Source organism: Tenrec ecaudatus, chromosome 3, assembly GCF_050624435.1.
Source record: "Tenrec ecaudatus isolate mTenEca1 chromosome 3, mTenEca1.hap1, whole genome shotgun sequence".
NCBI lineage: Eukaryota > Metazoa > Chordata > Mammalia > Afrosoricida > Tenrecidae > Tenrec > Tenrec ecaudatus.
In genome coordinates this window covers 146,858,332-146,930,420 of record NC_134532.1, presented here as the reverse complement: position 1 = coordinate 146,930,420, position 72,089 = coordinate 146,858,332, and the positions used below count along the sequence as shown (strand labels likewise).

Here is a 72,089-nt window from a genome sequence, read left to right as displayed (position 1 = left end):
GCATGGAGAAAGCTGCCTAAGAGCTCTTTAATGGGTTAAAGAGCAAAGACCTCAATTCAAGGCCTAGGATGCACCAGACCCGAGTCGTGGTATTTTCAATTGCTTCATATGTCTGTAAAATCTGGAAGACCAGTGAAAAATTGATACATCTGAGTTATGTTGTTGGTAAAGAACACCGAAAGTATATTGAAGGGCTTAATGAAAAACCAAATCTGTTTGGAAAGAATTACAGCCAGAATTCTCTTTAGAAGCAACGATGGCGAGACTTCATCTCACATAGTTTTGACATGCTAGCAGGAGAAATCAGTTCTTGGAAAGGGACATCATGGTTGGTAAAGTGGAGGGTCAGCAAAATAGAGGAAGATCCTCTATGAGATTGATACAGGGCCTGCAACAATGGACTGAAACATAGCTAATTGTGAGAATTGCCTAGGACTGGACGGTGTTTTGTTTTGTTGTACACCGGAATCAACTTGACGGCAGCTAGCAAGGACATCAATTAATGTGCAACCAGAGCCAATAGCTCCTGCTAAAATTTCTATCTTCATAAATAACATCATTTAATGTAACTTAACTATGGAATTTACTGGACTGCAGGAGTTTCCTTTAATCCCCATTCAGCATTTATTTAAATATGTTAATTTGTTTATGACTTACTCAGGTAATAAATATATGCAAGGGTAAGTCACATTCTGGATTATTATTTTATGTGATAAAATATAACACATTAATGATTCCAGATGGGTAGCAGTTTTTTTTCTGGATGAACACTGTGAATCAGATGTATTTTATAATTATTGCTTATTTAATCATTCAACCCTGAGGATAAATTAAGGATAATTAATTATACTCTTCTGGAGAATTTGTGCTAACATATAAAATCAGGGAGATTGCTATAAAAGGTAAATGATCTTTAAAATGATTGTGTAACACAATTGTTTAGTTTCTAAATTAATAATACTTGAATGATTTTATAGGTCAATGGTCTTTGGCTGGTTGCCAATAACTGTATCAGTTTCTTCTGATAAGAAAAGATTTCTTTCCAGAATTTTAGCATTAGATCTTACCATAAACAATCCATATATTTCATCATAAATTCATACAATTTTAATGAAAGCCATTCATCAAATTGTATAGACATGGGATATATTTGAAAAGATACCCTCCGAGGAGGGAGGTCACAGCAGTGACAAGTAGAAGGGAGATTTATATTGTTCATTTCTGTGTTAGAATTTGTATACAATGTCAATGTCTTATTTTAAAAATTGTGATAACAATCAAGCTATAACTCATAGTGATTTCATTACCTCCAAGTCACATGGAAACAGCAGTGAAGAGATGATAAAAAGATGAGGTGCTATAGGAAAATCTGCTCCACAAGATCTCTGTAGAGTATTGAAAAGCAAGGATGTTATTTTAAGGACTAAGGTGCACTTGCTACAAGCCATGGTATTTTCCATTGCCTCCTATGCGTGTGAAAGTTGGACATTGAATAAGGAAGATCAAAGCAGAACAAATGCATTTGAAATACAGTGCTGGAGAAAAATACTGAAAGTGCCATGGCCTATTAAAAGGACATAGCAATCTGTCTTGGAAGACATATAGCCAGCGTGCTCCTTAGAGGCAAGGATGGCAAGACTTTGTCTTACATGCTTTGGACATGTTGGCAGGAAAGACTAGTCCTGGAGAAGGACATTATGCTTAGTAAAGTGGAGGGGCAGTGAACAAAGGGGAAGGCCTTCAAGGAGATGGATTGACACAATGGCAGTGACAATAGATTATGGCATAGAGGTGAGGGTGGGACAGGGCCAGGCAGGGTTGTGCAGTTGCTATGTGTTAGAGCTGACTCCATGGCACCAAACAGCAACAACAAGATCCTAGGGGTTCCATTTTGTTAAAACTTTGAAAATCCTTTTCTAGGATCACAAATTGACCTTAGCCAACATGGAATAACACAGGTTTAGGAAAATCCACCAACATACCCTTCACTCCATAGAGTACATCATGGTATCTCACACCCAGAGTCCTGGGGACAATAGAAAGGCATTTCTACACTAACTTTGGGGGGAGAGAGAGAGAGAGAGAGAGAGAGAGAGAGAGAGAGAGAGAGAGAGAGAGAGAGAGAGAGAGAGAGAGAGAGTTTATGACTAGAGAGAGAAAGAAAGAAGGCAAAAAGGCAAGAAAGGAAGGAAGGATAAGTAGGCTTGGGTTGTTTTTCTGGTGGAGATGAGCTCAGCATGAAGACAGACAACTTGACTTTACAAAGCAGAAAGAAGGACATCAGTGAGGATAACCATTAAATAGAACTGTGTGCATCCAAGTGAGCTCATCAGGTTCAGTAGCTTAGCATCTTGGAGTAGCCAAGATATGTTTAAAGTGTCTGCGGTCATCTTCAAGAACGTATGTGAGGTGATACCTTGGTTAACTGCCAAAAGTCAGTGTGCCCCCTTACACTGTTGGGCAAAAAAGAATTAACTTGTTCTCTAGAGAAGCCCTGGTGTCATAGTGGTTACATGTTAGGCTTAACTGCAAGGCTAGCAGTTTGAAACCACTAGTTGCTCCAAGAGAGAGAGAGAGACGGGCTTTCTACTCTCATCCAGAGTCTCAGTATGGGAACTCACAGGGCCAGTTGCACCAGTCCCATGGAGTCACTGTGAATCGGTATCACTCCCATAGCGGTGGGTTTTCGGCTTGGGAGGAAGTGTAACTCAATAGCTGCATGCTGCAGACCTCAGTGTGTTAGCCTGCTGAAATCTCAAGTTCAGTGTCTTCAGGGAAAGCTTCATCTGAAACATTTCCTTGTCCAATGAAGTGCCATGGACTGAGGCTTCATTTTGGCCAACCCAGAAAAGGATATTTTAAACCATACGTCTAGAGGCTTCAAACAAACCTTCGGTACTCCTCCCCACCCTCTTCCATCCCCAGCAATGGAGACTTTTTGTACTATAGCCCCTAACCAAGCATGACGTGTAGTTAGTTATCTGCAACTAACTCCCCTCCCCTGGATAGTTCTCACACCTCCCAGGGCAAAACTGTCCACTTTGGGGACCCTGCTTGGAATCAGTTCCATCACTGCTGGATGAGTCATATTCTACCTGTGGAGGTTTTTGTTTGTTTATTTTGTCGTTTAATCTTTACATGAAGTTTTAAGTTCCTATTAGGGATGGCGAGAGAAGACATCGTTACTATAATTGGATCAGCTCAGGCAAACAATCCTGCCTGCGACTCAGGTTATGTAAAGGCTTTATGAGCAGACAACTTGTTCAGAAAAACATCCATGAGAGGCTTTCTTGAGCAAGAGTTGAGGAAAGGTAATGCCTTCCCAGAATAGAGAGAGTGATGGATTGTATAAGCCAGTGTTTGTAAAGCATCCCTTAATGAAAGCTGAAGGCACAACATCAAAACATAACACTACAAACACGATTGTGTGTAAGGCCAAGAAAGTATTGTCCAAGTACCTGAGGGTCCTCTTGAATCTGAGGATAAAATGTGGAATAACAGGAATTGTGTGTGCTGCATGACTTCTAATTTAAAAAATTTCATAAACATCAATTCCCTCCCCACCCATTTGGTGTTTTGGAAAGTGTCAGCAGATGATTTGAAATTAATGTTGAATATGAGTGTAGAGAAGAGTTCTGCCGTGGATCTGTCTGTTTGTCCTACTGTGGTGGCTGGCATGTTGCTGTGATGCTGGAAGCAATGCTCCTGGCATTTCAAATACCAGCAGGACTACGCAACAGGCTTCAGCAAGCATGTCACTCTGAGGCCTAAAGTGCGCCTGACCCAAGTATTTTTTTTATCATCACAAATACATTGGACAGCTAGACACTGAATATGGAAGACAGGGGATAAATTCATGAAACTGAATTACAGTGTCGGAGAAGAATATTGAAAGTACCATGGCCTGCCTGGAGAACAAGTATATTCATCTTGAGGCAAGTACAACTAGAATGCTTCTTAGAACCGGGCGTTGTTAAGACTTTTCAGACTGTGGACATGTTACTGGGGCGACTAATCCCTGGAGAAGGGCATCATGCTTGGTGATGTAGAAGGTCAATGAAAAAGAAGACGGACTGACACAGGAGCTATAATTTAGGCTCAGATATAGGACTGTGAGGCTGGCATAGGACTGAACTGTGTTTCATTCTGGCGCACCAGTGGCTACAACATAGGGCAGGAACCAACTTAGTGACATCTAACTACAGAGAAGGCTTGCCTTGATTTTTCATAGTTGAACCAATCCTAAAAAAAAAAAAATTAAAGCATGAAGTAAAGTTAATTATGGAGTTTAATCAAGGTTTCTGATTGAGATGGATCTCCAAGTTTTGTATAGACTAATCTTTGAGTTCCATGCACTGTCGGAAATTTTAATTTTTGAATAAATTGACTACTCCGTTGGAAATTGTAGACAAATTTCTAAAAAGAATTAAATGTCTAAGAGTATAGGTTCTTTAAAGCATTTTCCCTTCTCCAAATAGAATTTGAAATCTCAATCTGATAAATTAATTAAATTGCTGAAGATATTGCCTTGGCTCAGGGGTAACAACTACTTTCTGATGTTTAGGTCCTTCTGAGAGTAAGAATGGATCTTGTCCTCCTGTGGTACTGAGGAGCTTTATAAAGCAGAGCTGCGAGTCCCAAAGGTTCTGGCACATGTTTCAGGAATGAACCAACTCCTCACATAAAGGTCTCACGTGACATTAGGGCTGGGTATGAGAAACTGGGGTGGGTAAAATCTACAGGGTCTGCTGACGGGATAATTAACATGTGTAGTCTCAGATGTTAGCTTTGGTAGAAATGTTGAACCTATCATTTTGGAAGTTATAGTTTATCCTTTGGGAAAGTAGTTCTTTGTGCATGTTAGAATTCCTCTAGCATGCAGATTAGCAGCTCAACAAGAGACTGTTTCATATTTACGTGGTAAAATTAATCAGAAGTTCAACTGTAAAAGCTGTTATATAGAAACACAACCTAAGCCTAGTTTTAAGGAGAAACTATCTGTGGAAACAAGAATATTCCAAATTGACAACCACTCCTTTTTAGACCCTTTGTTTCAGATGATCTACTTGAGCGGTGAGGTTGCATAAAACAATTAGAGTAATGAGGCCGAGGACTCCAGAGTTAATGTCCGCAGTAAGGAAGATGTTGGTGGAGTCTGAGGAGGCACAAGCTTTTTGGTTTTTTTTGAGTGTCACAGTAAAATTATATATGTGTATATACATTTATAAATCACTTTATTGGGGGCTCATACAGCTCTTATCACAATCCATCCATCCATTCATCCATGTGTCAAGCACATTTGTACATTTGTTGCCATCATCATTCTCAAAACATTTGCTTTCTACTTGAGCCCTTGGTATCAGCTCATTTTCCCCTCCCTCCCTCACAAACCCTCAATACTTTATAAAGTATTCTTATTTTGTCATGTCTTACACTAGCCGATGTTTTCTTTCAACCACTTTTCTGTTGTCTGTCCTCCAGGGAGGGGGTTATATGTAGATCCTTGTAATCCGTTCCCTCTTTCTCCCCCACCTTCCCTTTGGCCTCCTAGTATCACTATTCTCATTATAGGTTCTGAGGGGTTTATCTGTCCTGGATTCCCTGTGCTTCCAGTTCTTATCTGTACCACTGTACATCCTCTGGTCTAGCCAGATTTTTAAGGTAACATTGGGATCATGAGAGTGGTTGGGGGGGGGGGGACAGGGAGAAGCATTAAAGAACTAGAGGAAAGTTGTATGTTTCACTGTTGCTACACTGAACCGTGACTGGCTCATCTCCTCCCCGTGACCCTTCTGTAAGGGGATGTCCAGTTGGGAGGCACAGTCTTTTTAAAAAAAATCATTTTATTAGGGGCTCATACAACTCTTATCACAATCCAAACATGCATCAATTGTGTAAAGCACATTTGTACATTCATTGCCCTCATCATTCTCAAGACATTTGCTCTCCACCTAAGCCCCTGGCATCAGCTCCTCATTTTTGCCTCCCCCCCCCTCCCCACTCCCCACTCCCTCATGTACCCTTGATAATTCATAAATTATTATTTTGTCATATTTTCCTGTCTGACGCCTCCCTTCACCCACTTTTCTGTTGTCCATCACCCAGGGAGGAGGTTATATGTAGATCCTTTTAATTGGTTCCCCCTTTCCCAACCACCTCCCTCCACTCTCTCAGTATCGCCACTCACACCACTGGTCCTGAAGAGGTCATCCGTCCTGAATTCCCTGTGTTTCCAGTTCCTATCTGTACCAGTGTACATCCTGTGGTCTAGCCATATTTGTAAGGTAGAATTGGGATGATAGTGGTGGGGGAAGAAGCATTTAGGAACTCGAGGAAAGTTGTATGTTTCATTGTTGCTCCATCGCACCCTGACTGGCTCATCTCCTCCCGGAGAGCCTTCTGTAAGGGGATGTCCAGTGGCCTACAAATGGGCTTTAGGTCTCCACTCCACACTACCCCCCTCATTCACAATGATATTCTTTTTTGTTCTGATGATGCCTGATACCTGATCCCTTTGACACCTTGTGATCACACAGGTTGGTGTGCCTCCTCCACGCGGGCTGTGTTTCCTCTGAGCTAGATGGCTGCTTGTTTACCCTCAAGCCTTTATGACATTAGATGCTATATCCTTTGATAGCCGGGCACCATCAGCTTTCCTCACCACATTTGGTTATTCACACGTTTTGTCTTCAGCGGTTGTGTTAGGAAGGTGAGCATCATAGAATGCCAATTTAATTGAAGGAAGTGTTCTTGCATTAAGGGAGTACGTGAGTAGAGGTCCAATGTTCTTCTGCTACCTTAATACTAAACCTATAAATATATGCACATAGATCTATTTCCCCATCCTCATAAATAAATATATTTACATATATTTGACTTTATTTTACATGCCTTTATTTAGACCTCTATAAATGCCCTTTGCCTCCTAGCTCTTTCCTCTCTTTCCTTTGACTTTCCTCTTGTCCACGATCGTGCTCAATCTTCATTTGGGTTTCAGTAATTCCTCTTGGTTACATCACCCTTGATCACACCCTACCAGGGGGAGGCACAGTCTTGAGATAGATCCTCAGTGCAGTAATTTTCCAACTTCCTGTATGCTGTATAAGATGTAGGCAGTCATGTGCTGATATCCAATCCTGACTGTGTAGGTGAGGAGGGCACACAATGAAACCCAAGGTTAACTGCGGAGGCAGGTTAGCTGGTACTGAGCTCAGTGCTTTGGTCAGGAGATGGCAGTGTCTAATCACACAGCAGCGCTTGCTTGTCCTGTGGGCATCTTGTCTTGGGTAGCTTCCCATAGGGTTTCCTGGGAAGAAACAACAGGCAGCACATGATTCAATTAGCCTTTCAGGACATCCAGCTTCTCAAGTAGTGGGAAAGATAGTTCATCGGAGGAGAACGGCCAAATCAAACAAATAAAGTTGCTGTTGACAGGTGATGTGCAGTCAGTTTCGACGCACGGTGACCCTACGTGCAACAGAAGGAGCCCTGCCTGCCTGCGTCATCCTCACAACTGCTGTTCTGTGTCAGCCCCTGGTTGCAGCCACTGCAGCCAGCTGTCTCCTGGCAGGTCCTCCTCTACTCGCACCCAGCCTGGTGTCCTTTTCTAGGAACTGCTCTCTCTTGATAATATCCAAAGCTGTCAGGCGAAGTCTTGCCACTTTCAGTTATAGACAGTTACGCACATCTAAAGATTTCACCAAAAGAATAAAAATGAAAAATATCAACCAAAGGTCTAATATCTAAAATTTATGCAAAGTTCAAATGCTTCGTCAAGAAAGAGACAAAGACAATTAAAATGGGCAGAAGATATATGAAGACACTCCACAGAGAGAATATTCTGGTGGCCGACAATCACGTGAAAGAGAGGAAGCCTCGAGGAGATGGGCTGACGCAGTGGCTGCAGCAAGGGGCTCGGGCAGAGGAATAATTGTGAGGTCGGTACAGGATAGAGCAGTGTTTTTGTTGTTGTTGTTGGTTGTTTTTCTGTTGTGTATAGGGTCACTAGTTCACTCAATGGCATCTAATAACAACAATAGCAAATATATGAAGAACGGCTAGTGATCATTGGCTATTCATAAGATGTAAATCAGAACAATGAGATCGAACCTCACCGTAGAATTAATAGCAAAGTTTAAAATAAACAAATAAAACAACAAATACTGAGGTACAGAGAGACTGGAACCCTCATACCTTGCTGGTGGGATTTTAAAAGGTACAACAACTGTGGACGGCGATGTGGCTACAAAATTTGTACAAAATATCCACAAAAATTTGAGAATAGAAATACCGTATGACCTAACAATTCCCCTATTTGCTAGATATCCCTAGAGAAATAAGAGCCAACACACGACTAGGCATATGCCCACCCATGTGCATGGCAGCACTATTCTCAAAAGAAGAAATATGTAAACAACCCAAACGCCCAGTAGTAGAAGAGTAGATAAATCAGCATGGAGGCACCACAGCTAGGTCTTCCCTGGCTGTTCCTGTGCTAAAGAAACCCCCAGCTATGGCACACCTTGGCAGAGAAGCCACTGACCACCCCTGTTCCTTGAGCTTTTCTCTGCCCCAACAAATTTAGAACCCTACACTCCCAACCAAGGAAGCCCCAGGGGTCCCTATACCCTGGTAAGACAAACCAACTACCCTCACACAACCTAGCAGCCCTCCCAACACTAAATGCTGCACCCTGGTGATGTGGAAAAAGCAGCCAATTACACTAAACATGCACAACACGAACAAAAAACTACAATAAAAACAGGCACAAATGGGATGAAGCTGAGGAGCGGGCTGGCATGGCAGAGGCAGCTCTGAACAAGCTGGGCACCAGACACCACGTGGCCGGCAAAGGCATCACCTCCGTGGAGCTTGTCCAGGTGTCCTAGACTGGCTGCTCCAAGACCCTGTCTGAGGAGTGAGCTCCCCGCCCTCCCTTCCGTCAGTCCTCCACCACAGCTGGCGAGCTCCATCTCCGCAACAGCCCATTGTCAAGAAGAGACGGAGCTGGAAGAGCCCGTCAGTCAGTCGTGAGATCATTGGCTCTGCCAAGGAAAGTGAGACAGTAAGAGGCAAGCACCGTAAGGAAGACAGCTCTGAGCGGACATGAGCTTGGGGGTGTCTTAGCCCAGCTGGAAATTCCCATGGCTTCCAGGAGGGGCCACACACTGTGAGTGCCCTTGGAGTGCAGTGGGAATGGGCCTGTTGTAGCTGAGATCCTACATATTCATGTCAAGGAAGGAATATGTAATGTGTGTGACCCGGTTGTGTCCCACCCCTCTGTGGACAACCTTAATGTCTTGTCCCTGGGGAAGAAAAAGAAAAGTAACATGAAAGAAACAAACAAACAACCAAAAAAACCAGGACAAACAACTGAGCAATACACAGAACCAAAGGGGTTGTGAGGGCGGGCGGGTGGGGAGGGAGGAGGAAGAAATAGGGAGCTGATATCAGGGGCTCAAGTGGGAAGAGAATGCTTTGAAAGTGATGATGGCAGCATATGTGCAAATATGATTGACACACTGGAGGAATATATGGATTGTGATAAGAGATGTAAGAGCCACTAATAAAAGTATTTAAAATAAAAGAATTGAGCAATCATCACCTCAATCAATTTTAGAATATTTTCTTTTTTCTTGTATTCATTGTTATTAGTTTCTCATTTCCTCCTACTTTCTTTGCCATAATAACCCTAAGAACGTATTAATCCAATTACTATCTCTTTACATTTACTTATACTTGATTTCATATACAGAAAAAGATACAAAAACAAAAATGATAAAAATCCAACAATAACAAAATAAAGCACAAAAACCTCAATAGAATAAAAAAACAGAAAACATTAAAAACTGGCGAAAAATTTTAAAATCATTTTATTGGGGGCTTGTACAACTCATCACAATCCGTAAACCATCCATTGTGCAAAGCATACTCGTTGCCATCATCATTCTAAAAACATTTGCTTTCTACTGGAGCCCTTGGTATCAGCTCCTCATTTTTCCCCCTCCCTCCCCACTTCCCCCTCCCTCATGAGCCCTTGATAATTTATAAATTATTATTATTTTGTCATATCTTACACTGTGCAATGTCTCCTTCACCCACTTTTTTGTTGTCCATCCCCCAGGGAGGAAGTTACGTGTAGATCCTTATAATTGGTTTCCCCTTTCCACCCTACCCTCCCTCCACCCTTCCGTTATTACCACTCTCACGACTGGTCCTGAAGGGATCATCTGTCCTGGATTCCCTGTGTTTCTAGGTCCTATCTGTACCAATGTACATCCTCTGGTCTAGCCAGATTTGTAAGGTAGAATTGGGATCATGATAGTGAGGGGTGGGGGCGGGAAGCATTTAGGAACTGGAGGAAAGTTGTATGTTTCATTGTTGCTTTACTGCACCCTAACAGGCTCCTCTCCTCCCCGTGACCCTTCTGTAAGGGGATGTCCAGTTGCCTACAGATAGGTCTTGGGTCCCCAATCTGCACTCCCCCTTATTCACAATGATTTGATTTTTCTGTTCTTTGATGTCTGATACCTGATCCCTTTGACACCTCATGGTCACACAGGCTGGTGTGCTTCTTCCATTTGGGCTTTGTTGCTTCCCTGCTAAATGGCTGCTTGTTTAACTTCAAGCCTTTAAGACCCCAGATGCTATATCTTTTAATAGCCAGGCACCATCAGCTTTCTTCACCACATTTGCTTATGCACCTATTTTGTCTTCAGCAATCGTGTTGGGAAGGTGAGTATCACACTGTGCCAGGTTATTAGAACAACGTGTTCTTGTGTTGAAGGAAGACTTAAGTAGAGGGCCAAAATCCATCTGCTACCTTCATATTTTAACATATAAATATAGGTACCTAGACCAATACCCCTATTCTATTATATTAATATATATGTACATGCTTCTATTTATACCTCTATATAGCTTTTGCCTCCTAGTTCTTTCCTCTATTTCCTTTGACTTTCCTCCTCCCCACTTCCATGTCCACCCTTCATTCGGCTTTCAATAATTCCTCTCAGTTACATTACAATTGATCAAATCCCACCAGGCATTCTACACTCTCATCCCCACCGATTTTAGATCCCTTACTGTTCCCTTGTCTCTGAGTTTGTTGACCACCTATTCCCTTTCATCCACCTCCTCTCCCATGCCCCCTGGAACCATCTGTTCTGTTGCTTTCTCAATGGGATTATCTTGCTTATCTTATATTGGTTGACATATAAAAATCAATTTAAAATACTTCCAGGTCTATCAGTTGACTTTTATAATGTCTTCCAACCAGGTCTGATGAGGTTCCCAGTACTGCCCCTGAGTCAGAAATCTCATTTTGGGGATTCCTCAGGGACTTCGTGACTTTGCTCCCCTGACTGTTCTGTTGTGCTTCCTTTGTGGTTTGCTCTGCGGTGTGGGGGTCAGACTGGACACACTTCCTGTACTCTGACACTCTAACCCTTTATGGGAGAAGAGAACCTCATCCTTCTTCTGCAGAGTGTTTAGTGGTTTCTAACTGCTTACTTTGCTTTTAGCAGCCCGACTTGCAACCCACTACACTACCAGTGTCATTAAGGAAATGCAAATAAAAGTCAGAGAAATAGCACTTCTCCCTAAGGCTATTTGAACAAACAGAACAAAGAACAACTAAAAAAAAAACTGTCTATAAGTGTTCATGATTATATCAGAAATCTTAAACTTTCATCTATTACTGATGCGATTTTAAAATGGTGCATGTGATAGGTAGGTTTATTGTGCCAACCTGACCAATAGGAACATGTGGGATTAATCAGGTCACAGTTCAATTAGAGGGCAAAGGGATAAATGGCTCAGCAAGGCCTGCCCCCCCCTCTCTCTTGCTCTCTGATGATCAGACCAACATGAAAGCTGCTTTAGCTAGTTCTCTGCTTCAACTTGTGAGCTACACTACCTGTGGGACAAGCCAACCCATGGATCATGTCGCTAGAGCTTGAGGTTCCTTTGAGACCTGCTTCGCCATGCTGCTGGTGTATAGATCTCTTGATCTTGAGGCTGGTGGATTCTGTCATCTTGCATTGCTTGAGATCAATATCCCATTTGAGCCTGCTTCACAAGAGGGAAGACTGAGCTGTCTGCTTCCTTTACCTTGGGCCTGGAAGCCCTCATGAGTTGAAGGACTTCCAGTATAACTGTTTCATGGAAATGAGTTGAACTGAGCCTTCTGCTGTGTGGACTAATTAGCTGTTATATTCCTTCATGCTGCATAAAGCTACTATCTATATCTATATATAATCATAAGTGTCCTGGTTTTGTTTCTCTATAGAAACCTGCCTAACACAGTGCAATTGTTCTGGAAAATAGTATAGTAGTACCTCAAAATATTAAGCATATAATTTCTATATTGATGCTGTGTTTGGATACTGTAAAGTCATTTCTGATACACAGCGACCCTATGCCCAACAGAACATAACCCTGCCTGGTCCTGTGCCATCCTCACAGTTATTAGATTTGAGCCTATTGGTAACCACTGTGTCAACCCTCTACTTGATCAAGCAACATAACCCTTTCTCTTAATAACAAAGTCAAGTCAAATTCACTGCCACGGAGTCAATTCTGATTCATAGCAACTCTACAGGGCAAATTTGAACTGCCTGTATGGTTTTCTTTCTTCTTTTTTAAAAAATCATTTCATTGGGGGCTCATACAATTCTCATCACAATCCACACATCCATACATTGTGTCAAGCACATCTGTACATTTGTTGCCATCATCATTCTCAAGATATTTTATTTCTATTTGAGCCCTTAGTATCAGCTCCTCATTTTTTCCACTCCTTCCCTGCTCCCCCTCCCTCATGAACCCTTGATAATTTATAAATTATTATTATTTTGTCATATCTTACACTCTCTGATGTCTCCGTTCACCCATTTTTCTGTTGTACATCCCCAAGCGAGGAGGTTAGGTTATATATAGATCCTTGTAATTGGTTCCCCCTTTCTACCTCACCTTTCCTCCACCCTCCAGGTATTGCCACTCTCACCACTGGTCCTGAAGGGGTCATCTGTCCTGGATTCCGTGTTTCCAGTTCCTATCTGTACCAATACACCCTCTGGTCTAGCCAGATTTGTAAGGTAGAATTGGGATCATGATCGTGGGGAGAGGAAGCATTTAAGAACTATAGGAAAGTTGTATGTTTCATCATTGTTACCCTGCAACCTGACTGGCTCGTCTCCTCCCTGTAAGGGGGTATCCAGTTGCCTACAGATGGGCTTTGGGTCTCCACTCTGCACTCACCCTCATTCACAATGATATGATTTTTTGTTCTTTGATGCCTGATACCTGATCCCTTTGACACCTCATGGTCACACAGGCTGGTGTGCTTCTTCCATGTGGGCTTTGTTGCTTCCCTTTATTGGGTTTCTTTAGACTGTAACTCTTTACAGGAGTAGAAAGCCTTATCCTTACCCTGAGTTGCAACTGGTGGTTTCAAACTGCTAACCTTGAGTTACACACTATACCACTAAGACATACCCAAAGTCTGTGAACAAAGTCTCAGCACATGGTGATGATACAAGCATTTTAATTGTTAGCTGCAAAATATGTGATGCAGAGTCACCAGTCACTTCATGTGAGAAAGATAAGGTTATTTACTTCCATAAGAATTTATAGTTAAAGAAAGCCTTTCTAGGGTTGCTATGCATCAGAATCAACTCAATGTCAGTGTTTTTTTTAAAAAATAATTGCTATATAATCTAGCAATATTCAACTGCTACATATATACCCAAAATAAATAAAAGCAGGGTTCCCAAAAGATATGCATCCATCAAAATTTATGGCGGAATTATTTGAAATGGCCCAAATGTAGAAACAGCCTAAATGTTCATCAACAAATGACTAGATAGACAAAATTTGGTTAAGCCATACAATTAAATGTTATTCCATCAATAGAAAAATAAAACTGATGTATGCTATGGAATGGATGAGCCTTGAAAACATTGTACTGAGTAAAATAAGTCAGCCCTCAAGGCCAAGTATTATTTGGCTCTGCTTCTCTGAAATATTTCTAAAATAGGCAAAGATACAGACAAAAATGTATTAGTGGAAAAAATGTATTATTGATTACCAGGGGCAGCTGAGAGGAGGAAATGAAGTAGCGGTTAATGGGTACTTAGTTTCTGTGAAGGATGATGGAAGCCAATTTAGATCATTAGTGGTGATGGTTGCACTACCTGGTAAATGCATTGAAATGGCAACTGTCTTATTACATATACTTAAACACAATAAAGAAATTTTTTTAAAAGTTAAGATTTGAAAAAACAAAAAGTTAAAATTTTCCTGGCTTGGAAGATCACCAAATATGAAAGGTCATATTACATAATAATAAAAAGGTTAGTTCTCTAAGAAGTCATAGCAGTCCTGAAAGTCTATTCACCTAACAAATGAATGTTAAAAGATATGGGAGAAAAACTGAAAGAATTTCAAGAAGAAAATACAATTTCTCAATTATCATTCAGGACCTCTCCACTCATTTATGATTAATTGACAGAGCCGGCAGGCAGAAAATCAGTAAGGATAGAGATAGATGTAAGTGACGTAAGTCAAGCACAAAAGGACAAGTACAACATGAGCCCGCTGAAGTAAGCTAAAAAAAAAAAAAAAAGCCAAACAAACAAAAATCGGGGCATTGGGGAAAAGCTACAATATGCATACATCCCTGGGGTGAGGTCCAGCAACTATGGCAGGGGCCAAGCCTAATCCATACAGCAGCCAACTAAATAAGAGGGGGAAAGAAAAATGAAAAAGCAAAACAGAAAGACATGAGTTGGTGGGGATCAGGGCACTAGCCAACCCAAGGGGAGGGTATTGTTTATATCTCCACAGGAGAGGGAGAGAGACCAGACTTCAACCCGATGCACCAAGATGTGAATACAACATACCGGCATGTATCAGGGAACCAATAGAGAGGTCTGCGGGGCAGCCCCAATGCCAACTGTGTGGACACCTCCTCCCCCCCGCAGAAGAATGCACTTCAGAGGACAGCACTGGGGCTACAGCTTGGGGAGAGGTGTGTCAGATTAGAGCACAGGGGAGAAACGCAAAGGGATGGAGAGGGAGGAGAGGACATCCTGTGTCATCAAGCCCTGAGGACGATGTTCCTGATGGGAGCAGACAACACATGGGGAGGGCTGTAGGGCCAGCGCCACCATGGGACACAGCATCACTTAACCATGACACTGTGGGGGACAGCACTGGAGACACGGTGCGGGAATAATGCACGGTCTGGCCCCATCATGCTGGGTCAAGGCACTGAGGGCATGCAGCAGAGCAGCAGGGGGAGCAGACTGATGAAACCCCCGGGGAATACCAAAGATAGACTCTGGAGACAGAGTGTGGCACCCCATCAGACTCGTCTGGAAAACACTCATAATGGCCAACAAACAGACCTTGAACTATTTATAGGCTTTTCCATTTTTGTCAGTAGCTTTCTTTTTGTTATTGTTATTTTGTTCATGTTTTCTTGCTGCTGTTGTTTTTGTTTTGTTGGTTTTGACTTCCTTTGTTGTTTTATTTGGCTTTTCCTGTTTTTTTTGCACTTATTAATGTATCTGCATGTCTATCTTGATAAGATAGGTAGTATAAATAATTCAGAGATTAAAAGAATGGGACCAATGGTTCTGGGCGGGATAAGGGAGAAGGGGAGCGGGGAGAAAGGAAGGGGAAGGGGAACCAACCCAGGGACATGGGAACAGCAAGTGAACTAAAAGTCAATGGAAGGAAGTTTGTAGGATGCCTAGTGGGGCTTAATCAAGGGCAATGTTACAGTTGAGGAATTACTAAACCTGAATGAACACCAAACATGATGGCGGGACAAGAGGAAAGTAAAAGGAACTAGAGGAAATAACCAGGAGGCAAAGGACATTTATAGAGGCCTAAATACAGGCATATACACATGTAAATATATGTATATAACGAGAGGGGAATAGAACTATGTACTCATCTATATGTTTAGAATTAAGGTTGCAGATGGACATTGGGCCTTGATTTAAGTTCTCCCTTAAACAAGAACACTTTGTTGGGAAGAGTTAAGAGTCCAGTGTGCTATTCATTGCGCAACAGAGCCCAGTTAACAAGAACACTTTGTTCTAACAATCTGGCATTTTGTGATGCTCACCTTCCTGACACAATCTCTGAAGACAAAATGTGTGTATAAGCAAATGTGGTGAAGAAAGATGATGGTGCCCGGCTATCAAAAGATAGTGTCTGAGGTCTTAAAGGCTTGAAGATAAACAAGCAGCCATCTAGCTGAGAAGTAACAAAGCCCACATGGAAGAAGCACACCAGCCTATGTGATCATGGGGTGTTGATGGGATCAGGTATCAGGCATCTAAGACTCAGAATAAACCCATACCCAAGGTCAATGTTGTGGGGGCATGGAGCGGAGACCCAAAGCCCATCTGTAGACAGTTGGACATCCCCTCACAGAGGGGGTTACAGGGAAGAGATAAGCCAGTCAGGGTGCAGTATAGCACTGATGAAATATGCAATTTTCCTCCAGCTGTTTGGTGTTTCCTTCACCCCACTATCATGACCTCAATTCTACCTTACAAATCGGATTAGACAAGAGCATACACACTGTTACAGATAAGAGCCCGAAACACAGGGAATCCAGGATAGATAACCCCCCTATACCAGAAGGATTAAGGGAGGGTGGGGGGAGATCGATCACGAAGAGGACGAACAACGGAAAAGTGGGTGAGGAGCAATGGAGGATGATATAACTTATCAAGGGTTCATGAGGGATTGGGGGGGGGGAAGAAATGGGGAGCTGATATCGGGCTCAAGTGGGAAGAGAATGCTTTGAAAATGATGATGATGGCATATTTGCAAATGTGCTTGACACACTGGAGGCATGTGTGGATTGTGATAAGAGATGTAAGAGCCCCCAATACAAGTATTTAAAAAAGAAAGTTATTATCCATCACCAATGGCTGCGACAATGGGTTCCAGCACAGCAACAATCGTGAGGATCTTGAAGAACGGGAAGGGCTTCTCTCGGTTGTGCACAGGGTCGCTATGAGTCTGGACTGACTCCATGGCACCCAGCAACAGCTTTAATCAACTAGATCTAATTATAACATGGCTCATCCCTAACAGCAGATATTCTTCTCAAGATCGCATGATAGTTTCACCAAGACAGATCACATCTTGGACCATAAGACACACCTTAAATTAAAAAAGGAAGAAAGAAAAGGAATTTATACAAAGTGTGCTCTCATACCCCAATGGAGTTAAACTAGAAATCTCTAACAGAAAGAGAGCTGGAAAATCCCCAAATATTTGGAGATTAAACAACACACTTCTAAATAAAACACGAATCAAAGAAAAAGTCTCAAGAGAAAATTTAAAATATATTTAAAATATATTCCTAAATTATATTTTTAGGAAAATGAAAGCTGAATTTTACTTTATCACCAATAGCCATTCTTTAAACATGAGCATGTATACATAATATTCTATGCATATATCAGTTTTAAAAATTAATTAATAAAAATGAACATGCAAAATACAACTTTACCAAAAAAAAATCAAATGCAAATTCAAAACTTTAAACAAGGTTTGTGTTGGTTACTATTTTGTACAATGAAGTTCATTTAAATATCTTCTTTTTGGCTGCACAGAAGAAAGTAGAAAATAAAGCCATAGAATGCTTTTGAGTAGCAGATTAGGCAGTTTTGTCAAGCAGGAAAAGCAATATTAAATATTAGGGTTTTTCAAAATCTACATTAAGATATTTCATTCAAGTCACAGAATTTTTCTCTATAGAGACCTCAAAGCAATGCATAAATATCTGCCTAAATCATTGAAGAGACAGGATCACATCAGGGTGCAACTTTATTGATTTTGGCACAGAAGAACAAGAGCATGATTTAAAGAGAGGGACGAGGGACAGAAGAGAGAAATAAAATGCAAGAATAGTCATTGCAATCACTAAGAAGCTGTTCATTCTCAGTCACTGCAGAATCCCGTCTCCTTTCTACTTACTCAAAACCCTTCATTCCATCAAGTCGATTCTGACTTACAGTGATGCTGTAAGGACAGTGTATAACTGTCCCATTGGCTTGAAAGCCCGTAACTCTTTATGGGAGTAGAAAGCCTTGTTTCTCTTGCGAGGAGCTGCGGGCGGTTTCAAACTGCTGACCCTACGATTGGTAGCCCAAAGGTAACCACTAGGAGACCAAGGCAGGAGGGGCTTGGTCTGGGACTGCTATTGCAGCATGGATCTAATATGCTTGAGGTAGCTTCAGTGTTCAAACGTTTTGTTGTGTATCTCAGAGCATGTAGGTCTTCTACAGTGCATTAAGTTTGGTCCTTAAGAACTTTGATACAACCTTTGCTATCAAGTATTGGAGCTTTGACAAATCCTCCCACTGGATGTTCGGGGTGGTCATACGATGCCCACCACTACCCCCTTGCAGAAGGATGCCGTCTCTCCTTTATAAATCTGCTCCTATGTGCTGGTACTTCAAGCATGACTCGGCACACACAGCCACAGTGCGTAAACAAGCTGGTATTTTCGATTGGTAAATTTTTATTCCCTGACACGCATTTCCTTGTGACATCGCTTAATGTTTTCAGCATAAAACAAAGACATTTGGTTTGCCGATTCATTATTTGCTTCTCTCCTTCATCCGGCACATTGTTACTCCTCTTCCGGCTCAATGTCCTTTTATAATAATGGACATACTTCTGTGTGGCAGCATTTGCCCTCTTGAGTTCATCACACTGGAGTGTGAAGGAAGGATTTATCAAGAGTCTGCTCTTACACTAGGTGCTGGGTGGAAAAACATGGGGTGTTTGTCAGGGCTCCCAGTAGAACTTGAAATGCTGCTTCTTAACTCTGAGAAAATCCACTCATTGGTCTTTGATTACCAGTGGAACAACTGCACCCCGTGCTTTCTCTTGCACCGTCTCCTCTGCTGATGCTGGATTGCCTCTAGAATTTCACAGCTAGCTCCTCTATATTATTTCAAGTCCTCTAAGATGACTCTGTGTCTTTTAATACAACATTCACTGGTTTATAAATTTCCTTCTTGGGCATTTTCAAAATCAAGCGGAAAAAAAATGGCCCCTGCTCAAAGGTTTGTACATGTCAAAACTAAGGAGACTCTCTGTGTTAAGCTACTTTCAGTCAGTGCTGGTGACTCTGGTCCTTGTTCTTTTGCCAACTCGGTAAACTTGGATGAGTTACTCCACCTTTGGGCCTCAGTTTCCTATTTGTGAATCTGAGGTATCCTTACTGACACAAAAGGAGGGTGTTCTCACTCAGCCCTGTGGTGGTCACCATGTCCTGGGGCCAGAAGGCAGTGCATAAAAGATTTTTAATTAAATGAGATACAATTTAACAAAACTGTGGAATGCAGGAAAAGCAATGCTTTTCAGGAAACCTCTAGCATTGAATGCATATATTAGAAAAGATCAAAATAATAATCTAAGCTTCCAATATTAGGAAACTAGAGAAAGAAGAGCAACGTATATCCGAATTAAACAGAAGAAAAGAAATGAAAGTTAAAAAAGGAACCACAATAATGGGCAGGGCATAGTTGTACAATACAAGATCAATTTACAAAAGTCAGCTTCTTTCTCCATGACAACAATAAACAATAAACTTTTCAAATTGAAATACAACACCGTTTTGAGATTTTTAAACTGTTTTAAAAGCTAGGATGATGTTACCTTGAATACTAAAGTGTACCTAACCCAAGCTATGGTATTTTCAATCACCTCGTCTGCATGCAAAAGTTGGACGTTAAGTAAGGAAGACCAAAGAAGAATTGATGCCAGACTTTGGTGCTGGAGAAGAATATTGAAAGTATTATTGAGTGTTAGAAGGACAAACCAATCTGTCTTGGAATAGCACCACTACAGTTCTTAGAGGCAGGATGGCCAGACTTCATCTCACATACTTTGGACATATTGTCAGGAAAGACCAGTCCCCGGAGAAGGACATCATGCTCGCTAAAGTGGAGGGCCAGCAAAACGAGGAAGAATTGGGCAAGATGGATTGATACAGTGACTGAAACTTAACAATGATTGTGAGGATGGCACAGGACCAGGTGGGGTTTCATTCTGTCGTATATAGGGTTGCTTTGAGTCCAAACTGTCACCTAACACCAATAACAACGGAGAACTGCAAAGTAAAAGCGAGCGAGCAAGAGAGAGAGAGAGAGAGAGGGAGAAAGAAAGAGAGAGACCTTTGCACAGCTATTAAAATGGCTAAAATTTAAAACATTGATAATCCTAAATGCTGACAAAGATGGGAAGCAACAGGAACGCTCATTCATTCTGGTAGAAATGCGTACCAAAATGGCATGCAGCCATTTGGAAGATAGGCAATCTCTTACATGTTAACAGCTTGATCATAAGAACCAGCTCTCATATTCTGAGATAGTTAACCAACGATGTAAAACCCTAAATCCACACAAAGCCCTGTATGTAAATATGCAGCCATATTCAAAATTTTGGGATACCCCAAATTGGAAGCTGATATGATGCTCTCCAACAGGCATATGGGTAAACAAATTGGTATATTCATACAGTGGGAATTATTCAGAAATAAAAAATGAATGAGCTCTCAAGTTACAGAAAGATAGGATGGAAACTTTAGGTATAATGAAAATTAAGGCTAAATGAAAGAAGTTTATCTAAAAAGTGACATACTGGTATGATTCCAGTTATATGATATCCTGAAAAGAGTTAAACTGCAGACACAAGAAAAAGATCAAAGTTGCTACGGATTGTGGGTGGGAGTAGGATGAATCGTTGTAGTACAGAGTGTTTTGAGGGCAGTGAAATTATTCTGTAAGAGATTTTAATGGTGGATATAGGACATTAGGAATTTGTCAAAACCCATAGAACTATACAACATGAGTGAGCCCTAATGCAAAGTATGCTGTTGTAAGGTGCCATCAAGTTGGGTCTGATTTAGAGTGCCCTTATGTCAACAGACCCAAACACTGCCTGGTCCAGTGCCATCCTCACTGTCAGAGCCCATCATGACAGCCAGTGTGTCAGTCCCTCTCATCACAGGTCTCCCTCCCAAACATGATGACCTTTTCCACGGACAGGCCTCTTAAAAACATGTGCTTCTTTTGGTGTGAAAATCATGTTTCTTGTTTTAATTATACTGTATATACTCGAGTATAAGCTGACCCAAATATCAACTGAGGCACCTAATTTTACCACAAAACTGCATTAAAAATGTGCCCCAGAATCTACGTATAGCCTCCTCCCTGGGGGAGGTACAGCAGGGAAGAAGACGGGGAGAGACGTTGGACAGTGTAATATATGACAACATAATAACAATTTATGAATGATGAAGGGTTCCTGAGGTAAGGAGGAGTGGGGAGGGAAGGGGAAAATGAGCAGCAGATATCAAGGGCTCAAGTAGAAGGCAAATGTTTTGAAAATAATGATAGAAGCAAATGTGCATATGTTCTTGACACAATGGATGTATGTATGCATTGTGATAAGAATTGTACGAGCCCCCAATAAAATGATTTTTAAAAATGTGCCCCCACACTCGGCTTATACATGAGTATACATGGCATATAAAATAATGGTGTCATGCAGTACTTGTCTGTACGATATTGACTAACTTTGCTAAACATGCTGTCTTCCAAATTATCCATGTCATGACATGTGTGATGGTTTCATCATCATTTTTCCAGAAATGCACAATATTTCATTGTATGTATCTGCTAGAGTTTATAATATACCCACTCTTCTAAAGATAGGCCTTTTAATTGTTTCCATCTTTACACTGGTGTGGATAAACATGGACATGCGTTCACATGATTCAAGTGCATCAACTCTTCAGTAGTCTTCCTTATTCAATGTCTGACTTTCACATACATAGGAGTCAACTGAAACTACCAAGGCTAGGGGTAGGCACACCTCTATCCTCAAAATGATACCCTTGATCTTCAGCACTTTATGGAGATCTTGTTCAGCAGATTTGTCCAATGCAATACTTTATTTGGTTTCTTGCCTGCAGCTCACATGAGCATCATTTGTGAATTCCAGAAAGATGAAATTGTTCCCAACTTCAATCTTTTCTCCATTTAACGTGATTTTTTCTCTTGGTTCTGTTGTGAGGATTTTTTTAATATTAAGTTGCAATCTATGCTGAAGACTAAAGTCAGTGATCTTAATCAGCAATTGCTTCAAGTCCCCCGACTTTCAGCAGGCAAGGTTGTGTCATTTGCCTATCATGTGTTATTGGTCGTAAGGTTTCCTGGATGATGAAATTAAATATCCAAACAAGTATTCTTTTCTTTACTCACTTGTGAATGAGACAGCTAGAATTGAGACCACCCTCTTTCCTAAAACAAGGCCTTGGACTTTCAACTCCACAATCAATGCCCTCCTCCTTTCCAATGGGGATATGGACGATTTGGGCCAAAAGCAATATGCTGATGTTTGGCTCTGCTCTCAGCAAAGATTTGCTTATTGTGAACGTAGAGTAAAACTCCAGTTAGAACTGACCGAGGGAGGCCCCGCCGTAGGGTTTCTATGTAGGAGAAAGTCTTTTGAAAGGGAAATTCCATACTTCAGTTAACTAGGTCTCTAAAGATGGTTCACTCCGGCAGTTGTCTTTTTCAAGGTCTGATAAAACTGAACCTGGAAATCCTGGAGATATGGAATAGATAGGCCTTTAAACACTCAATCTCACTGCCATCAAGTTGATTCAAGAAAGGTGTGTGACAGGGTTACATCCTCTCACCATACTTTCAATCTGTATGCTGAGCAAATCATCAGAGAAGCTGGCATCAAGAGGATGTGGCATCAAGATTGGAGGTAGGCTTAGTAATAACCTATGTATACAAATGACACTATCTTGCTTGCTGAAAGTGAGGCACTTACTGATGATCAAGGGTTGAGCCTTCAGCATTGATTGCAATTCATGGTAAAGATCAGAATCCACAACTGGACCAATAGGTAACCTCATGATAAATGGAGAAAAGGTTGAAGTTGTCAAAGATTTTGGCTTGCTTGGATCCACAATCAACTCTTATGGAAGCAACAGTCAGTATATCAAAAATTGTATTGCCTCAGGTGAATTTGCTGCATAAGATCTCTTTAAAGTATTGAAAAACAAGATCCTACTGTGAGGACTAACATGCCCCCAACCCAAGCCATGGTGTTGCTCCATATCCATGTGAAAGTTAGACATTGACTAAAGAAGATATCATTACTGATCAATACTTCCTGCAGCTGGGGGCAATCCCTCTCCTAAGTGGGGCCAGGGTGGTGCATCTCCTTGCCTACCACAGGAAAAAAGTCCATAGTTAAATTGAGTAGAATACTGCTGTGGGTCCCTGCTTTTCAATTCCATTGAGGATTTTGTGTAACCTCTGAGACTATGCATCAGAAAATTTGAAACAAGGGATAGAGAAGATGGGGTTTTTATCTATTCACCACTATACCATCTACAGCTGTGTGATGACCAAGGAATCCTAGAGGCTGGACTATATGAATAAGAAAATAGCATAGAACCGGGGGAAGACTGACTAGGAAATGGCAACCCGCAGACTAAGTGCATGAATTCCCTGCATTTCCAGATTCCCTGTGCACCAGAGAAAACGCTCAGGCAAAGAAGCACAGATTCTTGAGGCAGGAAGTTGTCCACAGTACCTACAGATCAGCTCAGGAGTATCTGTCTTAGAGCCTGACACCTTCCATGCTTGCGAATATGCTAGCAATGTCATCTGTACCTTGATCCAAGGCAATGATGTATGGAATACCAGACTGGTGGATAAGGTAATCTCTAAGCCCAGGAATCATAGTTTTGGCAGATGCTTTCCATGCAGAGTAAGCAAATCCATGTCAGTAGTAACTGTCTATGCCACTAAGAACAACATGCTACCCTTTCCATGATAAACGTGGTCCTGGGCAATCAACCTGCCACCAGGTTGCTGATAAATCTCCCACAGGAATGGTTCCAAATTGCAGACGTAGCATTGGATTCTGCTGCTTGCAGAGGGGACACTTCGTAATGGCATAGCCAAGTCAGCTTTGGAGAGTGGACGTCCATGTTGCTGAGCCCACACAGAACCTCCATCCCTGCCACTATGGCCCTGTGCTCATAACCCATTGGTCAAAGGCAGTAGTGGCTGGGCAAAGAGGATGACTGATTTCCCCAGAACGTGTTATCAAGTGCATGTTGATCGATAAAATCCCCCTGGTGATCATTCACAGAGACACTTAAAGGTCCATTCGGATAGGCCTAGCCACATAATTCTTCACCATACTTCCTTGCCACCACGTTTCCAGTCATACTCTTTCCAAGTTCATTACCATCCAGCCAAACCATTGGCCACAACTCATGAATCAGGATACACTTGCACATTTGACCATTTCTCCTTCCAAGCAAAATGAGCAACCTGGTATACTGCCCCCAAAACGTGCCCATTGGAAGGATTCCCGTTCCTTCAGTCCTTCAGCAAAGTCTAGGAAGGGGCTGTAGTACTGCTTCTGTCTGCTTTTGAGTGATATGTGCATAATATTCAGAACTATCTGTAAATCAAGCTAGAGTTTTCTCTTCCTCAGTCAACTGATCATCAAGAACTCCCTCATGTCACCATACAAGGTCAGCACTGTGACAGAAATGGAAACAACTGGCATTTGGGCCACTTCTTCACACAGCTTATTTGTACCTGCAGGTCTAGCTCAAGCCTGATGTCATATATACCACTACCATTTAATGGTGGAGACTTGCTATGCACATCCAAATTTAGGACTCAGCTTGTGATAGGCAGCTCAGGCTGCATGGTGACTTGGTGGCCCATGGCAAAGGGTCCAGTCTCTACAAAGGCCCAATAACAAGCCAAAAGCTGTTTCTCAAGAGGGAAGTAGTTATGTGTGAAGGATGCGAACCTTTTTAGAGCAAATAGTGGTGACCCGAGACCATCTAGGTCTCCATCCCAGATTGTGGAGACTAATGTTTGCATGGTCCATTAGTCCTTTGGATTAATTGTTCCCATAGGGGTAAAAATGGCTCTGAGGCCATGTCTGATCTTCTCTGGCTGCACAGGGGAGAAAGAGAATACAACTCAACACAATCCCAAGGCTAATTTCTATAAGGTAGCGGTCAGACATGCCTCCATCCCCCACTTACCCCATTCTGACACCTCCGTGACACTCTACTTTTCTGCTGGGTTTGATGCCCCATCACAATGGCCACACAGAAACTCTCAGGCAATACCAGCAATTATGGGAGTTTATAGAGGAAGTTTAGAGGTTACCACAAACCCTAAAACATGAAGGACACCGTCATTGGTGCAGGGGTGTCAAACTGGTGACCCACAGGTAGCATATGACCCCCAGGTATTTTTTTGTGGCCCACAATGCTCTGAAATAAAATGAAAATAGAAAAAAATAGTGCTTAGGGGAGTGTGGTAGCTATATAATCATTTGTCAATTTGAGGATTAAGAGTGTGGGGGTGGACCGAATTCTACCTTGCAGGGCTGGATAGAACAGAGGCTGTACACTGGTACATATGAGGGTTGGAGGTACAGGGAATCCAGGGTGGATGATACCTTCAGGACCAAGGGTGTGAGGGACGATGCTGGGAGAGTGGAGGGTGAGTGGGTTGGAAAGGGGGAACTGATTACAAGGATCCACATGTGACCTCTTCCCTGGGAGAGGGACAGCAGAGAAGGGGGGAAGGGAGACTCCGGATAGGGCAAGATATGACAAAATAACGAGGTATAAATTACCAAGGGCATATGAGGGAGGGGGGAATGGGGAGGGAGGGGGGGGGGGAAGAGGACCTGATGCAAGGGGCTTAAGTGGAGAGCAAATGCCTTGAGAATGATTGGGGCAGGGAATGTATGGATGTGCTTTATACAATTGATGTATGTATATGTATGGATTGTGGCAAGAGTTGTTTGAGTCCCTAATAAAATGTAAAAGAAGAAAAGAGAAAAAAATGATTAGGGCAAAGACTGTACAGATGTGCTTTATACAATTGATGTATGTATATGTATGAACTGTGAAAAGAATTGTATGAGCCCCAATAAATTGTTAAAATAAAAAAATTAAAAAAAAAAGAGTGTGGGGGTGGAGTCTAGCTTGTCAATCAGATCATAGCCAATGAGGCCTCTGTGTGGGCATGGCCTTCTCCTGAGAATTCTGGGAAATCGGGTACTTCCTCCTTGGAGGCAGGAGACACTTCTCTCTCTGACACTCCCTGGGAGACAGAGCAGCTGACAAGACGCATGGACCCACCCTGAGGCAGAGACCCCTGGCAGCACTGAGATGTTTCCAATGACACTGGATTCAAGAACTTTCTACCCACGGGCCTGTGATCTTCTACACTCGGACTCATTGCATGTGCTTCCTGAGTCTGAAGAGGACTTTAGATAGTGGTATTGGACATATGGGCAAATATTGATTTATGGCCTTGGACTGGACTGGGTTGGGATGTTTTCTTAATGTACAATTGCTCTTGTATATGAACCTTATACACATATGTGTGCCCATGGATTTGTTTCTCTAGTCTACCCAGACTAACACAGGGAGATTGGGGCAATTCCGTGCACACAATTTCCTCGTTGCATTTTATTGCCAAGCATCCTGGACCACAAAAAATTACCTCAGGGGCCACATGCGGCCCGCGGGCCACCAGTTGACACCCCTGGTCTACAGTAACACTTCTCTTGGGCCAGCAACCAACTTTCTCTCTCAGATCCTCAACCATTTGGCCCTATGGGCAGGGGGCCCACCCAGGGGGCCCACCCACTGCTGTGTGTCCAAGTCTTCTTGCCCCAGCCACTGTTTTCCTCCTCTTTCACTTTAGGTGGGGTCTAAAGTGTGCTCTGCTGGGGCCTCTTCTTCCTTGCTGGTCTCAGGAATGATCTCTGTGCCTGGTTCTGAGATAGCTCTCACACATAGGGGATTGCCTACCCACACTGTCCAGTCCCCTTTAGTATGGATCCCCCCCACCCCCATGCACCCTATTTGCATATAGTCACACTGAATCATTTGGTGCAATTTACAGAAAGGAATAGAAGAGCCATTAAAAGAAATTTCACTTCACTACAACATGTCTTTTGATTTTAATCACTCTTTCTTCTTTTGGGTGGGAAAATACCAATAGTTTCACCTTAGTGGATTGCTCATGAGCTCTTAAGATTACAGTAGTATTTAGAACTTTTTTTGGTGTGAATTCAGTTATGCCAATTGATTTTAGTGTTCCTGAAGACTATGGTCTTACCAGTGGAGAGGTCTGAGGGACCGGCCCAATCTCAACTACTACGTGGACACCTGGCCCTCCCCCCAGAAGAATTTATTTCAAAGAACAGCACTGAATCTGCAGCTCTGAGAGAGGGACATATCTGATCAGAGCACAAGGGAGCAGATGAAGGGGGAGTAGGAGAGAGTGGAGCACATCCTCGCCCACCAGGCCTTGAGGACGATGACCCCCAATTAGAGCAGCCAGTCCACAGAGAGGACCACATGGCCAGCCCCACTATGAGACATGACGCCCCTCACTGACCCATAACCCTACAGGGGACAACGCCAGAGACAGAGTGTGGGCATTTCACCTGATCTGATCCCACCACACCGAGGCCAAACACTAAGGGGGATGCAACAGAACAGCAAGGGAATGAGGCGGTGAGATCCCCAGGGAACACTGAAGGTGGAATTTGGGGCCAGAGCATGGTACCCCAACAGACTGGACTGGAAAACACTCCTAAAGGCTAACAAACGATCCTTAAACTAACTACAAGCTTTTCTTTCTTGTTGTGTTTTTTTGTCATTAGTTTGTTGTTATTGTTTTGTTGTACATTGTTGCTTGGTTTTGCTCTGTCTTGTTTTTGTGCATGTTATTATCTCTGCAGGTCTGTCTAAATAAGATAGACTGGATGAACAATCTGGAGGAGAAAACAACAGGACCAACAATTCTGGGGGATATGGGAGAGTGAGGGTGGGGGTTGGGAGAAAGGAAGTGGTCTTAACAAACCCAGGGACAAGGGAACAGCAAGTGATCGAAATCGGTGGTGAGGAGGGTAGGGCATGATCAAGGGTAATGTAACCAAGAGGAATTACTGAAACCCAAATGAAGACTTAGCATGATAATGGGGCAAGAGAAAAGTCAAAGGAAATAGAGTAAATAGATAGGAGGCAAAGGACACTTATAGAGGTCTAAATAAAGGCATGTACATATGTAAATATATTTATATATGATGATGGGGAAATAGATCTATGTGCATATATTTATACGTAGCAGAAGGACATTGGGCCTCCCCTCAAGTACTCCCTCAATGCAGGAATACTTCCTTCTATTAAATCGGCATTCTATGATGCTCACCTTCCCGACACAATCACTGAAGATAAAGTGGGTGAATAAGCAAATGTAGTGAAGAAAGCTGATGGTGTCTGGCTATCAAAAGATATAGCATCTGGGGTTTTAAAGGCTTGAAGGTAAACAAGTGGCCATCTAGTTCAGAATCAACAAAGCCCACATGGAAGAAGCACATCAGCCTGTGCGACATGAGGTGTCAAAGGGATCAGGTACCAGGGATCAGCAGAACAAAAAATCATATCATTGTGAATGAGCGGGAGTGCGGAGTGGTGACACAAAGCCCATTTGTAGGCCACTGGACATCCCCTTACAGAAGGGTCTCGGGGAGGAGACGAGCCAGTCAGGGTGCGATGTAGAACGATGAAACATACAACTTTCCCCTAGTTCCTAAATGCTTCCTCCCCCACTATCATGATCCCAATTCTACCTTACAAATCTGGCTAGACCAGAGGATGTACATTGGTACATATAAGAACTGGAAACACAGGGAATCCAGGGCGGATAATACTTACAGGACCAGTGATGTGAGTGGTGATACTGGGAGGGTAGGATGGAAAGAGGGAACTGATTACAAGGATCTACATGTGACCTCCTCCATGGGGGATGGAGAACAGAAAAGTGGGGTGAAGAGAGATGTTGGACAGGGAAAGATATGACAACATAACAATTTATAAATTATCAAGGGTTTATGAGGGAGTGGGGGAGCGGGGAGAGAGGGGAAAATGAGGAACTGATGTCAGGGCTTTTGGTGGAGAGCAAATGTTTTAAGAATGATGAAGGCAATGAATGTACAAATGTGCTTTACACAATTGATGTATGTATGGATCGTGATAAGAGTTGTATGAGGCCTTAATAAAACAATTAAAAACAAAATAGATTATGGCTCTGAGTCCCCATGCCCATGCTTCATTTCCTCAAGGTGTTTGGCTATGTCTAAGATGTTTGCATGGCTGTATAACCTATATGCTGTACCACTTTCATAGATTGGTTGCAACAAAGGGGACGATGCATACATTAAAAACCCTCTGGGAAGCCTATATATAAGAGTGGGCTATATTCCCACTCTTCCTCCCACACTTTTCCAGCTTGGATGTCTATCCATGCATCTGTTCATAGATCACAATGCTGTGCTTTTTGCCTCTTTCATCTTTAATTCTGGAAAACCTCCCTGTGCCTTCTGCCTCTGTCATTTTTTTGGTCAACATTCCTCCTACATTGCCTTCTCCTTCATCCAAGTTCACACTGATCTAGCCCATGACTTATCTTCCCTCCCTTCCTTTCTCACCTCTGGTAACCATTGGACAATATTTCTCTTAGCATGTAGATAGTGAATCAAAATTCCTTTTAGGCGCTTTTCATAATTACTTTTTAAAAATCATTTTATTGGGGGCTCAAACAACTCTTTTCACAATCCATACATCCATCCATTGTGTCAAGCACATTTGTACATCTGTTGCCATCATTCTCAAAACATGCTTTCTGCTTGATCCCTTGGTATCAGCTCCTCATTTTACCCCTCCCACTCCACTTCCCCCTCCCTCATGAACCCTTAATAATTTATAAATTATTATGATTTTGTCATATCTTACACTGTCTGACGTCTCTCTTTAGGTGCTTTTTCTCTGACTCTCATTGCACCTGTTTTTTATTTGTTTATTTAGTGGTTTGTTTTGTATTTGTTGATATTTAGCCTTTTTTTCCCTTTTGATGATGACTGGGAAACTACGGCGATGATAGAGGTAAAAATCGTTCTATCTTTACAGAGAGCAGTCGGTGGGCTATCATAGGTGCATGTTTGCCTAATCCAAGATTTGGGGTTATTCCCTTTATTTTCCTTACCAGAAAGTGAATTAGACTTTCTGTGAACTGGGACATCCAAGAATCCCGCTGGTGCTGGCAAGCAAGAAGCACCTGATTCAGCACATTTGTGGCCAAGACTTTGAACAACCAAATGTAAGACCTCCTTTTGAAATGGAGGCTATAGGGGACTTCCAATGGCTTGAAGTTGCTCCGTCTTCTAATCTAATTATACGGCTCTTCCAATGTGTAAAAGAGGAACTAGGTTCATGCAAAATGAATGGGATTCCCCTTTTGGCTTACTGTGATTTTTAAAAAACCTTTATTCTAAACATAATCTCCCTTTCTTCACTAACTTATTTCCTGTCTCTTTCCATAGTTTAAACAAACAAGGGAAGATGGCATTTAGGGACCCATCCCAATCTGATGGTTAGATCACCCACCAACCATCCATACAAACAAAACAAAACTCACTGCCATTGAGTCAATTCTGGCTCTTAGCGACCCTATGGACCAAGTAGAACTGCTCCTATGTGTTTCCAAGACTGTGATTCTTTATGGGAGTAAAAAGCCTTATGTTTTCCCACAGAACAACTGGTGATTATGAATTGTTGACCTTGTGGTTATCAATGCAAAGGGTAATCTACTACATGACAAGGGCTCCCGTCCAACCGTCCTGGTGAATATCATGTTGGCCACTCGTGTCGCCCCTGCTTGGGGTGTCAGGTAAGAAAGAACACCCAAAGGGAAAAACATTCTGAGGAGCTCTCATTCGCAGAGGTCAAGAGTCTACAGAACTCGCTTTAGGCAAACTTTCGGAAAAGACAGTGTTTCTGCCCAGTAGATAAATCAGAGCATCATAGATTGCTGTTTTGGCCTAAGGACAATTGAAGCTCTATCTGGTCTTTCCCGTTCACTAAGTGGGGACACTAAGACCTTTGATTATAAATATAAAATGCAAAGTTAAGAAATGTGGGATGGCGAGATCATGAGAGGGCTCACGGGACTTTTCTGGAGAAACCCAACTAAGACCTGAAACTAGCAAGCAGATGTCCCAATGCAAGATTCTTTCCTGTAAACGGAAAGTCTTTTTATGTCTGTATGTTCCTATTGTGGTCCTGCTGACTTCTAGATCAAACAGATGTGGACACAAACCAAAAAATTCCTGAAGCATCACTTAAAGGATATCACCCCACCTAAAGGCTTCCGAGAACCTTAGTCCAGGGACATTGAATAATGTCTTTTATGTGCACACCTTCATCCTTAACCTGTGTCCACAAGTCTCCACTTGGGAACAAAATTATCTGTGTCCAAAACAACAGGCTGCTGTGTGAGGTCTTTATTTTTTACCTAGTGATTCCACTGCAACCTCTCAAATTCGGAAACATTTCTATCTGGTTTTGTATCTCTAAAAATCCTGTGAAGAGACCTGCTCTTGATTGTAAAATATGCTCCCAGATAAAGGAAACCTTTGGCCAGGTTTCAGCACTCACCCTGCCCTGGCCCCGGAGGCAGCCACTTGCTGAGAAAAACTGACAATCAACCAAAGGTAGCCTTTTCTTTTGAAGGCAGAAAGAAAAGCAGCCCATTTACAGTCAAGTTCATTCAAACGCTGGCAATCCTAAGTGTGTCAAGACAGAATTGTCCTCCATGATTTTTCAAAGGGTGTTTTTTTTACAAGGTAGATTGTCAGATATTTCTTCAGAGGCACTAGCGATGAATTCAAACTACCAAACTTGCAGTTAACATTCAGCACCACCTAGGAGCGCCTTTGACTACATAGTAGGTCCATTATATAATCCATTGTCTCCAACTTACTGCCGTTTTCATGTAGTCCTGTGGTTGCCTACCAGCTATCATGCCAATTCAATTGGTCCCCACAACCTCATGAAGGGATACATCAAAAATATCTTCATCCCCTTGCTGTACAGCCTCCTCACAAAGTAGGACTAGTTTTTAGCTCTAGGCAATTTAGCCAGTGTATGCAGGTGGAATACCGAGCTGATCCATTCATTCCCGATGAAGGGCTCTTTTCACGGCATCATTCTATTACATCCAGGCGACTGACACCTTAAGGTGTTTATATCTTACTTCTTATTTAAAGCTAAAGTACATTTTTTTCCCTTATGGTGTGTAACTGAAAGGTATCTTCAAAATTAGGGAGTTGGTTACAGGCTACTTTACACCATGTTGTCATCCTCGAGGTACGATCGATACATCATTTTTCTGAAATAGCAAGACTGGTCCATTCGCCATCTTTGCTGGTGAAGCACCAACATCCACCCCCTCTTCTCTTTGAGCTTCTGTGTTCCTCCTGCTTTCGCATCTCTCCCCAAGCTAAATAGCTTTCTACATGGCCTGCATGACAAATTTCTAGAGTCAGGGTTGCCTGCCAATGCTCTGCTTCTTCCAGTAAATCCAATGCAAAACTGGAAGAGACACTAATGGGTAGAGATCAAACCCTACGACTGGCCTCACTCCTCACCAGAGACTCCTGGAGGCTAGCGCTGCGTCAAGGCACCCTATAGCCAACATCTCTCTCGATTTAGTGCTAGATATCTTGGGGGTCTACAAAGCTCAGACTAATCCCCCTTTCTCTTTGAAACATCCTGTGACTTTATTTTTAGGAATAGGCCCCTCAAAGCTGTTTTTGTATTACATAATTGTATCTCTTTGACATCTGCTGAAACTGGGTGGATCTGGTCTGACCCAGCTAAAATCAATTAGAGCCTCACCTAGACATTGGAATTAAGAACACATGTCAGTGGGCAGATAAGAATATAATGTGTAAACTTAAGAAGTATGAGGTTTTAGTGGCCCATCAATGGCAAAGGAGAGCAAAGAGGATAATCATCTGAATTATCCAGAAACAAAAAGAGGAGACAGTTTACCCAAACTCACATTCTTGTTGCTTCCTGAACCGATTTGCCTTTCTAGTCTTTGAGTGTATTCAACATCTCTCCTACTTTGAAAATTGTAGCTAAAGTTGGTTTGCTTGACATTCTAGTGTTATACCTTATAGAAGTAGTTAAATTTAACCATATCCTGCCTTTTAAAAGACTTCCTATTCACTTTGATTCCTGTCCTCTGCCAGAATCAGGAGAAGAAGCTTTGCAGAAATCGGCTTTTTTTTGCCCACATGTCCAACTGGCTTCCCTCCGTCGTCCCTGCCTCTCTCTCCACCCTTCAGGCGGCATCTTGGTTTTTCCTGTTCTTCATTTTTCGATTAACTGTCATCATCTGAATCTGAATTTTCTTACTCCTTTTGTTTTTAAAACTTTTAATTATGATTTGGTGAAGGCTTACAGAGCTGATCATCAGTTTTACGTTTAATAATAGAGACATTTTGTTTCAACTCATCCATTTAAACCCCCTCAATGTACTATCATCTCAGTTCCTCCCAGTGTTTCCTGTCTCCATTTCTCCCTCTTTCCTAAGCCGTCGTCCTTGGGTAAATGCTTCCCTTTTGATATTAAATGGTTGAACAGTCTAACATGAGGGTGGACTCCGTTTCAAACATGAAGGGTAACTGAGGGCCATCAGTTTGAAGGTCTTACCAATCTCTGTCTACCTAATAAGTCGAGTCTCTTTTATGATTTTGAGTTCTGCTCCACGCTTTTGTCCTACTTTATCCAGGACCTTCTGATGAAAAAATCCCTATTAGAGCACTTGGTAGTGGGAGTTCTTCTGATCTTAGAGATGTGGACACTAATGTTTCATGGTTCCTTAGTCCAGTGGAATAATTGCTTCCATCTGTCTTTCTATTTTCATCACTCTTCGTTCCTCCAGCTGGAGAAAGACCAGTGGTTGCACTTTGACATAACTGTTTATGAGTTTTTCAGACCCAAATCCCTACTCTCTAAACTAGAATGAAGAACATCATCTTTGTGAACTCAGTTATGCCAGTTGAACTCTGTATCCTCCGAGATTATAGTCCTGAGTCGCCAGGCTCAGCTACACCTTCTCTCAGGGTGTGAGGCTATTGCTAACAACTTTGCCTCTTTTATGCTCCTCCACATTCATGTATATATTTATAGTAAATGTAAATATACATGCAAATATTTTTCTGTCAAATTTAGATTTATTTGGAAGTATACTCTCCATCTCACACCTGTTCAGTCTGCATATCTTTCCAGACATCTACTTGTAGATCATTACTATTGCATGATGATGTATATAATGGAGCTCTGGCAGTTAGTGGTTACGTGTTGGGCTGCGATACGCATGGTCAGCAGTTCAAATCACCAGCAGTTCTACCCTGTCAACAGTTACAGTCTCACAAACCCACAGGGGTCACTACAAGCCAGCACTGACTCGATGGCAGTCAGTGAGAGGATTTACCTCTGTTGCCTTTAACTTTTACAACTCACCATTGTCTTCTCTGCCTCCATCATTTTCTTCCTTAACCTATCTTTTATTGTTGATTTGCCTTCCCCTCCAATGTAGTAAGCAATTGTCTAACCTCTAGCCTGTGAATTTTCCTCATTATCTTCCCCTCACAAACCCTAGTAACCATCGATGGATTTTGTGTGTAGTGAAAGCCTTGTCTTGACTTTTAAAAATAATTGTCTCACACAATATCTGTCCTTTCATGATTGTCTAATTTCACTCCATGTGATGTCCTCCAGGTTTATCTGATAGGGTGCTTTATAGATTGACTGTTATTCTTTAACGTTTCATAGCTTAGGTGTTTATGTACCAAAGATTTTAACGCATTTATCCACTGAGAGGCCTTAGGTTATTTCTCCCTTTTTGCTATTGTGAATCGTGCTTCGATGAAGATGGCTATGCATACAGCTATCCGTGTCTTAACTCTTCTCTTGAAGCTATGCTAAGTAGATGGATTGCCGAGTCATATAGCAATCCTAGTCCCCACTTTTGGAGGGAGTGCTACTCAGCTTTCCACAGTGGCTGTCCCATTTTACAGTCCCACTGACAGCATATGGCGGTTCCCGTCTCTCAGCACCCTTAGCAGCCGTTGTTGCTTTCTGTTTTCATTTTCTAACATTGCTATTAATGCTGGGGTGAGGTGCCACCTCATTGTTATTTAGATTTGCATTTCTTGAATGGATAATGTTCACAAGCATTTCTTCCAAGGTTTGCTATTCACCTCAATGTCTTCTTTGGTGAAGTGTTTGTTCATGCCCTCTGATCATTTCTTAATTGATTTATTTGTATTATTCTTAAGGAGGCATTGAAGTTTTCTATAAACTATAGAAATTAGCCTCTTGCCCAATATGTTATTGCTTGAAATTTTATCCCAGTCTGTGTGATCGCATTTTACTCTTTTGGTGTCTGATTTTTAGGAGATCCTTGTCATCTATTTTGGTCTTCTGCAGTTTGTGGGTTTTTTTTATTGCATTTGACAATGTATGTGTACTTTGTATCATTGTTGTTAGTACTTGTTATCTAGTTGGCTATGATCCAATGACTCTATGCACAACAGAATGAAGCCCTGTATGGTCCTGCCCAGCCTCACAATTGTTCCTTTGCCTGAGCCCCTTACTGCAGCCACTGTGGCAACCCATCTTGCTGAAGGGCTTCCTCTTTTCTCCCATTCTTCTCAAGGTCATCCACAATTTATTATGGTCACACAGTCAAATGTCTTGGCATCGTCAATGAAACACAAGTAAACATCTTTCTGCTATTCTCTGCTTTGAGCCAAGACCCATCTGACATCGGCAATGGTATCCTTTGTTCAAGGTCTTCTTCTGAATCAGACCTGAACTTCTGGCAGTTCCCTGTCAATGTACAGCTGCAGCACTTCCTATTAGGGCCCTTAAGTATGTCTCTGTTATTTCATTGGTGGTTTTTATAATTCCATCAATTTAGATCTTTGATACTTTGAGTTTGTTTTTGCATATGGTATGAGGTATGATTTATTCTGTTTTATCCTACCACAAATGGACATCCAGTTTGCCATCATCTCTTGTTAAAGGATTGTCTCATCCCATTTAATGTTTCAGTCTTTTTCAAAAGACACCTATCCACAGGTGGATCAATTTATTTCTGAGATCTCAATTCTATTCCATCTATCTATGTACTTATTGTTGTACTAGTATCAGTCTGGTTTGATCACCGTGGCTGTGTAACTGTGTAGTAGACTTTGAGATCAATAAGTAAGAGGACTCTTTCTTTCTTTCTCTCTCTCTCTCTCTCTCTCTCTTTCTTTCTTTCATCTATTTCTTCTATTGCTTTGCTTACCTGGGGTCTTTTTCCTTTCTACATAATGTTGGTGATTAGTTTTTCCATCTTTTAAAAAATGATGTTAGAATCTAAATTATATCTAAATTATATCTAAATCTAAATTATATCTGTAGATCACTTTGGGTAGTAGTAACATTTTCACAATGCTGAATCTTCCTATCCCTGAATATAGTATAGTCTTCCATTTATATTTCCAGGGTTCTTTTGGTTTCTTGTGGTTTTCTTTAATATTTCTCTTCCCCCCTAGTTATATTTATCCTAAGTATTTAATATTTTGGGTGGCTACTATAAATGGGATTATTTTTCTGATTTCCTTTTTAGCAATCTCTTTGTTAGTATAAATGGAATCAATTTGATTTTTATTTGTCGATTTTGTACCCCGCCACTTTGCTGAATCTTTCAATTAGTTTCAACAATGATCCTTATGAGTCTTTGGGATTGTCCATTTATAGGAGAGTATAAATAGTTGATTACAGGAACTGTCAGTCCTGGTGGGGTGGGCACTGGGTTTAGAATGCTCATTCATCCCAGGTAGGTTGCCCCTCTAAGTGTCAGAGAAGGACATGCAAATGACATGCAGGTTGGAACTTCCATTTGTTTTGAGGGACTGGGTTTGTCTCTTTGCTTGGAAGTGCATTACTTTGATCTTCAATTCAGTCACTGTTGCCACTTATTTCTTTATTAGTAAATGAGAATGTTCTACTTTGCTGCTTCAGTGAGTTTTCCCACATTTAACGCTCAGACACAGCCAGTCAGAAAGAGACCGACTCACAGGGAACCTGCAGAGGCTGAGAGATGAAGAGGTGGGCAGAGGCCAGAGTGGGCCAGGCAGCGATGCTTGGAGCGTGACGGGGAGACACATTCCATTCTGCCTTCCCACCTCAATGTCCAAGGTCATTATCTTTCTACTCCAAAAGAGCACAAAGTCTTGTTTCCTTTAGTTTCATGCTCTTCTGTCCATCTGCATGCCTGATTACTATTATAACCTCAACATAGTCAACTTATGTTTGTCGAGGAAAAGCATCAATTATTAAAATAGCTTCAATTTTGTCTCACTTGCAGCTCCCTGGGAGAAAAACTGGGTTTTTTACTCCTGTAAACAGTTACACTCTGAGAAACCCACAGGGGGTCACTAGGAGTCAGCCTTGACTCGATGACGGTGGTTTCTGCCTAGAACTATTGACCATACGGACTGCGGCCCAAAGCTACATCCTTGGACATGTGGTGAACCGTAACTAAAGGGGTTGTCCCCTCTTGGACTTGGGATAGTGTGCTCTGCCTAGACTTGGACATGAACCACTTGTTTGAGGGCATATTTAGTGTTTCCTATGCGCTCAGCAGGGAAGGGGAAAGTTTTTACAGAATAAACATCCGCATGAGGGACGGTAGGGGCAGCAACTTTGCCATTTCATTCATCACTGCTTCAGTAACTCCTTTCTGAAGTGAGCGATCTGACTGCGTGTGGCCACCAACTGGGGGAGATGGGGGATGGGGAGCAAATCCAACTGGTAGCATCATCCAAATGCAAGTGCCTTTAAGGCCAACAGGTTTTTGTTGTTTGTTTGTTTGTTTTTCATTTGTTTGGCTTTTTAAATCATTTTACTGGGGGTCCTTACAGCTCAGATAGCATTCCATACATCAATTGTATTAAGCATATTTAGACATAAGTTGCCGTAATCATTTTCTAAACATTTAGTTTCTATTTGAGCCCTTGGTATCAGCTCTTTTTTTTTTAATGGATTTACTAAAACCTCTTCTCCTGGGGGCCTCCAACCCCATCTCCTCGGCTGAAGCCGTGGCTGGCTCGACAGCACAGTTTTGCTCATGGGCTACACTCAGAAATTTCCAGTGTTGGGGCCAGCCATCATTGGGGTCAGGGCTGTTCTTTGCTGGTCTTGCTCATAGTTACGCCTGAAGCCGGTGCTGTGTGGATGCTTGCGGATGACGGTTTCCCTGAAAAGCATGCTTTGCTGGGGCTCCATAAAACATTCTGACTTGTCCTCCTTGTCTCTTGCAGAAGCCTGCATCCAGGCAGCTGCTCTTCTCCTAACTGTAGACCCCAAGATAGCAGACTTCTCAATGCCAAAAATGGCTCCTTGTTTTGAAATAAAAGCTCTTCTTCCCCAAATCCAATTTAGTCAGATTTTTTTTTTTTTTTTGCTAACAGAGTTCACAGCTTCTTCTCCTTAGGAAGATAGAGACTCTCATTTGGAGTTTTCTTCTTGGTACAAACAAGCACAAGTAGCTGAGGTCTACTGACTGCGCTATCATCTCAGCATTTCTAACAAGATTAACTTCAGTCTTGCTGCTCCTAATTGTAACATAAGACATTAGATGCCCAGTAATCATGGAAACAAAGTACCCGGACTCCTCTCCAACGACCTCAACTAAGGAGATCCAAGCAATCAGCATAACACGTGCCTAGGCTGACCCTAGGTTGTAAGCCTCTAGCTACTATCAACTGGCCACGTGCCACACCGTACACATGCTGTTCTCATCTGCTTTCGTATCCCAAAGCTAACCAGTACCCTAGAGCCCAATCACGCGCTTGACTGGAATGCAGCAAACTATATCCAGAGGAGCATCTGAATTGAAATACTGGCTGCAGTACCAAAGAAGACATGCCCTGCAGAGTAGTGTTGAGAGAGGTGTCGCTCGTGCCGTCCATGCACCAAGGAGCCAGCACTAAGGGGACGCTCTCTGAAGGCCGTTTGTCTTTGGAAGCAGCATTCTGAGTGGATCTAAACCGCTCCTGGTGTCGAAGGTTTCAATGCGGTCCTTATTTCCTCATGTCCCAAACCAACCAAGCATATGCTAACTATTCTCCTTAAGGTCCTCCATTGGTAGTTTGTAGCTCATTAAGAAGGAAGAAGGGGGGCTTGACCTGGGCTCTCTGGACCCTGTTTCTTTTCACAGTTTATACAGATGTAGTCTTCATTCTCTGCCATTTCCACCAGCTCCTCTTTTTTAAAAAGAGCTTTTAATAACTTTGGCAGGCCTGATCTTCAACACGAGGAGCCCCGAAATCCTACGCCTCTGTCACAGTTTTGTTCAATGAAAGCCTTTCCCGACCTCCATGTCCACAGTCGCCATCGTTCTACTCCAACAGAGCATAAAATCTTGTTTTCCTCCCTGCCCCCACCGACTGGGGTGCTGTTGGCAGATTGCAAGGTGATCAAGCGTTCTGGCTTATATGGGAATGAGCAGTTTTCTAGGAGGCAGGCTTCTCAGTGCTAACATCGGGATGATCTTGGTCAATCTGGGATGCTCAATTACTCTAGAAGACAGTCTTTAAATGTGAGCTCCTTCAGGATTTCCACAGATGTAGATAGCTCTCTGGCATAAGGTATGGCCCTTCTCACTTAAGGAAATGTATAGGTCCTGTCATTTCAGCCAAACATTGACCCTCCCTGGTGGGCTGGTAGTTCCAGAGGCTCTCTGTCGGGTGAGCTGACCTTGTCACTGGGCCATTGGACATGTTAAACTCTATCGCAGAGTCACTTTCTAAGGAAACCAAATTTCAGTTTCCTAAGAGACCATGATCTAAGCATTATGAAATTACAAAGAGACACATAAATTTATTAGTATTTGCAGTTTCACAAGTAACCTCAGATGTTGGGTTTTTTAATTTTTGGGGGTTTTTGCTTTTCTTTAGAATGATGTGAATGAGACATCACTGATTCTCCTGAGTTATTCAGAAACCATCATTATCAATGACATACAGTGATACCTCGATAATCGAACAGCTCCGAGTTCAAACTTTCCGCTACTGGAACCGCAAAGTTTAAAAAAAAAATACAAGTTAGTCTTGAAATACAGAACACGTTGGGGCAGCAAATCAAAAATTCTCTGCCCTTGAGTTGATTCCAACTTGCAGTGGTCTGATACAATAGGGTAGAAAAGGCCTGTGGTTTTCTGAGACTGTAATTCTTTTTTTTAAATCGTTTTATTAGGGGCTCATACCAATCTTATCACAATCCATACATACATCAATTGTATAAAGCACATTTGTACATTCATTGCCCTCATCATTCTCAAAACATTTGCTCTCCACTTAAGCCCATGGCATCAGCTCCTCATTTTTCCCCTCCCTCCCCACTACCCGCTCCCTCATGAACACTTGATAATTTATAAATTATTATTTTGTCATATCGTGCCCTGTCTGATGTCTTCCTTCACCCACTTTTCTGTTGTCCATCCCCCAGGAAGGGGGTCACATGTAGATCCTTGTAATCGGTTCCCCCTTTCCAACCCATCCTCACTCTATGTTCCCAGTATCACCACTCACACCACTGGTCTTGAAGGGAATCATCTGTCCTGGATTCCTTGTGTTTCTGGTTCCTATATGTACCAGTGTCCATCCTTTGGTCTAGCCAGACTTTCAAGGTAGAATTTGGATCATGATGGGGGTGGAGGGAGAAGAAGCATTTAGGAACTAGAGGAAAGTTGTATTTTCTATCGTTGCTACATCGCACCCTGAGACTGTAATTCTTTAAGGGGGTAGAATGCCTCATCTTTCTCCTACGGAGCTGTTTAAAATAAGTTCACCTTGTGTTTTTTGTAGTGATTGGAAATGGCTGGTGTAGTTCAGAGAGCATGCAATGCAGAAGTATCTTGTCTTCAAGAATGGTGTTTTGGTTTGGTTCTTCTGGTTGCTCAGGTTGCTATAATGACCTCATTTTTGTAGAATGGATAACAATAAACTTCACCTCATGATCTTTCAACTGCACCCTCTACTATTTAATTTTTCCCTTCAGTTAGTCATAATTCAAATTCCCCAAAGATTCTGACCTATGACATGGTTTGGTATGAAAAGATAAACTATACTAATGCCCAGGCCTTAGATTTGTGGTATTTTCACAGAATGTTCAGTGAGCTATAAACAAGACCTGTTTAAAGACCTGTGTGGCCACTGGATACAAAACTTAGAGTCCCTTGAGCATGGCTGTAGGTGGTGTCTTAGTTTTCTAGGACTGCCATAACACAATGTGTGCCTTTAAAGAATACGGGTTTATTATCTTGGCTGAAAGCAGAGAATACCAGAAAGACGTTTACTTAGGCTTAATTGGCCATGCAAAGACATCCGACTGTAATCATCATAACAAACTGTAGATAACATTGCAAAGGATGGGAATCCCAGAACACTTCATTGTGCTATGCGGAACCTATAACTGGACCGAAAGGCAGTTCAAATAGAACAAGGGAATACTGCCTGGTTTAAAATCAGGAAAGGTGTGTTTGAAGTTTGTATCCGTTCAAACATCCATATTCCATCTAAGCGTAGCAAATCACCCGAGAAGCTGTACTATAGGAAGAACACAGCAACCTCAGGGTTGAAAGAAGACTGATCATCAGCATGCACTATACAGATGACACAGCTTTACTGGCTGAAAGTGCAGAGGACTTGGAGCCTTGGCAGATGAAGATTAAGGAGCGCCGTCTCCAGCAGCAACCGTAACTCCATGTAAAGGAAACCAACATTTTTATAACTGGACCGATCTCAAGAGAAAAGAGAAAATGGAGAAAAGGCTGGATTTATTTTGCTAAGATCCACAGTCAATACTCATGGATGCATCAGTCGAGAAATCAAATAATGTGTTGCATTGGGCACATCTGCTGAATAAGATGTTTAAAGCGTTGACAACAAAGATGTCACTTTAAGGATTAAGGTGCATGGGCTTTTCAATCACCTCATATGAATATGCAAGTTGGATATTGAATAAGGAAGACCACAGACGAATCTATGCATTTGAATTATGGTTTTGGTGTAGAATGTTGGAAGTACCATGGACTGCCAAAAGAACAAACAGATCTGTCTTGGAAGAAGTACAGCCAGAATGCCGCCTGGAATTGAGGATGTTAGACTGCCTCGGTACATTGGATACGTTATCAGGAGAGCTCAGTCTCTGGAAAAGTACATCATGCTCGATAAAGTAAAAGGTCAGAAAAATCAAGGAAATGGACTGAGCACAGTGGCTGCAACAAAGGGCTCACACGTAGAAACCCTTATGAAGATGGTGCAGGACCGGGCAGTATTCAATGCTGTTGTACAGCGATGGCGCAGGACCGGGCAGTGTTTAATGCTGTTGTACAGCAATGGCGCAGGACCGGGCAGTGTTTAATGCTGTTGTACAGCGATGGCACAGGACCGGGCAGTGTTTAATACTGTTGTACAGCGATGGCGCAGGACCGGGCAGTGTTTAATGCTGTTGTACAGCGATGGCGCAGGACCGGGCAGTATTTAATGCTGTTGTACAGCGATGGCGCAGGACCGGGCAGTGTTTAATGCTGTTGTACAGCGGGTCCCTCTGTGCTGGGAATACTTGATCGCCCCTAGCAAAAGAACACAATCTGAGGCCAGGAGTCTGTGTTCAGGAGATCCTCAGAACCAGATGCTGTGTGCTCTAAGGGAAGGTTCTTCCTGAGTCTCCTCCAATTTCTGGAAGCCCTGGGCATTTCTAGACGTCCTTTGCCCTACAGCTGTACCTTCATATGGCATCTACTTTCTTTCTGTCTGTGACCCTCATTCTCTCTGCCTGGTCTCCCCTTTTATAAGACACTAGTGGGAAATAATTAGGATTAGGAGTGGTTACGTGTCGGGCTGCTAATCACAAGGTCAGCAGCTCAAAACCACGAGGGGCTCCAAGGGAGACTGGCGAGGTTTTCTATGCCAATAAAGATTTACCATCTCAGAAACCCACAAGACCACAGCTACTCTGTCCTACAGGATTGTTAAGAGTTGGAATTGACTCAGTGGTAATGAATAATGACCCACTCTAGTTGTGTATGACTTAACAGATAATATCTTCAAAGAAATACTATTTATGCAAACAAGGATATATTCATAGGTACAAGAGATAGGCTTCAACATTATCTTTTGGGGAGACATAATCTAGTCCAAGATCATGTGGGAAGTACTGACAAACATGTCTAACAGCAGTGGGTAAACATGAAACATGGCCTGAACTTTTATTCTGATACTAAATTAAAAAGATCAACTTGGAATATGGCCTAAATTTTAAAAACATACTTCCTTTGGCTTTATGCCATAGACAAATTGAACTAATGGAAAATACCTTCAAATGAGAAATGTAGCATGCTTTGAAATATCCCAAATGTATTCCAATGAAATACGATACTGGTACCATGACTCATATGACCCCCAGTAAATGCCAAAATAACTTAGAAGGAGGGCAAAAGACAAACACATCTTTTAGTATTGGGTTCATAGAAACTTGTATTGATCGCATGCTGTTTGAAACAAAGAGGGAAGCAGGAAAGCAAAACTACGGTCCCTCTATAAACTCGCTGCAAGAATGAACTCGATCAGGCCAACCATCATGAGAGCGGCACAGCCCTCGGCACAGCGTCTTTGTGCCAAGGCAACAGGTTTTCATGAACTGGAGCCAACTCCACAGCAACTATCAGTAACAACTATCACACAACAACTCACATTCCATTAATGGAAGAAGCCAGAGTATTCTCTGGTGAATGCCCAATGGTTGGGGCCACATATGTAAATATATTTATAGATGAGGACGGGGAATAGATCGATGGGCATATATTCATAGGTTTAATATTAAGGTTGCAGATGGACATTGGGCCTTCACTTCAGTACTCCCTCAATGCAAGAACACTTTGTTCTATTAAGCTGGCGTTCCATGATGCTCACCTTCCTTCCACAATCGCTGAAGACAAATGGGTGCATAAGCAAATGTGATGAAGAAAGCTGAAGGTGTACGGCTATCTAAAGATATAGATAGCATCTGGAGTCTTAAAGACTTGAAGATAAACAAGTGGCTATCTAGCTGAGAAGCAACTAAGCCCACATGGAAGAAGCACACCAGCCTGTGTGATCATGAGTTGTCGATGGGATCAGGTATCAGGCATCAAAGAACAAAAAATCATAGCATTGTGATTGAAGAGGAGTGCAGAGTGAAGACCTAAAGCCCATCTGTAGGCAATTAGACATCCTCTTACAGAAAGGTCACAGGGAGGAGATGAGAGAGTCAGGGTTCAGTGCAGCAATGATAAAACATACAACTTTCCTCTAGATCTTTAATGCTTCCTCCAACTAGCATGATCCCAATTCTACCTTACAAATATGGCTAGACCAGAGGATGTACACTGGTACAGATAGGAACTGGAAGCACAGAGAATCTAGGGCAGATGATCCCTTCAGGACCAGTGGTGAGAGTGGCGATACCAGGAGGGTGGAGGAAAGGTGGGGTAGAAAGGGAGAACTGATTACAAGGATCTACATATAACCCCCTCCCTGGGTAATGGACAACAGAAAAGTGGATGAAGGGACACATCGCAGAGTGTAAGACGTGACAAAATAATAATAATTTATAAATTATCAAGGGTTCATGGTGGGGCGGGTGTAGGGCAGGGAGAAAATGAGGAGCTGATACCAAGGGCTCAAGTAGAAAGCAAATGTTTTGAGAATGATGATGGCAACAAATGTACAAATGTGTTTGAGAGAATGGATGTATGTGTGGATTGTGATAAGAGTTGTAAGAGCCCCCAATAAAATGATTTTTTAAAGATTGTTGGCAAAATCACCTAAATATTTACATATCCTTTCCTTGGATGCTTCTGCTTTTAAAAATAATAGTAAGATACTCTGGGCTGAACAAAGTAAGAAAGAGCTAAAACAATAATGTCTTAAGCACTTACTTATCCAGATATTGAAGTTGTCTTTTTACCTGGAGGCAATACTGTCAGCTCCTAAGCATTAAATGGGAGATGGAAAATATATCAAAGTTCTGCGCCCCCCCCCCCCAGTCCTGCCTTTCACTGTGGGCTAGACCAGAGCCTGTGCCCAGGTACAGATAAGAGATAAAAGCTTAACAACACACGGAATCCAGGAACAGGAATGGGAGTGATGATACCAGGATGGTGGGGGAAGGAGGGCAGACAAGGGGAGGAAAAGGGAACTGATCACAATGATGACACATCACCACCATCACCACCACTCCAGGGGGATGAACAACAGAAACCATGGGGGCAGGAAGACAGCAGTTGGTGTGAGATATGAAAATAATAATTTATAATTTATCAAGGGGTCATGAGAGTTGAAGGGGAGGGAAAAAAGAGGAGCTGATACTAAGGGCTCAAAAGAAAGTAAATGTTTAGAAAATAATGATGGCAACATATGTACAAATATGCTTCATACAATTGATGTATCGATTGTTATAAGAGCCCCCAATAAAATGATCTTTTTATATAAAAATAAGTTCTGCCTTGAGTTTATTCCAATTCTGTTTAAGTATTAGGTGTCCTTACATATATTTTATAAGTGGTCTCTACAGCATTGGGCCTCTGTAGCTTTAAATTATTAATGCCGCTGAGCAAATAATGTTTATAGTTTTTAATCGTTCCAGTTTGGGACATTTCTCATTTTACATTACAAATGTAGTCCAGCAAAACTGGCTGTACAACAAATTCCATTTTTCCCATAATAAATGGTCCTATGAAGGGCAATCTTCTTTCCATGAGGAGGGGAAAGAAAAATTTGTTGAGCAAATATTTTTTTGGTGATAAGTAAGTTAATGTAGAGATGAGATGAATGGTATAATAACATTATAATCCTGGTAGAGATGTTCTTCTTGCACATTTACCAGTGGCTGCAGAGGTGCTTTAACTCATCATGATCCCATGTGAGCCATAGCAGAGCTGTGCTGCACATGGTTAGATGTCAGATTTCTTGGAAGTAGATTGCCAGGTCTTTCTTCCAAGGCGCCCCTGGGTGGACGCTAACTTCCTACCTTGCACTTAGTAGTTACTCAGCTATTTTTCTCTTGATAGGCAAATTTCCCCCTTGCTTGGGCATTCTTTGGGCCAAAAGTTCAGGTAGTTTCTAACAATGGGATTTCTATTTTCTTCTTGATAAATCTATCGACTCCCTTTCTCATGCCGGTTCCTACAAAGTATCCTTACTATTTCTGTCAGAGTGGCTTACCATGACAGAAATGCCTTTCACAATGCAAAGCCTGCTCAGTTCATCATCCTCACCCCTCACCCCTTACCTTTGCTTCAGCTGCATTAAAGGCCTTGTCAGTAACATGTCCCTCGTTGTCCCCTTGGGGCCATGACATATGCTCCCTTGACTCAATGCTGTTCAACATTGTCTGTGAGCCACTGTGGGTCAGCCAGGTTCTCAGCACCAGAAGTTAACAAATACATTACTGATAAAAGTGTGTGAAGGTACAGGGAAGGAACAACAGATAAAGCAGTGTTTGGATGAGGCATTGAGCCGGAACAGGTAAGGAGAGGGAGCAGCTATCAGAAACAGAAAGGGCTTAAGCACTTACTTATCCAGCTGACTGTGTTGTGTCCCATGTTCTGGTAACAGCTGGAGGAGCTACGGATACCTTTCTTCTCATGCTCTTCCCTCCTGGTCTCAGGATGTTCTCCTCTTGTCTGAGTCACAGCAGAAGCTGCCAGGAAAGATGATTCCTTGGTGAATTCTGTGAAGGTTAGCCTCACAGGCCTCAGGACAAGATGGGAAGGGCAGAATGTGGGTCTGGGGAATAAATGGAAGATACCTGCATGCTCGATTTCAGAGTCACCCCAGGGACTTATGGGAGAAGCAGATTGCTGGAGCCCTTCCCACCTGCTTAATAAGAATCTATGTTGTTGTAACCCAGAATTTGTATGTATCTGTGACAAGGAACTACCCACTGAAGGATTTTGCTGCACTTCTGTATTGTACAGTAATTACTGGACATGGCTGTATATTCAGGGAAATGCTCTAGCTAATAGCGACATATATCGTGTTTAAGAAGTGGGTGTGTATTTCGGTGTTCTCTACTCTCTCTTGCTCATCTGGTTGCAGAGAACTAGTGTGATGTCTTACAACATACAAAAACAATCAGAAGAAAGAAGGTGAGCATTTTGAGGAAAGAAGTAGACTGTCAACTAGGGACTACAAGAGACATGGGGAAGAAATATGCTTGATTGGAGCCTTAAAACAAGCAGCTTTATAAAGGAGGCATCCTCTAAATCACGTGGAAGAAGCACACCAACCTGTGTGATCCAAGGATTGTAAACAATAAAATCCAAACCAAACCGAGGGAATGGTATCAGAGTTTCAATTGTGACCACCAGGTTTGCAGAAGGCTTTGGATGATGGTGGAAGGAAGTGGAACCCTTTATAGGGTCGCGACAAGGATTAGACCTCTGGGAAACCCCCTCTGAGCATTGTCATGGATGTGGATAGCCTTGTTAGCAGACAGACAACATTTAAAGTAGATCGTGATGGATGTTTGCAGGTTAAAATGCAGTATCTGAGCAGTTGATCTCCCTTTTGACCTGTTTTAAAGTTGTTTCCGTTTTCATTATTTCCTGCTTTCTTTTCAATTGAGGTTTTTCAATGTTTTGTCTAACCATTGTTGTTGGATTGTTGGCTTGCTTGCTTCTTGTCTTGTGTTTTGTATGATTTTTCTGCATTGGTGGATCAGTAGTGATTGTAACTGGATCGATAACTGCCTCTGGAAGTGGCAGGGGAAGATGAGGGGAAGTGGGGAGCTAACAACAATGAGCAGAAAATGTTCTGAAATTGTGGTAATGGTTACTGAGTTAATCTGGGTAGACTAGAGAAACGAATCCACAGAAACTCATATGTATATAAGAGAGAGTTTTATATAAAAGGTAAGTGTACATTAAGAAAGCATCCCAACCCAGTCCAGTCCAAGCCCATAAGACTGACATTAGCCCATATGTCTGACACCAATCTGCAACATCCTCCTGAAATTCACAAAACACACACAATAATGCCGAATGAAGGAGGAAAGCGGAATCATTTACCTTGTAAGCATCTCAGCGCTGGCAGGGGTCTCCACACGGCTGGTCAAGCACCCAGGGCTGCATCAGGGTAGGTCCACATGACTTCTCCTCGGGGATGTCTTGCAGGAAGTGAGCCTTGCCAGCGGAGGCAGGGAACTGGCTACGACAGCTGCACCCTGGTCTGACCATCAGAGAACAAGAGACCAGAGAACCAGAAGGGCGAGGCTCAATGAGCCATTTATCTCTCTGCTTTTCAATTAATTCCACATGTGTTTATCAGCCAGGTTGGCACAATAAACTTTAACTATCTCACTGTGTTATTGTTCGTGGCTACCAACTTGGTTCTGAGACAGGACAATCTTGTAAATAAAAGTGAGCTAGCCCAGCGCCCACTGCTGCTGTGCTGCCCAACATGCCTGCCTGCTGAGGCGCGGGCCTCCGGCTGGGGGACGCAAGGAGTTGCAGCTGTGGCCGAATGCCATGTGTAAGTGATATTTTATTAAGCAAAAATGCATGGCACTGGAGCAGATGAAGGGGCAGGAGGAGAGAGTGGAGCACAGCCTGGCCCACCAGGCCGTGATGATGATGTTCCTGAGTAGAGCAGCCAGTCCACAGAGAGAACAACATGGCTGGCCCTACTATGAGACATGATGCCCCTCAGTGACTAAGGGCGATACAGGGGACAGCACCGGAGACACAGTGTGGGAATTGCACCTGACCTGATCCCACCACACCGAGGCAAATCACTGGGGGAGTGCAGCGGAACAGCAAGGGAATGGAGTGGCAAGGTCCCCAGGGAATGCTGAAAGTGGACTTTGGGGCCAGGGCGTGGTGCCCCAACAGACTGGACTGGAAAACGCTCCTAAGGGCCAGCAAACGATCCCTGAACTAACTACAAGCTTTTCTCTTGTGAACTGTTTTGTTCTGTTCTTTTTCAGTGGTTTGTTTTGGTTGTTTTGTTGTCTGGTTGTATACTGTTGCTTTGTGTTCCTCTGTCTAGTTTTCGTGCATGTTAGTGACTCCACAGGTCTGTCTGAATAGGACAGGCTGGATGAACTATCTGGATGAAAAACAACGGGACCGACAGTTCCGGGGGGACTTGGGGTGGGGGGTAGGGGGGGGTAAGGAAGTGGTGTTAACAAACCCAGGGACAAGGGAAAAACATGGGACCCCAAAGGGTAGAGAAGGGGGAGTGGCAGGCCTGGTGGGAAATGATCAAGGGTAAGGTTGCTTAGAGAAGAGGTATACTCTAGCCCAGGTGGCGATGAAGCATGGTAGTAGGGCAGGAGGAAAGTCAAGGGAGATGGAGCAAAGAGCTAGGAGTCAAAGGGCATTCATGGAGGTCTAGACAAAGACATGTACATGCAAATATATATAGGAGGATGGGGAAATAGATCTATGTGTCTATATTTATAGGTCAAGTATTAAGGTGGCGGAAGGACCTTGGGCCTCTACTCAAACACTCCCTCAATGCATGAATACCTTCTTTTATTAAATGGGAACTCTATGATGCTCACTCTCCCGACACAACGGCTGGAGCCAAAGTGGGTGAACAAGTAAATGTGGTGAAGAAAGCTGATGGTGCCCGGCTATCAAAAGAGATAGTGACTGGGGTCTTAAAGGCTTGAAGATAAACAAGCGGCCATCTAGCTCAGAAGCAACAAAGTCCACATGGAAGAACACACCAGCCTGTGTGATCGAGTGGTCCCAAAGGGATCAGTTACCAGGCATCAAAGAACAAAAAATCATATCATTGACTGCACACCTCCATGATAGGATCGCTGAAGACAAATGGGTGCATAAGCAAATGTGGTGAAGAAAGCTGATGGTGCCCGGCTATCAAAAGAGATAGTGTCTGGGGTCTTAAAGGCTTGAAGGTGAACAAGCGGCCATCTAGCTCAGAAGCAAATAAGCCCACATGGAAGAAGCACACCGGCCAGTGCGATCACGAGGTGCCCAAGGGACCAGGTATAAGGCATCATGCAAAAAAAAAAGATATAAGTGTGTGTATGTATGTGTATATATGTGTATATGTATATATGTATATGTATATATGCATATATATATCATATTAAATGAAGGGGGAAGTGCAGAGTGGAGACCCAAGGCCCAAGTGTCAGCCAATGGAGATCCCCTCATAGAGGGGTTTAGGAGAGGAGATGGGTTAATTAGGGTGTGAGGTAGTATCGATGAAGAACACAGCTTTCCCCCAGATCCTGGATGCTTCCTCCCCCCAACTACCATGATCCGAATTCTACCTTGCAGGACTGGATAGGGCAGAGGTTGTACACTGATGCATATGGGAGCTGGAGGCACAGGGAATCCATGGTGGACGATACCTTCAGGACCAGGGGTGTGAGGGGCGATGCTGGGAGAGTGTAGGGTGAGTGGGTTGGAAAGGGGGAACTGATTACAAGGATCCACATGTGACCTCTTCCCTGGGAGAGGGACAGCAGAGAAGGGGGGAAGGGAGACTCCGGATAGGGCAAGATATGACAAAATAACGATGTATAAATTACCAAGGGCACATGAGGGAGGGGGGAATGGGGAGGGAGGGGGAAAAAAAAAGAGGACCTAATGCAAGGGGCTTAAGTGGAGAGCAAATGCCTTGAGAATGATTGGGGCAGGGAATGTATGGATGTGCTTTATACAATTGATGTATGTATATGTATGGATTGTGGTAAGAGTTGTATGAGTCCCTAATAAAATGTAAAAAAAGGAAAAAAAATGCATGGAACAACAAGAATCAAAATTGCTGAGCTAAATCCTCACTTAATGTGTGTGCTTTGTGAATGGTAACTTCATTGATGCTACACCATAATAAAATGTCGACGATCCTTCTGTAAAACATGGATGTGCGTTATCTTGAGAGCAGCAAATATTGTCCTGTCTGTGACATTCAAGTTCACAAAACCAGACGACACCTGAACAGAAGATCAGATAAAACTCTTCAAGATATTGTATGCAAATGAGTTCCAGGGCCTTTCAGAAATGAAATGAAGAGAAGAAGGGATGTTTATGCAACTCATTCCTCAGCGGATGAAGATGGAGACGTTGTGTTGCAGATGAAGATAAGAGATTTATAGCTGATGATGAGATAACAAGCTTATCCATTCAATTCTTTGACCAGACAGATTGGATGGAAAAGTAAACAAAAGGAAAGAGAAATCGGATGAGGAGATGGATGATAAAAGACACGTAAGGTGCCTGGCAGCAATGACTGTGTTGGTCTTAGATGCCATTGAGTTGGATTAATAATTTCTTATAGGTTCCTAGCAGGAGGTGTTGGGGGTGAATTGGGAACTAATCATAATGAGTACAGATGAATAAATTATTCTAACATTTTGATGATGCCTGCACAGCTCTTTTTAGTATATTTAAACCATTTAATTGTATGGTACATGACTTATATGTCAATAACTAGTTTTAAAATACAAAATAATAATAATAAAAACATCAGCTTACTGATCTGATACAATCTGTTGGAAGTCCCAAAATGATGGCCCGCAGAAACGTTTTAATCCTGGTACTGAACTCATCTCTGTGGCTCAATTTTCAGTGGCCAATAGGCAGGCCTGCACACCACCACAATGGAGGTCTGACACACTCCTTAGAACAATCAACCGCACGTGACCTAAAGGGCAGCACTTGCACAGGGGTGAAGCTCAGAAGGTAGGAAAGGTTTGGGAAGAAATTAGAAGAGCGTTGTTTTGCCGTGTGGATTGTAATCAATAGCATGCCATAGGAATTGTAATCAAGGTCATGAAACAAAATATGTAGTAATTGTTGTATAGAAGACTAATTTCCTCTCTAAATTTTCACCTGATTTAAAAAGTAAAATAAATAAAGAACTATCTATATGCAGTGATTCAGATAATTTAACTGGCTTGCTGCCAATGACTGTTTAAGTATAAAAAGAGATATACCAGAAGGTAATTTATTATTTCACACAGTTAACACTTAAGTAAGAACAATAAGAGAAGTACACAAAACTAGATTATGTAACAATAAAGAGTTCTGAGATATTAATAAAACATTAAATAATACCTGACAAAATCAGTATCACTGCTATTGAAGATGTTTCTGGATTGGCGTCCTCACTTGCAATATTCCTCACTTGCACTCAAGCAGGATCAGCTGTGTGATTTATCCTTCAGCATCTTTGTACTGTAGGAGTCGGATTCCATTCCTTTAGACTCTGAAGTGTAGGGTAGGCCAATTAGACAATAGTCACTGTGTTTGATACACAGATTATATTAATCTTCACAAACCCTTTTCTGCTTCTGCTGAATTTACAGCAATTGTTATGACCTTTTTTCTTCTTCTTCTCTCTTTTTTTTTTTAGCTCTTTGAGCACTTCCAGGAATTGCATAATTCACTCATAATCTCTCTTGGGATGAAAAAAAGAGTACGGAATGTAAATTTATGTTTTCCACATTGGGTGGCTGGCCAACCTTAGAGAGAATGCTGAGTGCTTGTGCCATTTTAACAACCAGTTTGCTGAACTCAACAAGAAATTAGGTTATCAGTTCTGACAAACCCACGTGGCTCCCAGCTGACGCCACCACTGTCTCTAGGAAATAAAATTGACAAGAGCAGCACAACAGATTAGAGAGAAATCTTGTGGGGCAGTGAGTTTATATAAATAAGAGAAGAACAGTTCAGAAAAAAGTCACTGCCATCCAGTGCATGTCTCACAGTGACCCTCTAGGACAGAGAACTGCCCCTTTGAGTTTGAAAGACTATAACCATTTACAGGAGTAGAAAGTCCTCTTGTTCTCCCATAGAGAGAGTTTGAATGGCTGACCTGGCAGCTAGTCGCCTCGCATATACCATATATACTCAAATGTAAGCTGACCCAAATATCAGCCGAGGCACTAATTTTACCACAAAATCTGCATTCAAAATGTGCTGAAAATGAAGGGGGAGGAAGAGAGAGTGGAGCCATCCTGGCCCACCAAGCCTCAAGGACGATATCCCTACTCAGAGCAGCCAATGCACAGAGAGGACCATAGGCCTGGCCCCACTATGAGACACGACATCCCTCACAGACCCATAGCCCTACAGGGGACAACACTGGAGACACAGTGTGAGAATTGCACCCAATCTGATCCCGCCACACCCAGGCAGAACACTAAGGGTGTACAACAGAACAGCAAGGGGAGCAGAGCAAGGAAGTCCCAAGGGAATACCAAAAATAGACTTTGGGGCCAGGGCGTGGCACCCCATCTTACTCAGCCAGAAGACACTCCTAAAGGTCAACAAACAGACCTTGAACTATTTACAGGCTTTTCTGTTTTTGTTGTCATTTTTTTGTGGTTTTCTTTTCTTTTTTGCTTTGCTCTGTCTTATTTTTGTGCACATTATTATCTCTGAAGGTCTATCTACATAAAATAGGTGGAATAAACAATCTGGAGGAGAAAGCCATTGGACCAACAGTTCCAGGGAGACAGGGGAAAAGGTGAGGTGGAGGGAAGGAAGTGATGTTAACAAATCCAGGGACAAAGGAACAAAAAGTGATACAGAACAGGTAGCGAGGAGAGTGTAGGAGGCCTGGTAGGGCTTGATCAAGGGCAGTGTAACCAAGAGGAATTACAGAAACCCAAATGAAGGCTGAGCATGATAGAGGGACAAGAGGAAAGTAAAAGGAAATAGAAGAAAGAACTAGGCAGCAAAGGGCAATTATAGAGGTCTAAATACAGGCATGTATATATGTAAATATAGTTATATATGATGAAGGGGAAATAGATCTATGAGCATATGTCTATAGGTTTAGTATTAAGGTAGCAGAAGGACATTGGGCCTCCACTCAAGTACTCCCTCAATGCAAGAAAACTTTCTTCCATTAAACTGGCATTCCATGACACTCACCATTCTGACACGATCACTGAAGACAAAGCAGGTGCATAAGCAAATGTGGTGAAGAAATCTGATGGTGCCCGGCTATCAAAAGATATAGTGTCTGGAGTCTTAAAGGCTTGAAGGTAAACTAGTGGCCATCTAGCTCAGAGGCAACAAAGCCCTCATGGAAGAAGCATACCAGCCTGTGTGATCATGAGGTGTCAAAGGGATCAGGTTTCAGGCATCAAAGAACAAAAAATCATATCAATGTGAATGAGGGGGAGTGTGGAGTGGGACCCAAAGCCCATCGGTAGGCAACTGGACATCCCATTACAGAAAGATCATGCGGAGGAGATAAGTCAGTCAGAGTGCAGTGTAGCAACGATGAAACATACAACTTGCCTCTAGTTCTTTAAGGCTTCCTGCCCCTCTTATCTCCATTCTCATGATCCCAATTCTATCTTACAAATCAGGCTAGACCAAAGGATGTACACTGGTACAGATAATAATTGGAAAAACAGGGGATCCAGGACAGATGAACCCCTCAGGAACAGTGGTGAGAGTGGCAATACCGGGACGGTGAGATAGAAAGGGGGAACCAATCACAAGATCTACATATAACTTCCTCCCTGGAGGATGGACAACAGAAAAGTGGGTGAAGGGAGACATCGCACAGTAAAACACATGACAAAATAATAATCATTTATAAATTATCAAGGGTTCATTGGGGAGGGGGAACAGGGAGGGAGAGGAAAATAGGATCTGATACCAAATACTCAAGTAGAAAGAAAATATTTTGAGAATGGTGATGGCAACAAACGTATAAATGTGCTTGACACAATGGATGGGTGTTTGGATTGTGATAAAAGTTGTATGAGCCCCCAATAAAATGATATTTTAAAAAGTAAAATGTGCTGAAACACTTGGCTTATACACAAGTATATAAGGTCACCACTATGCCACCAGGGCTCATTAACTCAGACAAGGAGGATGGACATTGTCGCACAACTCAAAGAATGTTATCAGTGCCAGTAAATGGTACATGTAGAAACTGTTGACTTGGTGTCCCTATTGCTGGGCATATATTCATCCAAAATAAAATAAATTAATTTTTTTAAAGAAAGAAAAACACCGTATGGTGTGCAGTTCTACTCTCACACACACTGGAATTGCCCAGAGTTGAGATGACTTTGGTTTTTGGTAAAACAACTACCTGGATTTATGCACACTGAAATGAGGAAACACTTTATCAAGAGAGTAATTATTGACTTGTACAGATTAAACTCTTAAGTGACCGCGTACTATTTACCTAAACCATAGGAGTTGGGCAGAGCTTTCAACAGCACTCATTCACAAAGGCAGAACCATGCCAACAATTCATGTACTATAGCTCACAGCTGGCCTACGCTTGTATTATTTCCTATTCTCAACAGTTTTAAATTCTTTAAAACTTTAAATGTTTTAAACTTACACCTTGAAATAGTTTTATATTTTATAGCACTGGATTAATTAATGACACTCTCAATAGGCCTTATACTCCAGGAGGATTACTGATACTGTTCCCTAACATAAAATAATAATATCTCTAAAGTGAATCAGAGACATACATAAACCATAGGTATGCAAAGGGGGTAACACTCCCCACCACCCCTAAAAAAAACCCGGAATTGTGCTAGGCAGGGCAGAGCTTTGATAGTATGCATTTTTCCCTCTAGGCACGCATTGAAACTCATATTTTGTGATGACCGATTTAAGAGAACAGCACGTGGTTGTGAAATTTTGTTTCCTGCTCAGGAAAAAATGCTGCAGAAATTGTTGTGATGTTGAATACAGCTTACAAGGACAGCACCACAGGAAAAACTTGAGTGTAAAAGTGGTTTTCCTTTAAAAAAAGTGAAATGTCAATTGTTGACAAACCTCATTCTGGACATCGTCAACTTCCTGAACAGACAAAATGTCAATTTGTAGTGCACTTGGAGTTCATTGCAGCAGGTCAGACTGTCAATCAAGCTTTCTATTTAGAGGTTCTGAAAAGATTGTGTAACAGTGTGAGACAAAAAGATGGCCTGTTTTGTTGCAGACGAGGGACTGGTTTTGCCACCATGGCAATGCACCTGCTCAGGCAGCCATCTCAGTGCACCAGTTTTTGGCAAAAAACAGCATGTCTCTCTTGCCCCATGCATGTTACTCACCTGACCTCACTCCTTTTTATTTCTTTTTGTTCCTGCAAATGAACAGGGACATGAAAGGACAGTGACCAGACATTGTAGAAACAGTGAAGAAAAAAAGGGCAAAGTGCTGTCAGCAATCTAAACAGACGAGTTTGAAAATGTTTCCAAGAATGGAATTGTAGATTTGACAAATGTATTAAGTGTAATGGAGAGTACTTTGAAGGAGATAAGGTTGTTTTGTAAAATAAATTTAAATACATAGCTTTTGGGGGGAAAAGTTTTGGGGGGAGGTACCCCCTTATATTCATGGATTTTAGGCTTGCCCTTAATTCTAGTTCCAATCAAAGAACAATGAGTTCTTATGACATGGCCCTGCTTGGTGCTTGTCCTCATGAAGAGATCCCTGAAGATAAGGGTGCTAGAGCAGAGTGTGTCAGGAAAGCAAACAGTGCCCAGCTATCAGAAAGAATAATGTATGGAGTCATAAAGGCTTGTTTTCAAACAAGTAACCATCTAAGTGAGGCATTAACTAAGTCCACATTGAAGAAACACACCAGCCCGTGTGATCCAAGGATTGGAAATAATAAACCCAAATCTGAAAGAGGAAATGGTATGAGCTTAGACTGTGAACACCTGATTTGCAGAAGGCTTTGGATGGCGGTGGAAGCCCAGAATCCATTTGCAGGGTCCCCACATGAAGGAAGGCTCTGGGAACTTCCTCCTCTGTCCATTGTTGAGCAGTGTGAGCAGTCTTGCTGTCAGTCAGAGAGCATTGGAAAGTCAATGATGGCGGACGTTGCTAGGTGAAAATGTAATACGTTACCATTTGATCTCCCTTTGACCCATTTTAAATTGTTTCTGTTTTAGAAAGGGTGGGGGGGGATACACATGAATGAAGTCTTTTGTGAATTCCTGTGGATTGTAGAGCAGGGCTGTGAATAACCTTGCTATCATGCAGAGCGCATTGGAAAGTGTACTAATGCAGGTGCAGGTAGGTTAAAACTTAACACCTTGTCATTTGATCTCCTTTTTGATCCATTTAAAATTTGTTAAAGTTTTTAATATTTTCTGCTTTCTTTTTGAGTGAGGTTTTTCTCTGTTTTACTTTGTTATTGTTGTGTTTCTTTATTTTTTAATTTAGGTATGTTTTTCTGCATATGAACCCAGAATAGGTAAATCTACAGAGACAGGAACTGGATTAATGGTTTCTTGGGGGGTGGCAGAGGAGGCTGAAGGGAAATGGGGGCTAATAATAATGAATAATAAAAAGAGGAAAAATTCCTAAGTTGCTTGTGGTGATGACTATACAGCTCTTTTTATTACCATTGAAATATTTAACTGTATGACGTGCGCTATATGCCAATAAAATTGCTTTCAAAAGAGAATAATATTCACTGATGAGATTGAATTGCTTTTCATTTGTATATAGCTTTCTCTAAGTGTTAATCAATCTCTTTATAGTTTCCAGATGTAGTACTAATAGGATTTTAACTTCCAGCCCAATGTTATAAGTTAAGCAATTAGTTTTGGAACATCCTTTACATTTATTTCCCAGTGAGATATTAGACAAGGCCTGTCAAGGGAACCCAAATTCTGCTCCTGGCATGAGAAATGTTAGGTTTGGTATGTCTCTAAGGATTCTTTATCTCTAGCTTCAGACTGAGGTAGACTACTATAAATATTCTGCGTGTACTTGTGCACATACGTATTGCTCTCAACATTTCAGAGTCCCAGATGTCTCACTCACAGGAGAGGATTGGGGCTGTTGATGAAGTTCCCCAGGAACATCATTGTATGACTCCAGATTTTATCTACTCATCTTCACTACTCTTATTTAAGTGAGTGGAAAGAGATGTATGGACAAATTGACTTTGCTAATGAGGTGAGAGGGTAAATGTGTCAGCCCCATAACTCTCTACAGCCGGGTGAATTTATAGAACCAATGTCCATCAGTTCTTTTGGCATGGGTAGCCCTAGTCTGAAATTTGTTCCAAGTAACTACTAATGAATGTGTGCGGCTTATTTCCCGAGTTTCAAGTCAAGGGTTTGGAAACCTCCAGCACACTTGATGGACCACTGTGCTGTGGAGCACATTAAAGAACCACTTCCATGTAATAGATGACCAGTGGCTGTCATGTGGATTCTGACACGCGTGTGTCAGAATCGACCTTTGGCCCTATGGCTCCTCAATGGCTGATTTTTCTATGTAGATCACTAGGCTTTCCTTCTCACATGCCTCTGGGTGAACTCAAACCTCGACATTTTAGTTAGCAGCCCAGGATAGTACCATTTGCACCACCCAAGGATCCTAGGTAATAAACAACAGCCAAAACCCTGCCCCATTGCTGGCAAGTCGATGTTTATTCATAGCAATCCTAATAGATTCAGGGCATCCCCACTGGGATGATAACACCCTATTTAAAGGAAATTCAAGACAATTTCCTTCTGAGCAAGACTATAAAACCTCATTCAACCTCAACTGTTTTTATTTCCAAATTTCCAACAGCAAAAAATAAAGCATCAAAGCAAAACCCACTGCCATTGAATCAATTCAGACTCATATTGACGCTAGACAGCAACAAACGGGGTATTAAATCAGTCAATTTGCTATTTTTCCATTTATTTATTTATTTTCATTAATTTCATCCCAACCCATCATGACCTATTAGCTCAATACAATAAAAAAAAAAACTCCAGTGACTAGATTTGGTGTTGGTTTTATAGAATTTAAAATAAAAATTTATAAACCCGTTGATTTTATCATCACACATTGCCACTGTCACCACTTCAGTATACATTCTGATATTTATATGCCCGATTCATACATAAATGCTTACTTTTGAAACTTGACGGTGGAAACTTGATTGTGCATCAGACAATATAAATATTCAAAATGAAAAAATTCATGTTACATATTCTTATAAATATAATTAAAGGCCAAATTTAAACTTATGTATAGATAGATCTTTATATTGTTGAGTATTTCACTTATAAATATAAATATAACATATAAGATATGTTATGCCTCTTGACATAACATCCCAGGAATGGTGATAATAAAAGTAATAGATACATGTAAAAACAAGGGGGGGAAATCCACGGTAACCTGAAACTTGGATTAAGTGACACTAATATGTACTCAGTCATTCACCAAACCTAGGAGTGAGTCCATGACATGCTTGCCACTTAACCCAGGTTCCAGAGCTTCATGTCAGAAAAGATGCAAGGTCCTTGTCTTCACAGAGTTTACGAGCTTGTATGAGCACGGGGTCGTGTAAAAGAGAGTCAGGAGCAATAGAGGGAGTAAAATTGCAAACAGGAGCTCTGGTGGTGTAGTGGCTGCGATCTGCATGGTCAGCAGTGCGAAACCACCGCAGCTCTCGGAGAGAAATACTGGCCTTTCTAGCCCTCTAAACAGTTACAGTGTGTGAAACCCACAGGGGGTTGCTGAGTCAGCATCGACTCAGTGGCAGTGAGGGTAAAACAAGAGGAAGGAAAACAGAGCCATAAGAAATATCCACAGTAAAGACCTACTGAAGAAGATCAGGGGAGGCGTTCCGGAGGAAGTGGCCTTTAAGCTGAGACCCTGGGCTTTGGTTATGTGCCAGAGAGACTGGCTTCAGAGTCACGGTGCTCACTGCTCAAGGTTCATTCAGGTGCTGCCAGAGGCCAGTGAGGCTGGAGCAGGGTAAGCCAGTCAGTTCCTTGCCTGAGCATCAAGGAATGGAACTTTGGCAAACAAGGTTTGGAAGGCTGGGTAGATGGATCGACTTCACCACCACTGAAAAGATTAAATTTCACTGAAGGAGGTATGGGAATGGCAAATGAGTGCATGAAAAGATAGCCACATCGTTAGCCATTTGGAGAATGTCGATTGAAATCTCAATGTGATCACACTGCATGTCTATCACAATGACTAAAACAAAAAATATTGACATCAAATACCGCCGAGTCTGTAGAGGAATTGCGTCACTTCTACATTGCTCACGGGAATGTAAAATGATATAGTCCTTCTGGAAAATAGTTGGCAGTTGTTATTTAAGAAACAACACTAAACCAAAAACTAATCATGCAACCACCATATAATTAGCAATTTTATGACTGGACATTTATCCCAGAGACATGCAGACTTCTATTCGTACAAAAATCTGTACATAATGTTTATAGAAGCCTTATGTGTAACAGCCCCAAACTAGGAACAATCTAGATAACCTTCAAAAAGGGAATCATTAAACAAATTGTGGTAGACTCATATCATGGAATCTAACCCAGCAATAAAAAGGAGCAAACCATCAATACACAAAAACCCTGGATGAATCTCCAGAGCATTATGTTGAGTGAAAAAAACAAACAAACTCAAAACAGTCCCTATGGGGCGATTCCACTACAGTTTTAAAATGATAAAATTATACAAACAAAATAAATCAGTGGTCACTAAAGGTTTAGGAGAGAGAGGATGATTATGTACCAAGTTTGATAAGATTTTAACTTTGGGGAAAGCTTGGTAAAAGGTGCGCAAGACCTCTATATATTGTTTTCTACAGCTGTCTTACACTAAAATTACTCAAAATAAAAAGTTTAATTTAAAAATACTTTTTTGAGAACAGCTTAAGCTTGAGTTGGGACTTATTTCAAACTGGCTATGAATGGCAAGTATCCAAATAATGTAGAGTTAGCTTAGGCATATCACTTAACCCCTCAACTCAAGTTCCCAAGCTTCCAAAATTCAGAGAGTTCAGCCAGAAATAGACTCCAAGCCCTCTTTTTCTTTCTGCAATTCCACGACCAAGGAAAATTGCACACATTTATGGAAACTTGGTTTCAGCCTTATCTTATTTGGAAAAGAGCTTCTGAAAGTCTTCATGAAAATAGCATTACCAAGGATAATCTACCTTCCTTCCCCTTTCAGAACTGCTTTGCATACCATATAGCAGGATTACTGGAGTTATAAAAGGGGAAACTTTTAAGCATTTTCTTTCCTGGACAAAAAAGATTCCCTTGTACTTCCCCATAATATTCTGTCCAGAAATAAAAGAGGAGGAAGAAAAGAAGCTCTTTCAGAATATACACACTGAGTGTGCTTGAGATATTTTCACAGGAAGAAGTGGGAGCATTTTAAGGACTACATTTTGTATACGACTGTGGTGGATAGGGCTCAAGTGCTCCCCATCAGCCAGGAACTAGAGGAAAGTTGTATTTTTCATCGGTGCTACATCGCACCTTGTCTGACTCTTCTCCTCCCTGAGACCCCTTTGCAAGGGGATCTCCAGTGGCCTACAAATGGGCTTTGGGTCTCCACTCCGCACTCCCCACCTCATTCCCTATGGTAAGATTTTTGTTTTGATGATGCCTGATCCCTTCAGCATCTCGTGATTGCACAGGCTGGTGTGCTTCTTCCATGTGGGCTTTGTTGCTTCTGAGTTAGATAGCTGCTTGTTTACCTTCAAGCCTTTAAGACCCCAGACGCTACTATATCTTTTGATAGCCGGGCACCATCAGCTTTCTTTGCCACATTTGCTTATGCACCTAGTTGTCTTCAGCGATCGTATCATGGAGGTGAGCACACAATGATATGATTTTTTGTTCTTTGATGCCTGATAACTGATCCATTCAGCACCTCGTGATCACACGGGCTGGTGTGCTTCTTCCATGTGGGCTTTGCTGCTTCTGAGCTAGATGGCCACATGCTTACCTTCAAGCCTTTGAGATTTTTAAAGAGCTAAATATACACTTCCCATATGACTCAGAAATTCCATTACTATGTTTTCAGCAATGAAAAAATAGAAATATATGCCCACCAAAGACATACATGATTGCTTATAGCTGCTTTGTTCATAATAGTTCCAAATGAAAAACCAAGTGTCCATTATATCCCACAGTAAAATAAACTATGGGACATAATGGAAGACTGTTCAACAGCCACAGTAACAAAAATTACTGCACTATTGAGGAGTTTTAGTCACATAGTAAGCAGCTGTGGTGGTAGGGTGGGTTACACATTGAGCTTCTAATCACAAAGTCCGCAGTTTGAACCCATCAGCTGTTCTGTGGGAGAAAGATGAGGTTGTCTACTCCTGTAGTGATTTAAAGTCTCAGAAACCCAAAGGGGCAGCTCTACTCAGTCCTATAGGGTTGCTATGAGTCAGAATTGACTACATGACAACTGGGTGTCGTAATAGATTACACATTGGGTGGTTAACTGCAAGGTTAATAGTTTGATCTCAAAAGTCACTCTGAGGGAGAAAATTGAGGCTTTCTAGAGAACAATTTTACTCTGTCCTACAGGGTCTCTATGGGTCAGAATTGACTCACTGGCAGATGGTTATTGATACACATAAAGTGGATGAATCTCAAAAATAGACTGAGCAAAAAAAGCCACACACCAAAGAATACATTCTATAAAATTCCTTTTATGTGAAAATTTAGAAGAGGGAAACTAACCTATAATGTCAGAAAAGAGATAAATAGTTGCTTGCCTCTAATGATGAAGGGAGGGGATTAGCTGCAAGACGACTAGGGAAGTTTATATCTTGCTTAGAGATACCGGTTTATATGTGCCTACATGTGTTAACGTGGATCAAATTGGACAGTTAGGTGCATTCAACTTTAAAGTTGACTTTTAAAGGCACTGCAAAAACTAGCCTAACAAAAATACTAAAATGTAAAGTTGAAGAAATAATTTATATTATAAAGACATAAAGTGTTAGCAAAAATTTAAAAATGAATCCAGAAGATTAGGTTCACCATCTAACTTAACTAATAAGAAATCTAGAAAAATAAGTGGAAAAATTATATATATATATATACACACACACATATATATCACATGTTTTTCATAGTGTAAGGGAGATGAATGTGCTCAGTTTGATATGGCCTATAATATAACCCAGAATATTTTGTTGTTGATTCTTTCCTGATGTGTTAGTCTGGGTTGACTAAAGAAACAAATTAATAGGCACTCATATGTGTATATGAAAGAGCTTTCTATACAAGAGCAAGTGAATATTGAGAAAACATCCCAGCCAGTCCAGATAAAGTTGATAAGTCCGATATTAGCCGATATATCCAATACCATCAATAAATTCCTCTTCAGATTCACGAAACACGTGCAATGACACCAAATGCAGGAAGATCGCAGTTCAGTGGGTGGGACTTTGGCACAGGGAACACATAGGCTGTTAGTGTACTACTGTCCTGTGAGTTTAGTTGACATCTCACTTAGATGGCTGCTGGTTTGGGAAACAAGACTTTAAGACCCAGATGCTATTTTATCTGATAGCTGGGCACCATCTAATTTCTTCACCACACTTTGTTATAGCATCAATAGCTTCTGTGTTTCCTCCAAGAGAGGGAATACTAATCAGGGCCATGTTGTAAGAATAAGTTGTTCTTAGATTGGAGCTAGGATTAAGTGTAAATCCAAAATCCATTCCTGAATCTAAGTATGTTTTTCTGCCTCTGGATTACTTTAGAGACATCCTTATTAATTTATGGTAGCGAATCTTATCAATCATCTCCCTGGGGCATAAGGACCTTCTGTTTATAGTATTATTGATTAGTCCATGGTAATAATTTTTAAAAACGAATGAGAGCGGGAAATTGGACAAGTGTAGGCTAAGTACATATCGCAATACCAGGCTATTCACTTGTACAGAATAAATCCTTATATGACTGGATGCTATTTGCACAAACAATGGGAATTGGCGGTCAGGCAAAACTTACAATAATGCTCACTGACAATGTCAGACACAGGCCTGCTAGATTAATACCTGTCTCACTATAGAAAGTTGGTCATTGAACTAGTCCTGGGGCTCATTCCATTTTATGTATATATAAAAGGTTTTTGTTTTATTTTGTTCTGTTTTAATCCATTCTTCTACTGATGGGGCTGTGGGCTGCTTCCAACCTCGTGCTATTATGAACTGTGCTTCAATGAACATGTGAGAGCATATGTCTGTTTGTGATTGGTCTCACTTCCTTGGGGATATTTCTACTGTCAGCTGTTCTAGGAATTGCCATATTGTCTTCCATAGTGGCTGTACATCTTTATAAGCCCACCCCCAGTATATGAGCTCCAATCTCTCCATATCTTCTCCAGCATTTGTTGTTCTCTGTTTTTTTGGGTTTTTTTGCTTTTGCATTTCCTGTTGGGTTGTGGTGATGAGATTGGGGCTTCTAATTGGGAGGCAGTCAGGAGGGGGAGAGTGCCTCCAATGGGCTGGATGCTGAGCTTGGGGAGAGGGGCCTGGAGGGAATCACTGCTGTCCTGAGCTTCAAGTTCTCAGGGGTGACAAGGGGGTGTTGTGATTTTAATTTATTTATTTGTCGTTTTATTGGGAGCTCTTTCCGACGTAAAATTTTATAGTTCAGTCTCATCAAGCAGTATTGTACAATTGCCACCACGATCGGTTTCAAAACATTTTCTTTCTTCTTGCGCTCCTGGATATCATCTTCCCTTGACCCCCTCCCTCCTTACCCTCCCCTAAAGGAACCCTTATTTATTTATGCTGTTTCTTACACCATCCACTAGATCCCGTCACATACAATTGTTGTTCACTGTGCAGTCACCCATGCTATCAACTCCCTCCCTTTCTTACTGCCATACACTGAGGATGTCCTCCGGCCTGCTCACGGCTCTCCAGCCTGCTTCTGAGTCTCAGGCCTGCTCCAGATCTCTGGTCTGCTCCAGGTCTCTGGCCTGCTCTGGAGTCTCAGGCCTGCTCTGGATCTCTGGTCTGCTCCAGGTCGCTGGCCTTCTCCAGATCTCTGGTCTGCTCTTGAGTCTCCGGCCTGCTCCAGGTCTCTGGCCTGCTCCAGGTCTCTGGCCTGCTCTGGAGTCTCAGGCCTGCTCTGGATCTCCAGCTAGTAGCCACAATCTCTGACTTTCCGATCTGTAGTTCTGCACTATCTGCCATCTTGCATCTGTTAGTACAGGCACACTGAACTTCACCTCCATACTTTCTTATTCTGATAGATAACTGGCCCAGCTTGCTACAGAGCACCAGGGAGAGATTCCCAGGCTGCACAGCCATGGGTCATTGTTGTTGTTTTAAAGGGATGAGGGAGGCAGGGTGGTGGGGGGAACCCAAAATATTCCTGGAGGGCCAAGGATTCAGGTCACACATCTGATTTCCCAGAATGTGGGTCCCTACCTGTGCATTTTTGGCTGCAGCTGGGAGAGTTCAGGGTAGGAGACATTATCTGGCCACTATCTTCAGTTTTCCCCCCACAGACAATAATTTTAATGACAGAGATTTCTCCTCTTCGAGAAGGTTGGGTGTCTGGTCAAAACCTTTGAATGGGGTCTTCAAAACATTCTATGTGACGAGACTTAGCATCTCCAAGCCTTGTTTTCCTCAACTTTAGGAGGCTTGGCCTTCCCAGGGTTCCAGGCTGCCAATCTCTGTAGCCAAGAGATCCAGGGCTCTGCATTCAGCTCAGGCAAATGTGAAAACCCTTACATCGCTGCCCTCTGGGTCCACCTGTCAAGTGGCATATGCTCAGATTGGAGACTGGCAGACCCAAAGCTCTGCCAGACTCATGCTTCAGAAGCAACTGGTGTCTGGCCCAGATGGAAAGTGCTTGGGCAACTTTGATCTGGGACTCCATTGGCAAGAGCAAGAACCTATTGTGGTGGTGGTGGTGGTGAGAACCTATGGTATTGAAGGAAGAAGTTTGAGTGACACTAAACCAAACCAACCAAACTTTGCCATCAAGTCAATGCCAGCTTATAGCAACCCTTTAGGACAGGGTTGACCTGTCCCTGTAGACTTTGGAGACTATAACCCTTCATAAGGGTAGAAAGCTGAGCTACACTAAAGGCACAGACAAGAAACAAGCCTCCAGGAACTGATAGGTTATTAATTGAAATGCTTCAAAAAGTTGAGGCATCACTGGAAAAACTATGCCAAGAGATTTGGAAAACAACTACCTGATTAACTGATGGGAAGAGAACCACATTTTTTTCCCATCCCAAAGAAAAGTTAACCAACAGCATGTGGATGCTATTAGATTGATATCATTAATATAACAAGCAAGTATAATTTTGCAATGGTTTTAGTGGGGGTGTCAACAGGGACCTGCCAGAAATTCAAGTTAGAGTCAGAAAAGGACTTGGGAGGAGGACATCCGATGCAGCTTGGATGAAAGCAGAGAGTATTAGAGAAATGTTTATTTGTGCTTTGTTGACTATGCAAGACGTTAGACTGCGTGAGTCATAATGAACTGTGGATATCATTGAGAACATTTAATTTCACTCTCATGGAACTTGTACATAGATCAAAAGCAATCATTCACACAGAACATGGGGATACTGCATGGTTTGAAATCAGGAAAGGTGTGTGTCGGTGTTTTATCCTTTCTCCATACTTATTCAAAATGTGTGCTTAGCAAACACTCCGAGAAGCTGAGCTGTATGCTTGGAAGAAGGCACTTGGCACAGTCTCGCTGGCTGGAAGCACAAAGTACTAGAAGCACATATTGATGAAGGTCAAGGAATAGTCTTCAGTGTAAATTACGATCCAATGGGGGGGGGGGATTAAAATCCTCACAATAGACACTGGTGAACAGAGGAAAGATTGAAGTTGCCAGGGATTTCATTTTACTTAGATACACAATCAACACACATGGAAGCAGCAGTCAAGAAGTCAAATGATGCATTGCACTCGACAGACCTCTTTAAAGTATTAAAAATCAAATATGTCCCTTTAAGACTTAATTCCCCTTGGCTCAAACCATGGTCCTCTAAACCATCTGGTGTGCATGTGAACGCTGGAGTGCTGAGGCATTTGAATCATGGTGTTGGGGAAGAATCTGGAAAGTGCCATAGCCTGCCCAAAGAACAGACACATCTGCTGGAGGAAGTAGAGCCATAATGCTCCAAAATAAATGGGGATGTTTTATTTCACATACTTCACACGTATTATCAGGAGAGACCAGTGCCTGGAAAAGGATCCCATGCTTGGTGAAGTGAAGATCAATGAACAAGAGAAAGGCCATCAAGGAGGTAGATTGACACAGTGGTTGCAACAGTGGACTCAAACGTAGCAATAATTGTGAGGATGGCACAAAACCGCTCTGTTAGACGTAGGTCAGGTGATGACCCCATGGCGCCTTGCCAACAGAACCTGTAGATGACTTGGGGCATAGTCTCTGTCCACTTACCAGGCCCAGCAAGCTTGTTTCTGGTATTTTCAGAGGTCAGAGGCCTTTGAAATGCTTTGAGCAAGGGTTTAACAAGTAGGTGGAGACTGCTTGGTTGGAGCTCAGGGGTATCTGTAGTTCAGAATTCTTCATGTAAGGGTCTTATTCTCACTCCACTACTGCCCTGACCAGGGCATTACAAACTTGCTTAGGTTGAAAACTTAAATTCCTTGGGAGATAAATTTTTCTTATACTAATTCTTGGACTAAGGTCCTCAACTTTCTCAGCAATTCTGTTGAAGGAGATGAGAGTTTCTCTAGTTAGTCATTTACTTATCTTTTCCCTCCCACCCCTGGTGACCTTCAAAGAGTGCTTCTTTAGACATGTAAACTTTGTCTTGACTTTTAAAATAGTGGACTCATACAATATTTATACTTCTGTGATTGACTAGTGACACTCAGCATAATGTCTCCCAGGTGTTCTCTAGGTTCATAATTATTCTTTAACATGGTGTAGGATTCCATGCTGTGTATGTGTGCCAGGGTTTTTTATTCATCCATCTTTTGGTTTGTTTTTGCCATCATTACCTCTTTTTTCCTTTCTTCCTTTTTTAAAACTTCTTTTTGCAATTTAGGTGAATGTTTATAGAGCAAACTGATTTTCCCTTGAACAATTCATACACATTTTATTTTGTGGTATAGATTGCAATCCCCACAATATGACAGCACTTCCTCCTGTGTTTGTCATTTCTTCATAAACTTATCTGAGTTAGTTTATTGTGCCAACCTGGCTGATAAACACATGTGGGATTAATTGAAGGGCAGAGGGGTAAATGGCTCGGTGGGCCTCACCTTTCTAGTTCTCGAGTCTCTTGCTTTTTGATGGTTGCACCAGGGTGCAGCTGCCTTAGCAGTTCCCTGCTTCAACTGGCAAGGCTGACTTCCTGCAAGACATCCCCAAGGAGAAGCCACATGGACTTACCCCGATGCAGTCCTGGGTGCTGGAGCACCTGTGTGGAGACGCCTGCCAGCGCTAAGATGCTTACACGTTCACTGACTCAGCTTTTCTCCTGCAGTTGGCATCGTTATGTCTGCTTTGTGAGATGGAGGAGGACTTTGTGGATTGGTGTTGGACATATGGGTTAATGGGTTAATGTTGGACTTGTGGGTTTGGGCAGCACTGGGTTGGGATGTTTTCTTGATGCACACTTTACCTACATATATAAAACTCTCTCTTATACATATGAGTTTCTGTGGATTTATTTCTCTAAAGTATCCAGACTAATACATTATCCTTCCCTGCCTTCTGAGCTTTATCCCTTGGCAAATGAAATGTTGCTCTTGTGCAGTTGATTTCTCTAATGGTTGCATACCCTCCTGGTATTATTGTTCACCGTTTAGGTCGGTCTATCCATTGACCGAAAGTTGAGGAATGGGGGTGAGTTCACTGCCCTAACATATTTGTCTTAGTCTCACAGGGTGCCTTAAACAATTGTCTGATCAAAACAAGGGCTCCTACGGAATCTGCTGGATCAGCTAAAATCAAAACAGAGAAGTCAGTTCAAAAGATTATGGTGACTGTTTGGGGAGGATTTAAAAAGGATAACCTTAATATCCTTTTTCAAACAATATAAGACAATAATAGGAACTTATTAGAAATAAGTTATTAAAAATATTGGAAACTACGTTGGTGAGGAGTTGTTTTCCATCACAGCATGCACGTGTGCATTCTCTGCGGGTAGTAAGGGCTGTCGTGTGAGGATTTCATTGGGAAATCTACCTATCTGCCCTACAGCCCCCATCTTATTCCTTCAGCTTTATGTTCCCCAACCTCAAAGAATATTTGAAAGGAACACAATTGAATTCTTCAAGGCTGCCAACACCATCATTTTGACATGTCTGAATCAAAGGGAGCAGAAACCTTGAGGGCAGGCTTAGAGAGAAGGGAAACCCTGCCTTCAACCGTGTCTGGATGCGGACGGAGGCTGCGTCTGCAAACTGGTCTCACAGTTTAATGTTTTTGCTTCGTGAAAGTCTCTCTGACTTGGTAGCAATATGCTCTGACTTACTTTCATAGTTTGATTGATTGAGTTTGTTATTATTTTCCCACACATGTCTGCTGTTTTCAAATGCAGCACTTATCTGTGCTCACTGAAATTTCCTTCTAACTGGGCTTTGCCTAACAAAGCTTTGATTCAAGAATGTGAACTATTTGCTCCTATTTTCATTGCTTAGTATTTTCGTATATATGTGTTTGTTCCCCCCAGCAGATTGTAAACATTGTGTCTGATCTTTACATCAGAATCCCGCAAGATGCATTTTACATAGGAGATATATCAAAGCAGATCAGATCAGTTTTGTATCTGTGTCATGAAATGCTTGGAAAAATGCCTTAAGACTCTATCTTCTTTCCTCATTCTCTAACAGTAAAGAAACATTTATCTTTTCTTAGGTTTCCCATGAGCTGGAATCTTATCTACCCTGTATATTTTTCATTCTGTATTTCCTCCCTTGTGCAACTCTGCTCTGGGAATACCAGGCAGCTTTTATTAATGACAATTAAGACAAGCTAATTTCTCTGTTGCATGTAAATCATGCTCTCATTGGTATCATATATATATATATATATATATATATATATATATATATATATATATATATATATCAACATGTCCAGGAGAAAATAGTATCTGATTTATTGTACAAAGTGTCTAAAGAGAAATTTTAAAGTGGGTTTAAAATCTTGCCACACATGGACCAGCAACATTGCATCACCTTGGAAGAATCTCATGTCCCACCCATACTGAATCAGAGTCTCCATTCTAATAAAGTGCTCAGGGGCTTCCTGTGCATATTTAAGTTGAGAAGCACTGGTGGGAAGGCAATATGCAATAAGGAAGAGGTCAGCATAAAATAACAAAGACACCAGGAGGAGCACTAGCAGTGAAGGTAAATAGTGTTACACACACAATCCTGCAATCAGCACTCACAATAATCTAGGAGTGGATGCATAAAGAGACACTCAAAGGCAGAAAGGGGGTGAGAAAGCAAATGGAACTATACCATAAATGCTTATAGGTTTGCAGAGACTATTTCTACACATGTGTATACATGTGCTGCAAATACATCCATGAATATAGTAGATCATAAAAGGGGCAAAGTTATGAAAGCTTCTTAGCTATAATCAAACATCTTGAAGGAATTGGGCTGCAGGACTATGGTTTCAAGAGACACAAAGGTCAGTCAATTGGCACAACATAATTCACAAGGCAATTACTCTCACTTTGTCAGTGCCTACCTACCAGGGGCCAGGTACTGTGTTTGATGTTTTTATAGCTCTTATCATCAAGACCACCTTGGAGACAAGAAAAGTTGACCTTGGAACCTAGAGCCGTCTGATTATAAGCATCTCATTTGAATTTTTATATTGCAGATGTAGTAGTTATTGTCAGTGTCAGGTATGTCCCTGAGACTTTACCTTACCTGAGTTCACAGGCTGGATTTAATGCTGTTCTCCAACCCAATAGTCTTCATCGGTAAAGCAAAGGAGTGGTATTCAAATGCTTAGCTTCCTAAGTCCTCATGGGAAATAACTCTGTAATGTGTGCTTTATACCATATCTCAGAAATTTCCCTATAAAATTAATTTAAATTCTCTACCTTGGTAGGTAGAGAATTTTATTGGGAGCTCTTACAGCTCTTATCATAATCCATCTATACATTCATTTGGTCAAGCACGTTTGTATATATGTTGCCATCATCATTTACAAAACATTTTCTTTCTACTTGAGCCCTTGGTATCAGCTTCTCATTTTTACTCCTCCCTCTCACTCCCTCATGGACCCTTCATAATTTATAATTTTTCCCTCATGTCTTACACCAACTGCTGTCTCCCTTCACTCAATTTTCCATTGTCCATCCTCCTAGAAAGGGGTTATATGTAAATTATTGTGATCGGTTCCACCTTTCTCCCCCCCCCCCCCCATTCTCCTTACCCTCCTGATATCTCTATTCTCACTATTAGTCCTGAGGGGGTTATCTGTTCTGGATTTCCTGTGTTTCAGCGCTTATCTATATCAGTGTACATCCTCTGGTCTAGCCAGATTTGAAAGGTAGAATTGGGATCATGATAGTGCGGGGTGGGGCGGGGGGGGGGAGCATTTAAGAACTAGAGGAAAATTGTATCTTTCATCAGTGCTATACTGCACTCTGGCTGGTTCATCTCTTCCATGTGACCCTTCTGTAAGGGGATGTTGAATTGCCTACAGATGGGCTTTGGGTCCCCACTCCATGTTCCCCCTCGTTCACATTGATATGATTTTTTGTTCTGGGTCTTTGATGCCTGATACTTGATCCCATCGACACTTCATGATCATGCAGGCTCGTGTACTTTCATCCACGTGGGCTTTGTTGCTTCTAAGCTACATGGCTGCTTGTTTATCTTCAAGCCTGTAAGACTCAAGTCCTCTCTCAACGCAAAAACTCTTTGTTCTAATAACCTGGCATTCTGTGATACTCACCTTCCCGACACGATCGCTGAAGACAAAATGGGTGCATAATCAAATGTGGTGAAGAAAGCTGATGGTGCCCCCACTATCAAAAGTTATAGCATCAGGGGTCTCGATAACACAATTTAATTGACTGCTATTCCTTCCCTATTTTCCTATCAATATTCCCTGTACCTCCAAACCCACCTTCTCCTGCCTTCGAGTCAATTCCAACACATGATGACCCTATAGGACAGGGGAGAACTGTTCCATGGGGTTTCCTGGATTATATCTAATCTTTATGGAAGTCAACTGCCTC

At 42.0% G+C, this 72,089-nt stretch overlaps 2 pseudogenes; one reads left to right on the top strand and one right to left on the bottom strand.

Moving 5' to 3' along the window:
• Positions 1 to 18,232: 18,232 nt before the first annotated feature.
• On the bottom strand, positions 18,233 to 46,897 carry LOC142442390 (CYFIP-related Rac1 interactor B pseudogene; annotated as a pseudogene).
• Positions 46,898 to 50,858: 3,961 nt separating this feature from the next.
• Positions 50,859 to 51,386, top strand: LOC142442389 (polycomb complex protein BMI-1 pseudogene; annotated as a pseudogene).
• Positions 51,387 to 72,089: the final 20,703 nt, after the last annotated feature.